This window comes from Pseudophryne corroboree, chromosome 8 (assembly GCF_028390025.1).
Source record: "Pseudophryne corroboree isolate aPseCor3 chromosome 8, aPseCor3.hap2, whole genome shotgun sequence".
Lineage (NCBI taxonomy): Eukaryota > Metazoa > Chordata > Amphibia > Anura > Myobatrachidae > Pseudophryne > Pseudophryne corroboree.
In genome coordinates, this window is record NC_086451.1 from 247730811 (window position 1) to 247802899 (window position 72089).

A 72089-nucleotide genomic window follows, 5' to 3' on the forward strand; every position below is an offset into this window, starting at 1 on the left:
TTGCTAATGGTCCTTTCAAGATGAATGGTGTGGCCATTCTGTTTAAAAATACTGTTTCATTTACTTTGCACTTCCAAATAGCCGATAAAAATGGCTGTTATCTTATTTTAACTGACCTTCTGGATGACAAACCAGTCACTTTAGTTTAGGCATACAGTATGCTCCTAATTCCAATCAAATAATCCTATTTCCGTAAATTCTGCCTGACTATTCAGAAAACTCATAAAGGTTCTCTCCTTATTACGGGGGACTTCAATTTTGTACTAGACCCTAAGTTGGACAAATCTCCCAAACCTTCTCCCACCTCTTTACCTTCCCCTAACGCCCCATGTTTGGCCTTCTGCAATTTCCTAGTGGAATTCGACCTTTATGATATATGGCGTGTACAAAATCCTACTGGCCGAGAATACACTTATTATTCACTAGTCCATAACTCATACTCACGTATTGATTTTGTGTTCTCAGATAAGTGGACTCTCCAATTTGTTAGATCTATAGACATTCTCTGTATAATGTGGTTGAATCACGCACCGATAACTCTTAAATGGGATGTTACTCGTCAGCATTCCCCTCCCCACCCTTGGAGACTTTCCCCTCATTTATTAATTGACCCTGTATCAAAAAAAGCTATAGCTGATAGCATCATGACAAAAGAGGAATTTAACCTTCCATCAGACACGTCCACCCTGAACTGTTGGTGCGCACTTAAGGCTGTTAGTAGAGGGGCAGCAATACAAGCAGGGGCGCAGCTCAAAAAGCTAAATCAGCAATGCCAGGATGATCTTGGACTCAAAATAAAAGAATTGGAAGATAAAAATAAAAACAGACCTTCAAAATACCTTCAGAAAGAGTTAGCTGATAGTAGGTCTCAATTACAGAAACTACTTATGGAACGTACTCAAGCATCTTTGAATAGGATGCGTCCAAAACTTTACTTAGCAGGAAATAGAACAGGAAAAATGCTTGCTCGTAAACTCCGAACACAACAGGCTAGAAATAGAATTAATGTGAAAAAATATATTACCAAAGTAATAGGCCCGGCGCTGTTAAATTGAGATACTTGTCTTTTTAAGCAGCTGTTTAGACAAAGCTGTTGATACAGCGAAACGCGTTGGTTAAGAGGAGCCAGACATTACAGATTCTACCATTTAAACCTGGAATACGCCTAGAAGTCCTTTACAAGCATCAACGGGGAATTTGCAGATGTCCACAAAGGTACAAGAGACCCAGCTTTTAATAGGACTGAGTTTTTGTCCGGAATCAAGCAAAGAGGTCTGTCTTTACTAGCCATGTGAACTTTCATCTGCAAGCATTGAAAACTGCACCCAGGACTGTGGCATAATTCCTTGAATTGTATATATCTAACTCTGCAGAGTCCTGTCTGGCTTCTTCTATGGTAATATACTAAACAAATTGCTGTGCCTGCACTATTTGACACTAATTTATTACTATTATTTTTATACATTTTTTTTTGCTATTATCTGTTGCAACAACTTTTATGTAATAAAAATACAATTGGTTTTACATATCCAGTTTTAAAGCGCTGTGTATATATGTATGTATATATATATATATATATATATATATATATATTTCCTTGTAGAAATAGAATGAAGCACATTGTATCCCCTTCAGGCACTAAGATTTCTAATCCCCTAGAGATTTCAAACCAATTCGCCACTTTTTTCTCTCAGATCTATAATCTCCCCTCTGACTCCTCCATCCCTCAACCTACTCTTTCTTCCATTAATTAATTCCTGGCAGATTTAAAACTTCCTTCGATATCCAAAGATCAATTAGAGATATTGAATACCCCTTGGTCATCTTTGGAAATCACTGGAGTAATTAAATCCCTCCCTAAGGGCAAAGCACCGGGTCCTGATGGCTTTATTAATGACTTCTATATCTTCTTCCAGGACCTCCTAGTACCTTCACTAGTTGCAGTTTACAATGAAATGTCCTCTCAGGGTAATCTCCCAAAAGAGATGCTGGAGACTCAAATTGTCACAATTCCTAAACCTGAAAAGGATTTGGCTTTCTGCCAGAACTACCATCCCATTGCACTACTGAATGGGGATATCAAAATATATGCTAAGCTGATAGCCTCCCGTTTAAATGTTCTTCTCCCTTCTATAGTGCACCCGGACCAGGTTGGGTTTGTACCCGGGAGACAAGCACCTGACAAGGTGCATAGAGTATTTAACCCCATAGATTCTTTACTTCACAACCAGGTCTTCTTCTGTTATCGTTAGACGCAGAGAAGGCATTTGACTGCCTAAATTGGCTCTATATGCATGAAGTCCTATTAAAATTTGGCTTCGTGATCAAGTTCTGTCATCTATATTAGCCCTATATAGCTCTTTGTCAGCTGGGGTCTTTAGCAATGTTTTTTTATCTACTTCTTTCTCAATTCATAATGGCACCTGTCAGTGCTGCCCCTTTTCTCCCCTCATTTTTGTTTTGGCAATCAAGCCCCTAACAGCTAATATTCGGGCTGACTCATTATTCCTGGGACTCCAATTGGGCTCATCCTCCCACAAACTTTGTTTGTGGACAATGTCCTTTTTGTATCCAATCTCTGTACTACACTCCCTCATCTCCATAATATTCTAGATAAATACTCTGAAGGGTCCTACTACAAATTAAATACATCCAAAACTGATGATCTACCCATTAATCTTGCTCATTCTCTAGCTACTCTATGTGTCCTATACCCCTACAATTGGCAAACAGCTTCAATCAGAGGCGTATCTAGGGTAGGGCGAGTGGGGCACGTGCCCTGGGCGCCTTGGCAGGCCCAGGAGAGGGGGGCGCTGCCGGCGTCCAGGGCATCATGCCCCACTCGCCCCCATCAACCCTAAATGTGAGGGGAGCATCTCTCCCTCCCCTCACCGCCGCTGCCAGCACTAGCAGCGCTGCCAGCAGCGCTGCTTTGTCCGGTCTCCGGCGTTAGCCAATCAGAGCTTGCGGACCGGCTCCTGATTGGCTGCCGGTCCGCGAGCTCTGATTGGCTAGCGAACCGGCGCCAGACAGCCGCCGGAGACCTGGAGCGGCGAGGGGAAGGAGAGGCGCTGCGCTCTCCTCCCCTCACATAGCAACAAGCGGCCGCCGGCCGGTAAGTGACGGGGGGGGGGTCCGGCAGCACGGGGTGGGGGGGGTTCAGCGACACAGTGGGGCATGTATCTGGCACCAAGTGGGGCCTGGCACTGTGGGGCATGTATCTGGCACTGTGGGGCAATGTAACTGGCACTGTGGGGCATGTTACTGGCACTGTGGGGCAATGTATCTGGCACTGTGGGGCATGTAACTGGCACCAAATGGGGCATGTAACTGGCACTGAGTGGGGCCTGGCACTGTGGGGCATGTATCTGGCACTGTGGGGCAATGTATCTGGCACTGTGGGGCATGTGACTGGCACTGTGGGGCAATGTATCTGGCACTGTGGGGCATGTAACTGGCACTGTGGGGCATGCATCCGGCACTGTGGGGCATTGTATCCGGCACTGTGGGGCAATGTAACTGGCACTGTGGGGCATGTATCTGGCACTGAGTGGGGCATGTATCTGGCACTGTGGGGCATGTATCTGGCACTGTGGGGCAATGTATCTGGCACTGTGGGGCATGTATCTGGCACTGTGGGGCAATGTAATTGGCACTGTGGGGAAATGTAACTGGCACTGTGGGGCAATGTATCTGGCACTGTGGGGCATTGTATCCGGCACTGTGGGGCAATGTAACTGGCACTGTGGGGCATGTATCTGGCACTGAGTGGGGCATGTATCTGGCATTGTGGGGCAATGTATCTGGCACTGTGGGGCATGTATCCGGCACTGTGGGGCAATGTAACTGGCACTGTGGGGCAATGTAACTGGCACTGTGGGGCAATGTAACTGGCACTAAGTGGAGCATGTGTCTGGCACTGTGTGGCAATGTATCCGGCACTGTGGGGCAATGTATCCGGCACTGTGGGGCAATGTAACTGGCACTGTGGGGCAATGTAACTGGCACTGAGTGGGGCATGTATCTGGCACTGTGGGGCATGTATCTGGCACTGTGGGGCAATGTATCTGGCACTGTGGGGCAATGTATCTGGCACTGTGGGGCAATGTAACCGGCACTGTAGGGCAATGTAACTGGCACTGTGGGGCAATGTATCTGGCACTGTGGGGCATTGTATCCGGCACTGTGGGGCAATGTAACTGGCACTGTGGGGCATGTATCTGGCACTGAGTGGGGCATGTATCTGGCACTGTGGGGCAATGTATCTGGCACTGTGGGGCATGTATCCGGCACTGTGGGGCAATGTAACTGGCACTGTGGGGCAATGTAACTGGCACTGTGGGGCAATGTAACTGGCACTGAGTGGGGCATGTATTTGGCACTGTGGGGCAATGTATCCGGCACTGTGGGGCAATGTATCCGGCACTGTGGGGCAATGTAACTGGCACTGTGGGGCAATGTAACTGGCACTGTGGGCCATTTTCAGTGGCCACACGCCTTCTGGAGCGTTGCCACACCCCTTTTGGTGTGTGGCCATGGCCGTTTTTTCGCTCGGCGCGCGCACATGCTTCTTTTTGTATGTTTTTTTTTTTTTTGGGGGGGGGGGGCGCCATTTTCCATCTTGCCCTGGGCTCCGAAAACCCTAGTTACGCCTCTAGCTTCAATACAATATTTAGGTATTCATATCCCCAATCTTGTCCCTAATCTCAACCTTACAAAGTGGTATTCCAGGGGGATTAGTTCTCTGGGAGATTTGTTAGATGGGTCTGTATTTAGCTCTTTCTCAGATCTCCAAAGTCGCTCCTCTTTGCCTAATTCAGAGAGATTACAGAACTACAAAATACACACTGGTGTATTAGCCTCCATCGTATAACCACCCACCCAATCCTTCTATGGTCTCTAAATTAGGCCAATTTTTTAACAAAGAATTTAATGGTGACATTTCTTTCTGGTACAAAACACTAATAGAACTAACTCTGTCTCCCAAATCCAAGGACAAAGATCATTAGGAATTAGATATTGGATGTGTTCTACATGACTCACAGTGGCAAATAATATTTCAGTCTTCTTATAAAATGTCTAAATGTCTGAACCACTCTAAGATGCATGCCAAATCACTGCATATGTTATACCTTACACTTGACAGGTTGCATACGATTTGACCTGCATGTTCGAAGTTTTGTTGGTGCCTTTGCAGAGAAGTGGGCCACCTCTTCCATGTTTTCTGGACTTGTCCTCTTATCAAGGTAATTGGGGAAGAGATATTTTAAGTTAATTAATACTGTTCTCGATCTTTCCCTGTCCCCCTCTCCCCTTATAGCCCTATTAAATGTGTATCCACATTTAGTAGGTTCTCACTTACACTATGTTCTAGGACACATTTGTATTGTGGCCTGTGCGGCCCTAGCCCAGGGTTGCACATAACCTTCTGTACTACCTCTAATGACAGTTATCTGCAAAAATCCACCTACATTTCCTGATGGAAACTAAATACATCCCTTATTCTATTTCTGCTAACTCAGCCCTTGTCCATTGAATGCCTTGGTATGCTTATGTCATGGAAGGCGAGGGCGCAAAATTGCACATGCCTTCTGCTCTGACACACGTCCACCTAGCCCACCTGATGATAGAGATACTTTAAAGCCTTAATTCTGGAATTGACTCAATCTCACTAGTCTTATTTTCACTGATGCATTTCATATTATATCAGGATTAGCATATTAATTGGATGTATATATGTATGTATGTATGTATGTATGATTAGTATTGCATATTTTGTACATTCTTTAAATTTAGTGTCTCATGAAGATGTATGATGACCCCCCCCCCCTATTTTTCCCTTCTGTACCCCCTGAAAATTCTTAATAAAAATGATTGATGTAAAAAGAGAGAGGAGGGCCTGTGTGTGGACTCCGTAAAGGCCCCTCTCTGGCAGCACATTAGGCTCTCGCTTTGTTGCAGTGTCTATCGTGCATGTGCAGGTCTCTGGCAACCCTGCACCCATTATAGATACGCCAATGTCTGACCTGGGTTCCAGCAATGGAGTCCCAGACCATTATGATTCCCCATAATAATTGACAGTTTCTGTCACAGAGGTTTATTTACTAAACAGCGACTTACTTGTGTAAGATCATAATTTAAAAGGGCAATACTTTTAATACCAAAACATGAGGTCTTGTATTATTTAAAGTATTGTTTAGGCTTAAACACACTGGTATGTGGCAGTTTAGTAAATAATCCCCACACACTGTGGAATCATCCTTTCGCCTACTCAACTCTGCAAGAAAAACCCTGCACGACGAACCAAAGATTTCACATTTTGATTCATCAGTCTATAACAAGTTCTTCCCATCTTCAGAAGTCCACTGTGCCTCATGGCCCAGGACAGTCTCTTTTTCATTGCTGCAGAACTTCAGTTCTTTACCCGTTACTTTTTCCTTGAAAAGGGTCTTTTTTTTTTTTTTTTCATTTTTGCTAACCTAAACTTCACGCTTTAGCAGTTTGAATGGTACTTCTTACTATTTCAGGCAATTCACTGGATTTGAATTTCTTACATTTCAATAAAAATGGGAAAATTGGGAGTGTTCTAAAACTGGGAGTGTAAATTCTGTGCTCTAACCTACCAGCAATAAGCGGTTCTGAAAAGCTGCTGTATAGTAAATATTCCCCTGTGTGGGGAATCTGCCATGAGTTAGCCTATAGGCACTCCTTCTAGCAATGTAAACAGTAGTGGAGAGATATGAAGTGGGGAAGCCAAGTTATCAATTACATTTCATGTGAATAATTTTACCTTTTTAATATGTCAAATATTTAAATGCTCCCAGACTACTGTAGAAATATACATTTATTTATTAATATTGAGACTGATTCAGAGGTGGATGCAAAGTGTGTGCGCAATGCCAGTTGTGCAGTTCAGTGATTTTTGCTGTACTGCGCATGGATCTGAGTCGCACTGCCGAGTCCCTATGGTCTAGGAATGGCAGTTGCAATGCCAGTAAATATGCAGATTGATTCATTATGGAGCATTTGTGGTAGGTAACTGATGGATGTTAAGTTAATCTCAGACGTAACGTGACGGTTTCGGTGCATATTCTAGACTGCATCTTCATACACATTTGTAAAGGTTCCTGCGGCTTACTTGCAACGCAACCATTAGGTGCTCAGAATGACCAATGTTGCAACCTATGTTACGTGTTTGTACGCAAGCTGCGGATCATGAAATTCCTGCTGCTGCATCATTAGTATTAAAATTAATTGAAAAAGTGAAATATTTAAAATATATTAATATAAATATTGTAAGTAGCGAATGTGTTTTAAAATGTAATAGAGTGTACAAGAATATATATTAATGGGTAGAGTACCGCAAGGAATTTATAACACAGTAAATCTTTGTTTAGAGATGGATAGCAATATATAGTAACCTTCCTCTTGTGCTCTCCAACTCTGCTCCACCACTGCTTAAATCCCTCCACTGACTAATAGTCTCCTCTAAACTTAAATTCAATCTCCTCACCCTCATCTTCTGAGCCACTTCACCAACTCCGCCCAATAGACATATGTGAGCTCATTATGAGATATATCCCCTCTCGCCCTCCCCTTCTGCTTCTGGCCTATGCCTTTTCTCCCCCCTGGTAACCTTCAAGACTTCTCCCGTTCTGCCCCAAACCACTTCTCAAATAATACCCGAGATCCCATCTATTCTCCATAGCCTGTTCCATTCCTGCTTCATCTCCCTCCTCCAGCCACCAGAAGCTCTTGTCTTAATTGTACCGCTTGCTTCTAGACTGTAAGTACTCACTGGCAGGGCCCTCACACCCTCTGTATCACACCTGCATCTCCCCATCTGTTCTTTTTGCACCCTTTCTATTCTATGTACAATCTCTATTAGTATGATGTTTATATGTTCTGTATGACGTGTACATGCCCTGTTACCTGTACATGTCTGTGGTTTTACACACAGCCTGCATGGCATACGTTTGTATTTATTTACTGCACTTAACTGTATTTTGCTGGTCTGGCACTGTGAAACTAACGGTGGTTATCTCTTTTGGTAACCCCATAATTATGTAGGGTGATGCCACATAAAGGTCCTTTTGCCTGAGGACCCCCATTTTCTCCAGCAAAAGGATTTGAACTAATAATACAGCTTGTGTTCTAGACATAAACCCACTTTTTATAATGGTGAGCCACTGCTCATGGGCCAGTACTATGTGCTTGCTACAAAGGTTAAAGGTTGCCAGCCAACCCCTGCAGACTGTACAGGTCTAATAGGGGGAGGAGGGTACAGCGAATGATGGGACAGAGGAAGAGACCAGAAGGAGCCGATTAGGAGGGTCAGAGAAGACTATGTCCACTGACTATGAAGGGAAATAAATGTAGCATCTTTTCCTCTTTGCCAGCCAGATTTGTGTATGTAAGCAAAACACTGAAGGCCTTAGATGAGTCAGTATTGAACAAAGCAACTGCTGGTATAGAGTTAACTTTCTACAGTGTGTACAGGTATTTATAAAAGTTGGATTTTCCTACTTTCTGTTTTCACCATTTCCATACCACCCAACTTTGAGAGTTAAAGATCGGGAGCCTGAGCATCCAAAAAGGGAACGTGGCTTCCCTTGAAGGGTGCATGGCCTTATGGCACACCTCATTCACTCGGGGGGTATGCCCAGCACTCCTGAAGATGCTGGGCTGCCCCCTGGCTCCCCCCGCTGTGTGAAGATGACATGCACATATGCACAGCATTTTTTTACCTGCTGTTCTGTAGTGCAGATCAGCAGTGTGAGAGTACTTCCAGTGCAGACCAGCAGTGTGAGAGTACTTCCAGTGCAGACCAGCAGTGTGAGAGTACTTTCAGTGCAGACCAGCAGTGTGAGAGTACTTCCAGTGCAGACCAGCAGTGTGAGAGTACTTCCAGTGCAGACCAGCAGTGTGAGAGTACTTCCAGTGCAGACCAGCAGTGTGAGAGTACTTCCAGTGCAGACCAGCAGTGTGAGAGTACTTCCAGTGCAGACCAGCAGTGTGAGAGTACTTCCAGTGCAGACCAGCAGTGTGAGAGTACTTCCCTCCATCTTTTCCCCCCCGGCATGTGGGACAGTGGGACAGTCCCCAACAAGTGGGATAGTCCCCAACAAGTGGGATTAATATAGTAAACTGTAATTACAGCCTTTATAAACTAAACCCAAATTGGTATGTGAAATTGAATCTCTATCATAAGTAAGACAATCTAATGAAGAAAATGGATACGTGATCAATGTTATTTTACAAACACAATTTAATGCACAAAACATGCAAATTATTTGTTTTATGGTATATATAAAAGTAATCAGCAGCTTTGATTTATAGTCTAAACTGTAATACATATTTACATAGTTCAACATCTGTACTTCATAATTATATGTGAATGCACATCTGTGTATTAAAAAAGAAAAAATCCCCCCCCCCCCCCCCCCAAATATAATAGGATGCATCCGAGTGTCCAGGAGAAATGTTATAACCCATTATTTCCCATCCTTTTCCATAAAGGGCCAATCAAATACAGTACACTCAGAGTATATTCAGCTTATTAATTCATTAGGATCCAGTAAGATATGTGAGACATGTGACACAAAGTGTATCATGTTTTATAGAGGTCATTGCTTCCTAGTGAACTAATAAACAACATATTTATATATATATACACATATTTACATAAAGGATGGGGGCATCCAATAGCTTTCATTTTTATTTCATAGTTAATCTCTTATGTATAAATGAAATCATTAGACCAGTAGTACTAATAGGAAGCCACTGCCAGTCACAGTGTAGCCAGTGGTGTCACGGACTGCAGCTGCCTCAATGACATTTAGTTGAGGTGGCGGATTTTACTGGGGGTGGGGGGGAAAGAGAAGGCATAGGTAAAATCCACCACTGGATAATGATGCCCACCTTCAAAATTATTATAGCAAAGTAGCAATGTACTTTAAGTATATTTTACTATTTTTATTTTTTAGAGGTGTTTTACATATTGTAGTCATTTTAACAGCATAATGTATCATACATTCGATAAGAAAAATAGACCTGTATAAACACTGTACACTGATTAATAAATATCACCATAAAGTCCAGCCTTAGAATTGTTGTAAACAGAGTAAGAGTAATTCTTATGTGAGTTACTGAAGTAGCAATGGCAGTAGGGAACTGTCTTTTACACTCTCTAGATTGTCTACTATCTGTATTACTCCTTGCACCTGGTTCTCCTGCAGGACATGTCTGGCATTGGAGGTGAATTTCTTCAGCAGTGATTCCCGGCTCAGTGGTTTTCTCCAATGCCCATAAAAAGTGTCACATTTCCCGGTCAACAGATCCCCATTTCTCAGCAGCACAGCCACCTCTGCATACATCTTGTCAAAGTTGGCTTCATTATCTTGAGGATGTTCCACCATAGGGAGGCCAATCCCGGGCCGTTTTTTCAATCCCGGGATTCGGGATTGAAAAACGGTCAATCCCCGGATTCCAGGATTGCAGTAGGGATCAGAGAAAGTTGTAGGGAGCAGCGCTGGAGGGAGGGTGTAGGTAGCGGTGCGGGAGGTAGGGAGGGTGTAGGTAGCGGTGCGGGAGGTAGGGAGGGTGTAGGTTGCGGTGCGGGAGGTAGGGAGTCTGTAGGTAGCGGTGCGGGAGGTAGGGAGGGTGTAGGTAGTGGAGCGGGACTCAGAAGGGAGGGTGTAGGTCACGGCAGGGAGGGTTGGTAGCGGTGCGGGAGGGAGGAAGGCTGTAGGGAGCACCACTGAATGCACGGAGGGAGGGAGAGAGGGTGGGTGTAAGTAATAGTACTTACTATTAGACGGGCGGCAACCATTAACACACTGAACGCGGCGGCATTTCAAATGAAGCGCCGGCCGCCAGCCAACCAGAGCTGGCGGACTGGCAGCCAATCAGGGAAGCGGCCACAGCAGTCGCTCCTGATTGGCTGCCGCTGCAGCTTCCCTGATTGGCTGCCGGTCCGCCAGCTCTGATTGGCTGGCGGCCGGCGCTATATTTGAAGTGCCGCCGTGTTCAACTTGTTCATGGCTGCCGCCCGCCTAATATTAGTAAGTACTATTACTTACACACCCACCCTCCCGCCGCCGCGCATGCGCAGTATAATCCCGTGAATCCCGGGATTGGATGCTCCAATCCCGGGATTCAAATCCCGGCATTTTTGGGCCCAAATCCCGGGATCCCGCCGATCCCGATCCCGGGATTGGCCTCCCTATTCCACCACCACTTTGCTTAGGAGATTCCCGAGTTCTGTACGAAACATGGTGTCTTCATGGAAGGAGTGGACATTGACTTCACCATCCAGGAGTGCGGTGCAGGTGTTGAACTGGAAAGAGTGGCGAGCCTGGTGCTCTGAGTCTGGATAGGGCCTGTTAATGTATTTGGATACTGGGACTCTAAGAACAATAGACTGAATAGAGGATGGGTCAAATGAGCCATATTGTTGGACAACTCTATTCCTAACTGAGACAGCAGCATCAGCGACCCAGTGCATTCCTAGATGTGCAGGAAAAGACTTAAATGCAATGTCTTGCTTCTCAAGAAGACATTCATAATGTTCTCCTGGTGGAGATAATGACGTAGGCTGGTAATCGCCATAAAATGCACTGAACCCAGCGCAGCCGGGCACATCATCAAGTATGAGAGTATTGGCCTCCATTCCCTTAGCAGCCAGGATAGCAGTTTCCAGACCTAACCTTGTGGCATTGCCAATGTGCAGGGGTTTAGCTAGGGTGGCAGCATTTGCCATAGGAGCCCCAGCAAGGGAGGCTGCAATCGCCAGGGCATGAGTGCATTGATCTTTATCTAATGAGAGGAATTTGGCTGATGCTGCAGCACTTCCCATGGTGCCAACCACGGACGGTGGATGAAATCTATTGAGAAAATATTATTACATTATTTATGTGTATGGCAGTAACATGTACACATTATCTGGTATTATAACATTTACAGTATTCGTTAGTAAGATGGTCATGCCTTATAGTGTCCAAGCTCTAAATAGACCTTATTTTCCAGCACAGTGCCTGTTTTTCAAGAAGTATTGGTTATATATATATATATATATATATATAGATGTAGCCATGCTCATCTTTGCTGCAATGCGGCATGCTGCAACATGGCTTACTGCATGGCATGCTGAGCTGCGATTATTCACAGCAGGCAATAACTCCTTTAATTAGTCGCAGACTGGCCCGCCATGGAGCATGCCACATTGCAGTAATTTGAGCATGGCCACATCTGTATATATATACATATACAGGTATGTGTGTGAAGATAGATAGATAGATAGATAGATAGATAGATAGATAGATAGATAGATAGATAGATAGATAGATAGATAGATAGATAGATAGATAGACACAATTCCATAGGTCCGGCACTCCAATTTCTTATAGAAAGGAAGAGTTCCTTGTGCAGTCTCCTTCTTGGCCCCCTTCTCTCTAGCTGGCAGCACTGTTTACTCTGTGACACTGGGGACTCTAGGGCACATATGCAAGTCTCTGGGAAAATTCCATGACAGCCATATTCCCATGCATGCATAATACGCTGGGAAATTGCAACCGTACCATTTTCCCAGTAATTTCATTAGCACTGCTGCTGACATGGGACTTCCGGATGGTAAGTGTTGAAAAAAAATGGGTGCAGGGTTTGTAGTGTGGGCACACATGGACACACTGCACCCATTATAAATGCACCAGTGTATATATAATTATATATATATATATATATATATATATATATATATATGCACTGGCGTATTTATAATGGGTGCAGCGTGTGCATAAATGATTATGAACTTATTAAAAATAAAAATAAAATATATATATATAAACATACATATATGTATGTATATATATATATATATATATATATATATCAAACAATATACTGTATAATATAATTGCTCTGCATTATTATCACAGTCTCAGTCTTTACATATGGAGAACCTACACTACAGCTGAATCCAGAACCTGCATTACTTTTATGGTTATCACCAGGATTGGATTACCCTCCTTCTCTACACTGAAATCCCTTCTTCCACAAGCATGTGATTTCCCATTATACTTTTATACGTAGTATACATAAAGTATTATTAGCTAAACAGAAATATACATCATATTTAGGGACTTACTGAGAAGTATATGACCTATCTGGCTTTTTTTGTTTAAAGCTGCGCTACTACATAAAGAGGTTGATATTTTTGTTCTGCATTTGGCCACAGAATGATGATGTGACCTGAAGGACCAATCAGGAGCCCCAGTGTCCATGACTGCAGCTTTTTATTCGCACAACCAGCCCTCTCCAAACATCACACTGCCCTGGTTTTCAGACAAACCTGTGAGACTAACCACAGGACCTGGAGAAGAAAGGCTGGAAGGAGCAGTCCCTATAATGCTCTGCTCCCTACTCAGACAGAAGAGACTTTATATCCACTGTGATGTCTGACAAATGTCTATATATCTAGTTTGTAAATAGAATGTGTGTGAAAGAATAAGAATTTACTTACCGATAATTCTATTTCTCGTAGTCCGTAGTGGATGCTGGGGACTCCGTCAGGACCATGGGGAATAGCGGCTCCGCAGGAGACAGGGCACAAAAGTAAAAGCTTTAGGATCAGGTGGTGTGCACTGGCTCCTCCCCCTATGACCCTCCTCCAAGCCTCAGTTAGGATACTGTGCCCGGACGAGCGTACACAATAAGGAAGGATTTTGAATCCCGGGTAAGACTCATACCAGCCACACCAATCACACTGTACAACCTGTGATCTGAACCCAGTTAACAGCATGATAACAGCGGAGCCTCTGAAAAGATGGCTCACAACAATAATAACCCGATTTTTGTAACAATAACTATGTACAAGTATTGCAGACAATCCGCACTTGGGATGGGCGCCCAGCATCCACTACGGACTACGAGAAATAGAATTATCGGTAAGTAAATTCTTATTTTCTCTGACGTCCTAAGTGGATGCTGGGGACTCCGTCAGGACCATGGGGATTATACCAAAGCTCCCAAACGGGCGGGAGAGTGCGGATGACTCTGCAGCACCGAGTGAGAGAACTCCAGGTCCTCCTCAGCCAGGGTGTGCCCCTGACCAAGTAGCAGCTCGGCAAAGTTGTAAAGCCGAGACCCCTCGGGCAGCCGCCCAAGATGAGCCCACCTTCCTTGTGGAATGGGCATTTACATATTTTGGCTGTGGCAGGCCTGCCACAGAATGTGCAAGCTGAATTGTACTACACATCCAACTAGCAATCGTCTGCTTAGAAGCAAGAGCACCCAGTTTGTTGGGTGCATACAGGATAACAGCAAGTCAGTTTTCCTGACTCCAGCCGTCCTGGAAACCTATATTTTCAGGGCCCTGACAACATCTAGCAACTTGGAGTCCTCCAAGTCCCTAGTAGCCGCAGGTACCACAATAAGCTGGTTCAGGTGAAACGCTGACACCACCTTAGGGAGAAACTGGGGACGAGTCCGCAGCTCTGCCCTGTCCGAATGGACAATCAGATATGGGCTTTTGAGACAAAGCCGCCAATTCTGACACTCGCCTGGCCGAGGCCAGGGCCAACATCATGGTCACTTTCCATGTGAGATATTTCAAATCCACAGATTTGAGCGGTTTAAACCAATGTGATTTGAGGAATCCCAGAACTACGTTGAGATCCCACAGTGCCACTGGAGGCACAAAAGGGGGTTGTATATGCAGTACTCCCTTGACAAACTTCTGGACTTCAGGAACTGAAGCCAATTCTTTCTGGAAGAAAATCGACAGGGCCGAAATTTGAACCTTAATGGACCCCAATTTGAGGCCCATAGACACTCCTGTTTGCAGGAAATGCAGGAATCGACCGAGTTGAAATTTCTTCGTGGGGCCTTCCTGGCCTCACACCACGCAACATATTTTCGCCACATGTGGTGATAATGTTGTGCGGTCACCTCCTTCCTGGCTTTGACCAGGGTAGGAATGACCTCTTCCGGAATGCCTTTTTCCCTTAGGATCCGGCGTTCAACCGCCATGCCGTCAAACGCAGCCGCGGTAAGTCTTGGAACAGACATGGTACTTGCTGAAGCAAGTCCCTTCTTAGCGGCAGAGGCCATGAGTCCTCTGTGAGCATCTCTTGAAGTTCCGGGTACCAAGTCCTTCTTGGCCAATCCGGAGCCACGAGTATAGTTCTTACTCCTCTACGTCTTATAATTCTCAGTACCTTAGGTATGAGAAGCAGAGGAGGGAACACATACACCGACTGGTACACCCACGGTGTTACCAGAACGTCCACAGCTATTGCCTGAGGGTCTCTTGACCTGGCGCAATACCTGTCCAGTTTTTTGTTCAGGCGGGACGCCATCATGTCCACCTTTGGTCTTTCCCAACGGTTCACAATCATGTGGAAGACTTCCCGATGAAGTCCCCACTCTCCCGGGTGGAGGTCGTGCTGAGGAAGTCTGCTTCCCAGTTGTCCACTCCCGGAATGAACACTGCTGACAGTGCTATCACATGATCTTCCGCCCAGCAAAGAATCCTTGCAGTTTCTGTCATTGCCCTCCTGCTTCTTGTGCCGCCCTGTCTGTTTACGTGGGCGACTGCCGTGATGTTGTCCCACTGGATCAATACCGGCTGACCTTGAAGCAGAGGTCTTGCTAAGCTTAGAGCATTGTAAATTGCTCTTAGCTCCAGTATATTTATGTGGAGAGAAGTCTCCAGACTTGATCACACTCCCTGGAAATGTTTTCCTTGTGTGACTGCTCCCCAGCCTTTCAGGCTGGCATCCGTGGTCACCAGGACCCAGTCCTGTGCCGAATCTGTGGCCCTTTAGTAGATGAGCACTCTGCAGCCACCACAGAAGAGACACCCTAGTCCTTGGAGACAGGGTTATCCGCTGATGCATCTGAAGATGCGATCCGGACCATTTTTCCAGCAGATCCCACTGAAAAGTTCTTGCGTGAAATCTGCCGAATGGAATCGCTTCGTAAGAAGCCACCATTTTTCCCAGGACCCTTGTGCAATGATGCACTGACACTTTTCCTGGTTTTAGGAGGTTCCTGACAAGCTCGGATAACTCCCTGGCTTTCTCCTCCGGGAGAAACACCTTTTTCTGGACTGTGTCCAGAATCATCCCTAGGAACAGCAGACGTGTCGTCGGAGACAGCTGCGATTTTGGAATATTTAGAATCCACCCGTGCTGTCGTAGAACTACTTGAGATAGTGCTACTCCGACCTCCAACTGTTCTCTGGACCTTGCCCTTATCAGGAGATCGTCCAAGTAAGGGATAATTAAGACGCCTTTTCTTTGAAGAAGAATCATCATTTCGGCCATTACCTTGGTAAAGACCCGGGGTGCCGTGGACAATCCAAACGGCAGCGTCTGAAACTGATAGTGACAGTTTTGTACCACGAACCTGAGGTACCCTTGGTGAGAAGGGCAAATTGGGACATGGAGGTAAGCATCCTTGATGTCCAGGGACACCATATAGTCCCCTTCTTCCTGGTTCGCTATCACTGCTCTGAGTGACTCCATCTTGATTTGAACCTTTGTATGTAAGTGTTCAAATATTTCAGATTTAGAATAGGTCTCACCGAGCCGTCTGGCTTCAGCACCACAATATAGTGTGGAATAATACCCCTTTCCTTGTTGTAGGAGGGGTACTTTGATTATCACCTGCTGGGAATACAGCTTGTGAATTGTTTCCAATACTGCCTCCCTGTCGGAGGGAGACGTTGGTAAAGCAGACTTCAGGAACCTGCGAGGGGGAGATGTCTCGAATTTCCAATCTGTACCCCTGGGATACTACTTGTAGGATCCAGGGGTCCACTTGCGAGTGAGCCCACTGCGCGCTGAAACTCTTGAGACGACCCCCCACCGCACCTGAGTCCGCTTGTACGGCCCCAGCGTCATGCTGAGGACTTGGCAAAAGTGGTGGAGGGCTTCTGTTCCTGGGAATGGGCTGCCTGCTGCAGTCTTCTTCCCTTTCCTCTATCCCTGGGCAGATATGACTGGCCTTTTGCCTGCTTGCCCTTATGGGGACGAAAGGACTGAGGCTGAAAAGACGGTGTCTTTTTCTGCTGAGATGTGACTTGGGGTAAAAAAAAAAAAAAAAAGGTGGATTTTCCAGCTGTTGCCGTGGCCACCAGGTCCGATGGACCGACCCCAAATAACTCCTCCCCTTTATACGGCAATACTTCCATGTGCCGTTTGGAATCTGCATCACCTGACCACTGTCGTGTCCATAAACATCTTCTGGCAGATATGGACATCGCACTTACTCTTGATGCCAGAGTGCAAATATCCCTCTGTGCATCTCGCATATATAGAAATGCATCCTTTAAATGCTCTATAGTCAATAAAATACTGTCCCTGTCAAGGGTATCAATATTTTCAGTCAGGGAATCCGACCAAGCCACCCCAGCGCTGCACATCCAGGCTGAGGCGATCGCTGGTCGCAGTATAACACCAGTATGTGTGTATATACTTTTTAGGATATTTTCCAGCCTCCTATCAGCTGGCTCCTTGAGGGCGGCCGTATCTGGAGACGGTAACGCCACTTGTTTTGATAAGCGTGTGAGCGCCTTATCCACCCTAAGGGGTGTTTCCCAACGCGCCCTAACTTTGGCGGGAAAGGGTATAACGCCAATAATTTTCTATCGGGGGAAACCCACGCATCATCACACACTTCATTTAATTTATCTGATTCAGGAAAAACTACAGGTAGTTTTTTCACACCCCACATAATACCCTCTTTTGTGGTACTTGTAGTATCAGAAATATGTAACACCTCCTTCATTGCCCTTAACATGTAACGTGTGGCCCAAATGGAAAATACGTTTGTTTCTTCACCGTCGACACTGGAGTCAGTGTCCGTGTCTGTGTCTGTGTCGACCGACTGAGGTAAATGGGCGTTTTAAAGCCCCTGACGGTGTTTGAGACGCCTGGACAGGTACTAATTGGTTTACCGGCCGTCTCATGTCGTCAACCGACTTGCAGCGTGTTGACATTATCACGTAATTCCCTAAATAAGCCATCCATTCCGGTGTCGACTCCCTAGAGAGTGACATCACCATTACAGGCAATTGCTCCGCCTCCTCACCAACATCGTCCTCATACATGTCGACACACACGTACCGACACACAGCACACACACAGGGAATGCTCTGATAGAGGACAGGACCCCACTAGCCCTTTGGGGAGACAGAGGGAGAGTTTGCCAGCACACACCAAAACGCTATATTATACAGGGACAACCTTATATAAGTGTTTTCCCTTATAGCATCTTAATATATAATAATATCGCCAAATAAGTGCCCCCCCTCTCTGTTTTAACCCTGTTTCTGTAGTGCAGTGCAGGGGAGAGCCTGGGAGCCTTCTTAGCAGCGGAGCTGTGTAGGAAAATGGCGCTGTGTGCTGAGGAGAATAGGCCCCGCCCCCTTTTCGGCGGGCTTCTTCTCCCGTTTTTCTGACAACCTGGCAGGGGTTAAATACATCCATATAGCCCCAGGGGCTATATGTGATGTATTTTTAGCCAGCATAGGTACTTTCATTGCTGCCCAGGGCGCCCCCCCAAGCGCCCTGCACCCTCAGTGACCGCTGGTGTGAAGTGTGCTGAGAGCAATGGCGCACAGCTGCAGTGCTGTGCGCTACCTCATGAAGACTGAGAAGTCTTCAGCCGCCGATTTCTGGACCTCTTCTCTCTTCAGCATCTGCAAGGGGGTCGGCGGCGCGGCTCCGGTGACCCATCCAGGCTGTACCTGTGATCGTCCCTCTGGAGCTAGTGTCCAGTAGCCTAAGAAGCCAATCCATCCTGCACGCAGGTGAGTTCACTTCTTCTCCCCTAAGTCCCTCGTTGCAGTGAGCCTGTTGCCAGCAGGACTCACTGAAAATAAAAAACCTAACAAAACTTTTACTCTAAGCAGCTCTTTAGGAGAGCCACCTAGATTGCACCCTTCTCGTTCGGGCACAAAAACCTAACTGAGGCTTGGAGGAGGGTCATAGGGGGAGGAGCCAGTGCACACCACCTGATCCTAAAGCTTTTACTTTTGTGCCCTGTCTCCTGCGGAGCCGCTATTCCCCATGGTCCTGACGGAGTCCCCAGCATCCACTTAGGACGTCAGAGAAAATATATTTATATGCATTTATTCAAAATAAATAACAATGACATTTCCATAATAAATATAAACCTCTTAATACAAGTAAACATTTAAACATATTTAGTAACCTAATTGGAAGAATATTTCATCAACCATTGGGACTAACTACTCACTTTTTAGGAATGCTCTTTGCTTCGCTAGAGAAACCCATAAGTCTTCCTTGTATTCAGGGGTGTATCTAGGGGTCTGAGCGCCCCTGGCAACTTTGGAACTGGCACCCCCCACCCAGGGACACAGAAGGGGGAGTTACAGATAGGCTGAGGTCAGGGACACTGAGGGAGAATTATAGGAAGGGTGCGGGTAGGGACAATGAGATGGAGGTCTTACAGGGAGGCTGAGGTCAGGGACACTGAGGGGCAATTACAGGGAGGGTGTGGGCAGGGACACTGGGGTCGATTCTATTCGGCAACTAATGAATAGCGCCGGGAATTAGCTCCCGACGCTATTCAATTCAGCAACTAATTACCTGCAATTGTCGGGAATTCTTCTCTCATCCCCGGGGGATGAGAAGAGAAACCCGACAAAAGTGCTGCCTCGCGGCCGGCGCGAGGCTGATTCTGTCGGGAATCAGCCTCGCGCCGGGGAGTTAAGTCGGAGAATGCCCGTTCTCCCGACAATTCAACCTGTTTTGTCGGCGAGAACGGGCCATCGCCGACGTAACTAGTTGCTGAATTGAATAGCGTCGGGAGCTAATTCCCGGCGCTATTCATTAGTTGCCGAATAGAATCGACCCCACTGAGGGGGAAATTACAGGAGTGTGCGGTCAGGGACACTGAGGGGGAATTACGGGGAGGGTACTGGCAGGGACACTGAGGTGGAATTACAGGATGGTGTGGGCAGGGACACTGAGGGGGGAGTCACAGGGAGGCTGAGGTCAGGGACACTAAGGGGGAATTACAGGGAGGGTTCGGGTATGGAAAATGAGAGGGAGGGGCTACAGGAAGGCTGAGGTCAAGGACACTGAGGGAGAATTACAGGGAGGGTGCAGGCGGGGACATTGAGGAGGAATTACGAGGAGGGTGCAGACAGGGACACTGAGGGGGAATTACGGTTTGGGTGCGTGTACGGCGCACTGAGAGGGAATTACGGGGAGGGTACGGGCAGGGATACTGAGGGGTAATTATGGGAAGGGTGCGGGCAGGGACACTGAGGGGGAATTACAGGAGTGTATGGGCAGGGTCACTGAGGGGGCAGTTACAGGGATGGTGCGGGCAGGGACACTGAGGGGGAATTACAGGAGTGTATGGGCAGGGTCACTGAGGGGGCAGTTACAAGGATGGTGCGGGCAGGGACACTGAGGGGGAATTACAAGGAGGGTGCAGGCAGGTACACCGAGGGGATATATGCACACATACAGTTAAAAACCCCTCTCTAGGTGTGATGGCACTACTTGTCCCAGCAAATCCAGTTGACGAGGTGTGCTGGTACTTGTAGTCTCAACACAGCTGGACAGGCAGTCACTGGTCTAGATACCTCTCCATACAGAGCTATTTGTAAGCTGTTATCCAGACTGCCAGGATAGACCAAGCTGTGCAGCTACGGTACCGCAGAAAATGTACAGGTATGCTCAGGCTGCACTGCTGACTGGTGCTGATTGTAGTGGCTGCTGTTTGGTGACAGACCGCATGGGACCAATGAGAAGGGGAGCAGATGAGGAAGAGAAGGTGCCTCGCCCCTCCCCATACCTGGAAGTGCCCCGCTCCCCGGCTATATTCACTATCATTTTGACCGTAGTCACAGACAGTGTCAGAGTGCAATACATTTCTGAGAGTCCAGCAGTGGATGAGCACTGCTAAGGGATGTACTCGGTGAGAACTACTATGTCATTCTACCCCCTGGTGTGGGTGGCACTGCCAGGCGGCGCCCCCCTCTTGGCTGGCACCCATGGCAAGTGCCATCCTGGCCAATAGGAAGATACACCCCTGCTTGTATTTCAATCCCCACATTGAAAGCCGTCAGCAGTTCCTCACCACTGATCTCTCTTGTGAAAGTATCTGTGACAGTGCCAGGATGGCAGGAAGCACCGCACCAGAAGGGTGTGTGGCAGGGTGCCACGTGTCATCAAAGTCCATGGAGCGAGCCTGAGGTGACAGGGAAATACTTAGTAGCTGAAAGGTTACTGATTGCAAAATGAGCTTCCTGACATAACAATTCACTGTATAAAACAAATTCACAATATAGAATAGTAAAGTGTCACCCAGCAAGTTTGACCAAACTCTTATTGCAAAGTTCAAATATATTTTATGTTTTAACATTAAAATGTCATTTTATTACTAATTGTCATTTAGACATCAACTTAGTTTAGCTACAGGTGTTTCTAATTGCTGATAATATTTTTTTTATATAATATATTGCGTATAATGGTTAGCATTACTGCCTCACAGCACTGAGATCGTGGGTTCAATTCCAACCGTGGCTCTAACTGTGTGGAGTTTGCATATTCTCCCTGTGCTTGCGTGGGTTTCCTCCGGGTACTCCGTTTTCCTCCCACAATCCTAAAATATACTGGTAGGTTAATTGGATCCCAATAAAATTAAACCTAGCGTGCATGTGTCTGTGTACATGTGTAGGGAATATAGATTGTAAGCTCCACTGAGCCAGGGACTGATGTGAATGGACAAAATATTCTCTGTAAAGCGCTGCGGAATATGTGTACGCTATATAAATAACTGGTACTAAATAAATAAAATATACAAGTGACACACACCATGCCTTGCACCAAGTAATGTTATGCATAAACTGAGATATATCCTTTATCGTGCATGCTCCACTTGGTCTAGAACCAGCCCTCCTCAGCATATGTATTGATCTTTTAAAAAACTAATTTAAATTTAAGTACAAAAAAAGTTTGCTCATTTTTTATTTTTTTTTATTTATAAAATGTCTCTGGTACGAAATGTTAGAGACAGGCTTGGACTGGCCCACAGGGGTACAGGGGAAACCACCGGTGGGCCCCACTGCCTGGGTGCCCCTCCTCCTCTAGGGATCTGGTTCTAGACTGCCAAAATTATACATCTGTTACCTTATACTGCAAAGGAATATGGTGCATTCTCTATAGTACATTACTGTTATTAATCTGGTACATTATTATGCATGCACTAGCAGTATTTACTATGTATATTTATCAAGGTCTTAGACTATACACTCTCCAATGATTAGACAAGAATCTGTGGTGACTAGCCACACCCCTCTAGAGACTGACCACACCCCTAAGTATGGGCCCCTACCACTGCATTCCCCCGGTGGGCCCTTCATGCCCCAGTACGACACTGGTTAGAGAACTTACTATGTTTGTAAATATGAGCTTTTTAAGTACTGTAATATAAGTAAAGGGTAAGTTGCATCATTCCCCAATAATTATTGAGATGACTTATTGGTAACATCTAAGGCATTTGTCACATTATTATGTGTAAGATTAGGAAATAGGATAACACCCGGATATCCTGCTACAACAGGCTTAGATGACATGTCAATACATTTCTCTATGACTGTTCATTAGATATAGCCATGTGCCCTCCTTGCTACTACTCTGTATCTCCAATATCCAACATCTACATGACCGATTCCCAAATATACATAGTGGTTGTAAAAGACTGTATAAAATTAATAATTGCAGCACAGAAATTAATTAATACTGTCATATAATATTAAGTAGTGAGAATTGTTTGGGTGTCAAGTACACCAATGGTATCTGCTACGATATTATTGGTATTGTTATCACTGGCACCATTTTATCTGCTGTTTATGAATCATTAATATATGAATGCAACACACAAGTGATAAGGCACTGACTGTTTTCTTACCTTGCTATTTGGATCTGCAGATGAATCCATGCTCACCTTACTACGATGCGGCATGCTGCATGGCGTGCCAGGCTGTAAGTATGTGCAGTTGGCAATCGCTTCATTAGTTACTTTAGGAATTCATGGAGTGATCACAGGCTGTGAATAGTCGCAGCCTGGCTCGTCATGCAGAAAGCTGTGTTGCAGCATGCCGCATGCAGCAATGATGAGCATGGCTACATCTGTATGTATATCTTGGAGACCACAATGTAATTAGTCAGCAGTTACCTCCTTATTTCATGTATATATAACACTAGGTGATTCATCGCGACCTACGGGCGCTCTTCACACCGTCATAAGGGGCTACACCCCCTTAACCCTTGCACGCCATTGTTGCGTGCCATATATGTATTAAATTGAGTATTACCTCCAATCATAATTGTGTGTGTGGTTAAATATTGCACGGAGAAAGGGCGTGCGATGGTTAAGGGGTTGTAGCCCCTTGCAATGGGGTGAACAGCGCACGCAGGGCCTGATGAATCGCCTAGTAGGTGCTGTGATTGGGGGAGTGGTGGGTGCGGGGGAGACGTGAATGGGGGAGGGGTTCCAGGGGTGCCACAGGTTGGGGAGAGGTGGTTGTGGGGGTGGAGGAGGGATGCTGCGATGGTGCCGTGTGTGGGGGAGGGGCGGGTGCATGGGTGCCGCGAGTGGGGGTCCGGAGCTACCGCAGGTGCGAGGGTGCTGCGGGTGGGGGAGGGGCGGGTGCTGTTGGTGGGGGAGGGGGTCTGGAGTCACCACAGGTGGTGCGGGGGTGCCGCGGATGGGGCCCAGAGGTTCTGCAAGTGGAGAAGGGGCGGGTAATGCTTCTCCTCCTGGAAGCAGCTAAGCTGCTGTCCTCCCTTTGGCAGTGGCTCTCCTGAAGACTCGCACAGCAGCCAGTCACTATTGGTAGTGCCGGTGTCCCAATGCACCGCTTTACAGGGAAGAAGATGCACTCAATAAACTACAGCTCCCAGCAGGCCTTAGCACATGAATGCTTTGGCGCTAAGGGCTGCTGGGAGCTGTAGTTTATTTAGTGCGTCTACTTCCCTGTAATGCAGCGTGTTGGGACACCGGCGCTAACAATAGTGACTGGCTTGCAGAACTGACTGACTCGCTGAATCAAAGTAAAAGGTGACAGTGCTGTGCATTGTCAGTGACACTGCATACCCACTGCACTGCACAGCCCTATCACCTTTTACATTGATTCAGCGTGCAGACATTACCCTCCGCGATATCACCAACTATATCTGTTACATTAGCCATCTCGGGGCTTCCAGGCTGGCAGGCCAGGTGCTGTGTTGCGGAGTCAGGGCCTCTGGGATATGGACGCGGCTGTGGCGGGGAGGCACTTCTGTGACATCATGCGCAGAGGAAGCTCTGGGGCTCAGAGAGTATGTGGTGCAGGGAGGGCTATGAAAGCCTTCCGCTGCGCCGCTTTCATACACATCTATGCCGGTGGCCGCAGCAGCATTTGTTCCACCTGCGCCGCTGCTAGGGAGTGGGGATTGTTAATGCCGGAGGGGGCAGGCAGACTGGCAGCAGGACATAGGACGCTGCAGTAAAAGGATTTTTCCCCCCCTATCTATAGCTCAGAGACTTGCTGTAGATGCAGTGGAATACCCTCCAACTGTGCCTTTTTGGCAGGTACAGTACCTTTTTTTATGGTCTGTACCAATTATTGGCTCTCCAAACTTCCATTGAAAGTATAGGTAAAGGGGCGTGGCCACGCCACTTTACCCGTGGCCAAGCCCCCTTTACGGATTTGTAGCTATTTTTATGTATATAGTGCCCAAGGTTTTTGTCCATTTAACTTTCTGCATTACAGTTTAACAAGAGGGACATTGCCTGCTACTGAGTGACTGTATGCATCATGCTAACTTGCTATTTTTTAAAGAGACGAGCTGGCTCTACATCAAGACTAAAGACACAACTAGAACTACTGTAATTTGGACAGGGACACATGTGATGTGAGACCAGACACACACACACACCCACACCCACACACACACACACACACACACACACACACACACACACACACACACACACACATATATATTCATACAGGGTGATTCAAAAGTTACAGTACACCCTTTTGTTTCAAAAACTGTGTAGGAAATGGGAAAACTGAATACTCCAGTAAGGTATGGGTGAGGTGGGCTATCTTTTAAGGTATGTACTGAACATGGGCACCATCTTGAAATCGGCCATCTTCAATCTAAGTCAGTTTTTTCAAATGAAAAGGGGGTTAAGTAACATGTCAAACAACATCAACATTTTCTGAAAAGTTTATTGCTGCAAACAGATTTGAAATAGCAGTTATGGTTCAAAAGTTACAACACTTTTTTTGTTGCAGGTAACTGAAGATGGCTTTGACAAAAGAGGAGATAATTGAGGTCATTTTGATGTCTGAAGAACGAAGTTTCCATGTCATAGCTGCAGCTTTTAGCAACCGGCACCCAGAAAGACCTCCAATTTCACATAACACTGTCAGGTGCCTAATTTCCAAATTACAAGAAACTGGGACTGTGGCTAACAAGTCACGGAGTGGTCGTCCAAAAAGGCTTCTGATGAGACAACCTCAACAATGGTTTTGGCGTCCTTCGTGAAGAGCCCACAATGCAGCACAACGCCCACACATTAAATGACTGTCCTTTATGGAGAACAGTTCAGCCTGTAATTACAATGAAAAAAGTGTTGTAACTTTTGAACCATAAATGCTGTTTCAAATCTGTTTGCAGCAATAAACTTTTCAGCAAATTCTAATGTTGTTTGATATGTTACACGACCCCCTTTTCATTTGAAAAAACTGACATAGATTCAAGGTGGCCAATTTCAAGATGGCGCCAATGTTCGGTACATACCTTAAAAGATAGCCCACCTCACCCATACCTTACTGGAGTATTCAGTTTTCCCATTTTCTGCACAGTTTTTGAAACAAAAGGTTGTACAGGTTGAGTATCCCATATCCAAATATTCCGAAATACGGAATATTCCGAAATACGGAATTTTTTTCAGTGATACTGAGATAGTGAAACCTTTGTTTTCTGATGGCTCAATGTACACAAACTTTGTTTAATACACAAAGTTATTGAAAATATTGAATTAAATGACCTTCAGGCTGTGTGTATAAGGTGTATATGAAACAAATTAATTGTGTAAATGTACACACACTTTGTTTAATGCACAAATCTATTACAAATATCTGCTAAAATTACCTTCAGGCTGTGTGTATAAGGTGTATATGGAACATAAATGCATCTGTGCTTAGACTTAGGTCCCATCGCCATGATATCTCATTATGGTATGCAATTATACCAAAACACAGAAAAATCCGATATCCAAAATACGTCTGATCCCAAGCATTTTGGATAAGGGATACTCAACCTGTACTGCGACTTTTGAATCACCCTGTACATATAAATCTATATATAAATCTATATATAAATATATATATATATATATATATTCCAGAAGATGCGGCACTCGTGATACAGGCAACAGTACAACAAAGGGCAAATCAACGTTTCAGTTTATTCAACTGTTTTCAAGATATAGCAGAGTCATATAAATCACTCACCTAAATACCCATCACCATCACCATGTGTCCAAACAGCTGGAGCTGTTTCTCGATCCGTCCGCTAGGGATGACGTCATGACGCATCCAGCGCCTCCTCTCGACGTCATCCGTCGCACACCACGTGACCCCCACCGCATCTGTTACCAAGCAACCAATATCACAAAGACGAATATCATTGCTACTTCCTGTATCATATAAGCACACTATTACTGCGCTAATTATCATATGTAGAGGCTCCATATTAATTACTTCAAAATGCACAATTATTACCCCACAGAGACGGGAGTAAATACTCAATAAACAATACTCTATTTCTATAACTATAGTCCAGCACTAGAGAATGAAATACAAATATTTAAATGAATACATCGATGCATTGCTTACATTAGTAGCCCAGATTAAAGAAAGCAAGTGAATGAAACAGATTCATTTAACCCTTTTGGGGCTATTACATCAAGTTTAGAGATCCAATAGGCTTCCGTTTGTAATAGCTTTTTATTACGGTCTCCACCACGACTATTAAGGGGGACAAAATCGATCATTCTGTATCTTTAGGTAGTTAGCGGATGGTTTTTCTCAGCGAAATGTCTCGCTACAGGCTGTTTGCTAGTAGTGATGAGCGGGTTCGGTTTCTCGGAAACCGAACACCCCCGAACTTCACGCTTTTTACACGGGTCCGAGGCAGACTCGGATCTTCCCGCCTTGCTCGGTTAACCAGAGCGCGCCCGAACGTCATCATCCCGCTGTCGGATTCTCGCGTGGCTCGGATTCTATCGCGAGACTCGGATTCTATATAAGGAGCCGCGCGTCGCCGCCATTTTCACACGTGCATTGAGATTGATAGGGAGAGGACGTGGCTGGCGTCCTCTCCGTTTAGAGTAGACTAGAGAGTAGTAGAGACACTTGATTTACTAATTTTGGGGAGCATATTAGGAGTACTACTTGCTGATAGTGTGACCAGTGACCACCAGTTTAATTAATCCGTTCTCTGCCTGAAAAAAAACGATACACAGTGTGACACAGTCACATACCATATCTGTGCTCAGCCTCAGTGTGCTGCATCATCTATGTAATACTGTATATCTGACTGTGCTGAGTGCTCACTGCTCACACAGCTTAATTGTGGGGGAGACTGGGGAGCAGTTATAGCAGGAGTACATATTTTAACAGTGCACACTTTTGCTGCCAGAGTGCCACTGCCAGTGTGACTGACCAGTGACCACTGACCACCAGTATATTGTGATTGTCTGCCTGAAAAAGTTAAACACTCGTCGTGTGGTGTTTTTATTCTATAAACGCATTCTGCTGACAGTGTCCAGCAGGTCCGTCATTATATAATATATACCTGTCCGGCTGCAGTAGTGATATATATATATATTTTTTATATCATTATCATCCAGTCTATATTAGCACTGCAGCAGACGCAGTACGGTAGTCCACGGCTGTAGCTACCTCTGTGTCGGCAGTCGCTCGTCCATCCATAATTGTATACCACCTACCCGTGGTGTTTTTTTTTTTCTATCTTCTTGATACTAGTAGCTTACTTTAGGAGTCTGCAGTGCTGAGCTGACAGTGTCCAGCAGGTCCGTCATTATATAATATATACCTGTCCGGCTGCAGTAGTGATATATATATATTTTTTATATCATTATCATCCAGTCTATATTAGCAGCAGACGCAGTACGGTAGTCCACGGCTGTAGCTACCTCTGTGTCGGCAGTCGCTCGTCCATCCATAATTGTATACCACCTACCCGTGGTGGTTTTTTTTTTTTTCTATCTTCTTGATACTAGTAGCTTACTTTAGGAGTCTGCAGTGCTGAGCTGACAGTGTCCAGCAGGTCCGTCATTATATAATATATACCTGTCCGGCTGCAGTAGTGATATATATATATATTTTATATCTCATTATCATCCAGTCTATATTAGCAGCAGACGCAGTACGGTAGTCCACGGCTGTAGCTACCTCTGTGTCGGCAGTCGCTCGTCCATCCATAATTGTATACCACCTACCTGTGGTGTTTTTTTTTTTCTATCTTCTTGATACTACTAGTAGCTTACTTTAGGAGTCTGCAGCGCTGAGCTGACAGTGTCCAGCAGGTCCGTCATTATACAATATATACCTGTCCGGCTGCAGTAGTGATATATATATATTTTATATCTCATTATCATCCAGTCTATATTAGCAGCAGACGCAGTATGGTAGTCCACGGCTGTAGCTACCTCTGTGTCGGCAGTCGCTCGTCCATCCATAATTGTATACCACCTACCTGTGGTGTTTTTTTTTTCTATCTTCTTGATACTACTAGTAGCTTACTTTAGGAGTCTGCAGTGCTGAGCTGACAGTGTCCAGCAGGTCCATCATTATATAATATATACCTGTCCGGCTGCAGTAGTGATATATATATATATTTTTTATATCATTATCATCCAGTCTATATTAGCAGCAGACGCAGTACGGTAGTCCACGGCTGTAGCTACCTCTGTGTCGGCAGTCGCTCGTCCATCCATAATTGTATACCACCTACCTGTGGTGTTTTTTTTTTTTTCTATCTTCTTGATACTAGTAGCTTACTTTAGGAGTCTGCAGTGCTGAGCTGACAGTGTCCAGCAGGTCCGTCATTATATAATATATACCTGTCCGGCTGCAGTAGTGATATATATATATATTTTTTATATCATTATCATCCAGTCTATATTAGCAGCAGACGCAGTACGGTAGTCCACGGCTGTAGCTACCTCTGTGTCGGCAGTCGCTCGTCCATCCATAAGTATACTAGTATCCATCCATCTCCATTGTTTACCTGAGGTGCCTTTTAGTTGTGCCTATTAAAATATGGAGAACAAAAATGTTGAGGTTCCAAAAATAGGGAAAGATCAAGATCGACTTCCACCTCGTGCTGAAGCTGCTGCCACTAGTCATGGCCGAGACGATGAAATGCCAGCAACGTCATCTGCCAAGGCCGATGCCCAATGTCATAGTACAGAGCATGTAAAATCCAAAACACCAAATATCAGTAAAAAAAGGACTCAAAAATCTAAAATAAAATTGTCGGAGGAGAAGCGTAAACTTGCCAATATGCCATTTACCACACGGAGTGGCAAGGAACGGCTGAGGCCCTGGCCTATGTTCATGGCTAGTGGTTCAGCTTCACATGAGGATGGAAGCACTCAGCCTCTCACTAGAAAAATGAAAAGACTCAAGCTGGCAAAAGCACAGCAAAGAACTGTGCGTTCTTCGAAATCACAAATCCACAAGGAGAGTCCAATTGTGTCGTTTGCGATGCCTGACCTTCCCAACACTGGACGTGAAGAGCATGCGCCTTCCACCATTTGCACGCCCCCTGCAAGTGCTGGAAGGAGCACCCGCAGTCCAGTTCCTGATAGTCAGATTGAAGATGTCAGTGTTGAAGTACACCAGGATGAGGAGGATATGGGTGTTGCTGGCGCTGGGGAGGAAATTGACCAGGAGGATTCTGATGGTGAGGTGGTTTGTTTAAGTCAGGCACCCGGGGAGACACCTGTTGTCCATGGGAGGAATAGGGCCATTGACATGCCTGGTGAAAATACCAAAAAAATCAGCTCTTCGGTGTGGAAGTATTTCAACAGAAATGCGGACAACATTTGTCAAGCCGTGTGTTGCCTTTGTCAAGCTGTAATAAGTAGGGGTAAGGACGTTAACCACCTCGGAACATCCTCCCTTATACGTCACCTGCAGCGCATTCATCATAAGTCAGTGACAAGTTCAAAAACTTTGGGCGACAGCGGAAGCAGTCCACTGACCAGTAAATCCCTTCCTCTTGTAACCAAGCTCACGCAAACCACCCCACCAACTCCCTCAGTGTCAATTTCCTCCTTCCCCAGGAATGCCAATAGTCCTGCAGGCCATGTCACTGGCAATTATGACGAGTCCTCTCCTGCCTGGGATTCCTCCGATGCATCCTTGCGTGTAACGCCTACTGCTGCTGGCGCTGCTGCTGTTGTTGCTGCTGGGAGTCGATGGTCATCCCAGAAGGGAAGTCGTACTCGTAAGACCACTTTTACTACTTCCACCAAGCAATTGACTGTCCAACAGTCCTTTGCGAGGAAGATGAAATATCACAGCAGTCATCCTGCTGCAAAGCGGATAACTGAGGCCTTGGCATCCTGGGCGGTGAGAAACGTGGTTCCGGTATCCATCATTACTGCAGAGGCAACTAGAGACTTGTTGGAGGTACTGTGTCCCCGGTACCAAATACCATCTAGGTTCCATTTCTCTAGGCAGGCGATACCGAAAATGTACACAGACCTCAGAAAAAGACTCACCAGTGTCCTAAAAAATGCAGTTGTACCCAATGTCCACTTAACCACGGACATGTGGACAAGTGGAGCAGGGCAGGCTCAGGACTATATGACTGTGACAGCCCACTGGGTAGATGTATGGACTCCCGCCGCAAGAACAGCAGCAGCGGCACCAGTAGCAGCATCTTGCAAACGCCAACTCTTTCCTAGGCAGGCTACGCTTTGTATCACCGCTTTCCAGAATACGCACACAGCTAAAAACCTCTTACGGCAACTGAGGAAGATCATCGCAGAATGGCTTACCCCAATTGGACTCTCCTGTGGATTTGTGGCATCGGACAACGCCAGCAATATTGTGTGTGCATTAAATCTGGGCAAATTCCAGCACGTCCCATGTTTTGCACATACCTTGAATTTGGTGGTGCAGAATTATTTAAAAAACGAGAGGGGCGTGCAAGAGATGCTGTCGGTGGCCAGAAGAATTGCGGGACACTTTCGGCGTACAGGCACCACGTACAGAAGACTGGAGCACCACCAAAAACGCCTGAACCTGCCCTGCATCATCTGAAGCAAGAAGTGGTAACGAGGTGGAATTCAACCCTCTATATGCTTCAGAGGTTGGAGGAGCAGCAAAAGGCCATTCAAGCCTATACAACTGAGCACGATATAGGAGGTGGAATGCACCTGTCTCAAGCGCAGTGGAGAATGATTTCAACGTTGTGCAAGGTTCTGCAACCTTTTGAACTTGCCACACGTGAAGTCAGTTCAGACACTGCCAGCCTGAGTCAGGTCATTCCCCTCATCAGGCTTTTGCAGAAGAAGCTGGAGACATTGAAGGAGGAGCTAACACAGAGCGATTCCGCTAGGCATGTGGGACTTGTGGATGGAGCCCTTAATTCGCTTAACAAGGATTCACGGGTGGTCAATCTGTTGAAATCAGAGCACTACATTTTGGCCACCGTGCTCGATCCTAGATTTAAAACCTACCTTGGATCTCTCTTTCCGGCAGACACAAGTCTGCTGGGGTTCAAAGAACTGCTGGTGACAAAATTGTCAAGTCAAGCGGAACGCGACCTGTCAACATCTCCTCCTTCACATTCTCCCGCAACTGGGGGTGCGAGGAAAAGGCTCAGAATTCCGAGCCCACCCGCTGGCGGTGATGCAGGGCAGTCTGGAGCGACTGCTGATGCTGACATCTGGTCCGGACTGAAGGACCTGACAACGATTACGGACATGTCGTCTACTGTCACTGCATATGATTCTCTCCCCATTGAAAGAATGGTGGAGGATTATATGAGTGACCGCATCCAAGTAGGCACGTCAGACAGTCCGTACTTATACTGGCAGGAAAAAGAGGCAATTTGGAGGCCCTTGCACGCTTTATTCTACCTAAGTTGCCCTCCCACAAGTGTGTACTCCGAAAGAGTGTTTAGTGCCGCCGCTCACCTTGTCAGCAATCGGCGTAAGAGGTTACATCCAGAAAATGTGGAGAAGATGATGTTCATTAAAATGAATTATAATCAATTCCTCCGTGGAGACATTCACCAGCAGCAATTGCCTCCACAAAGTACACAGGGAGCTGAGATGGTGGATTCCAGTGGGGACGAATTGATCATCTGTGAGGAGGGGGATGTACACGGTGATATATCGGAGGATGATGATGAGGTGGACATCTTGCCTCTGTAGAGCCAGTTTGTGCAAGGAGAGATTAATTGCTTCTTTTTTGGTGGGGGTCCAAACCAACCCGTCATTTCAGTCACAGTCGTGTGGCAGACCCTGTCACTGAAATGATGGGTTGGTTAAAGTGTGCATGTCCTGTTTATACAACATAAGGGTGGGTGGGAGGGCCCAAGGACAATTCCATCTTGCACCTCTTTTTTCTTTCATTTTTCTTTGCGTCATGTGCTGTTTGGGGGGTGTTTTTTGGAAGGGCCGTCCTGCGTGACACTGCAGTGCCACTCCTAGATGGGCCAGGTGTTTGTGTCGGCCACTAGGGTCGCTTAGCTTACTCACACAGCTACCTCATTGCGCCTCTTTTTTTCTTTGCGTCATGTGCTGTTTGGGGAGTGTTTTTTGGAAGGGCCATCCTGCGTGACACTGCAGTGCCACTCCTAGATGGGCCAGGTGTTTGTGTCGGCCACTAGGGTCGCTTAGCTTACTCACACAGCTACCTCATTGCGCCTCTTTTTTTCTTTGCGTCATGTGCTGTTTGGGGAGTGTTTTTTGGAAGGGCCATCCTGCGTGACACTGCAGTGCCACTCCTAGATGGGCCAGGTGTTTGTGTCGGCCACTAGGATCGCTTAGCTTACTCACACAGCTACCTCATTGCGCCTCTTTTTTTCTTTGCGTCATGTGCTGTTTGGGGAGTGTTTTTTGGAAGGGCCATCCTGCGTGACACTGCAGTGCCACTCCTAGATGGGCCAGGTGTTTGTGTCGGCCACTAGGGTCGCTTAGCTTACTCACACAGCTACCTCATTGCGCCTCTTTTTTTCTTTGCGTCATGTGCTGTTTGGGGAGTGTTTTTTGGAAGGGCCATCCTGCGTGACACTGCAGTGCCACTCCTAGATGGGCCAGGTGTTTGTGTCGGCCACTAGGGTCGCTTAGCTTAGCCATCCAGCGACCTCGGTGCAAATTTTAGGACTAAAAATAATATTGTGAGGTGTGAGGTGTTCAGAATAGACTGAAAATGAGTGGAAATTATGGTTATTGAGGTTAATAATACTTTGGGATCAAAATGACCCCCAAATTCTATGATTTAAGCTGTTTTTTAGGGTTTTTTGAAAAAAACACCCGAATCCAAAACACACCCGAATCCGACAAAAAAAATTCGGTGAGGTTTTGCCAAAACGCGTTCGAACCCAAAACACGGCCGCGGAACCGAACCCAAAACCAAAACACAAAACCCGAAAAATTTCCGGTGCTCATCACTATTTGCTAGTCCCTTTGACCAATGCAGCTCTGATAGCATGGCGGTGATTTGCCATCCTTTCTTTAAATTTTGTTTGTGTTTTTCCAACATAGGATAATGCACAGGGGCATATTAATTGATAAATTACAAAGCAGCTATTGCAAGTCAAATGATGTTTTATTTTAATGGGCTTACCCGTCTGTGGATGATTAAAGGTATCATCAGAGATCATAAAGCCACATGTTACACAACCACAGCGAAAGCATCCTGGCTTCTTAACAGTCAAAAACTGACTCTTATCACTGGGTGTGACAAAATTGGTTTTCAACAAAATGTCACGTAGGTTCCTCCCCCTTGAGTAACATGGCATCAATTGGGAGTTAGTTAGACCAATCTCAGGATCCGTATTAATTAAAGCCAAAGTTTTTTGGAACTCTTCTGTATGTTAGATGACATAGTAGTAAATTGGGATACCCAAGGGATCCGATGTTTACTACCTTCATCTTTTACTTTACGTTTCAATAAATCGGCTCTATTAATAGCTAATACCCGCCTTTTAGTATCCAACAAAAGTTGTCTATGATATCCTCTTGATGCAAACTTCTCAATCATAATATCAAGTTGGATAGTAGTCCTCTCAAGATCACTATTGAGTCTATGCACACGGAGCATTTGTGAGTAAGGTAACCCCATCTTTAAGCTCCGCGGATGGCAACTATTGTATTCAAGTAATTAATTTCTATCTGTTGGTTTGGTGAATAATGTAGTTGTTAACACATTATTCTCCTTCAAAATTCGTACACGGAGAGACATAGAATGTCATGGTGTGCTGAGATATGATGCAGGGGGTAGGTGGTGCTGTGCTGAGAGACAACGCGGGAGCAGGTTATGGTGTGCTGAGAGACAATGGTGGGGTAAAGTGATAGTGGACTGAGAGACATCACAGGGGGGTGATGGTGTGCTGAGAGTTGACGGTGGGGTAAGGGGATGGTGTGCTGAGAGACTGTCACGATCCGGGTATCTGGACGCCATTACTTGCCTTTTAGATGCCTTCTGAGGCTGGCTCAGCGTTCCAGGGCCGGATCTCATCTGTGTTCCTGATGTCCACACTCTGCATATCCCTCCTGTCACTCTGAGACGCTGTCACAGCGGCGCCATGTTTGAATCTAGCATGGCGTCTCCCGTCCTCCGCGGCCTCCGCCGCCGCTCCTGTGTTACAGTATGCAGGTTGTCAGAGTGGTGCCCCATGCCTGCCGCGGCCTCCGCTGTCATCCATGTGTCTCAGTGTGCAGTTGTCAGTTTGGCGTCTCATGTCCTCCGCGGCCGGCGCCGCCATTGCTGTTGTGTTTCCACATGGTTTTCCAAACCAGCTTTCCCTCCAAGTACTAACATGGGCGCAGCCATGTTTGTTCCAGTCACATGTTCAGTCTCCACCAATCTGCTGCACTGTGAATCTGCATGATTGGCCAGCCAATGCCTGCCATGCAGCAGGTATAAGTATCCTGTGCCTGAACCAGGAAATGGTCAGTGCTTTGTATGTCAAACCTTGTTCCAGTGTCTCTCTCCTGTGGTTGTTTCTCCAGGTTCGCACCTGCCTTCCATCCTGCGGTGCAGCCTGACTCTACAGCCCTCCGTAGCTATTCCAGCTTCCAGCTACTACCCATCTGCTTCCAGCGGTCAGCTTTCAGCAGTATTCACTTTCTTCAAAGTGCTGGTGTTACTCCAGCGGATCCCTACTTACCAGCAGTATCCACTACCACCGGTAACCTCTTCACTACTCTCCTGTTTCCACGCTCCCTAGCATCTTACAGTATCTACTCCGTGTCTTCATCACCTGTCTGGTTCCATCCAGCATCCACTCCGTGTCTTCATCACCTGTCTGGTTCCATCCAGTATCCACTCCGTATCTTCATCACCTGTCTGGTTCCATCCAGCATCCACTCCGTGTCTCTACCACCTGGCTGGTTCCATCCAGTACCTACAACAGTTTGTTCAAGTTACCAACTACATCTATACCTCCACTGGCGTGTTCCTCGGCTATCTTCACTACTACAGCCAGGCCTGGTAAGGTTAATCCATCAAGGGACTTTAACATCCATTCCTCAACCTACCAGTGCTCTGTGATACCTCTCATGGTTATAAGTGATCCAGGAACTGTATTATATGCCACTTGCTTTTATCAACTGTGAATACTGTTGTTTATACACGGAGTCTGTTAATAAAACCTTTTATTGACTTTTAACCTGGTTGTCATGGTCACACCTTCAGGTAATCTTTTACACTTACATGTCCAGGGGTCTGAATAAACCTTCCAGGTTTAATTTCGTTCCAGCCCCTACAACTGAGGCTTCCTCCTGTCAGCCAAAACCCTCAGTTGTGATAGTAAGCACTGACCATATGAATCCAGTCGGAGACCAGGATCAAGCGGCCAGGCCGATGCAAGAACTGGCAGCCAGACTCGAACATCAGGAGGCTGCACAAGGCCACATCATCCGCTGTCTCCAGGATCTCTCTACCCGACTGGATGGGATTCAAACAACCCTCCGTGGACCTGGCACGTCCGGTGCATCCACAACAGTGACACCAGCTGTAACCCCACCCACCTTACCCATTTCTACTCCACGTCTTCATCTTCCAACGCCAGCAAAATTTGACGGATCTCCAAGATTCTGCAGGGGATTACTCAACCAGTGTGAAATCCATTTTGAGCTACAACCTGGCAATTTCCCCAGTGACCGTACTAAAATTGCCTATATTATTTCTCTTCTCAGAGGCTCAGCCCTTGACTGGGCATCACCTCTATGGGAGAAGTCTGATACCCTGTTGTCTTCCTATACTGATTTTATAGCTACATTCAGGCGCATCTTCGATGAGCCAGGCCGGGTAACCTCTGCTTCATCTGAGATTCTCCGTTTACGTCAGGGAACACGTGCTGTGGGACAGTATCTCATACAGTTCAAAATCCTGGCATCCGAACTGGCATGGAACGACGAGGCCCTGTATGCTGCATTCTGGCATGGCTTATCAGAACGCATCAAGGATGAATTAGCTACCAGAGACTTGCCTTCTAAGTTGGATGAGCTAATTTCCCTATGCACAAAGGTTGATCTTCGTTTTAGAGAAAGAGCAACTGAGCGAGGAAGATCATCTTTTCCAAAGTCTTCTACTCCTCCTCCTCGTCAACCGTCTCCATCCAAAGATGAGCCCATGCAAATTGGCCGTTCCCGTCTATCTCCCGCTGAGCGCCGAAGACGTCTTTCTGAGTCTCTCTGTCTCTATTGTGCAGCTCCGTCTCACACTATCAATGCCTGTCCCAAACGTCCGGGAAACTCCAAATCCTAGCTCGCCAAGGAGAGGGCCGGCTAGGAGTAATGATCTCTTCTCCATCTCCTCATGATTGTAATCTCCCAGTCTCGCTTCAAATTGCTCAACGTTATAGGAACGTCATTGCCCTCCTTGATTCCGGAGCAGCTGGGAATTTCATAACCGAAGCTTATGTTAAACGGTGGTCCCTATCCACCGAGAGACTTCCTACGTCTATTTCCTTGACTGCCGTGGATCACAGTAAGATTTTTGATGCAGTTATTTCTTTAAGGACTCTACCAGTTCGTCTGAGAGTAGGAGTTCTTCATTCAGAATTCATTTCCTTTTTAGTGATTCCAAGAGCCACACATCCAGTGGTTTTGGGCCTTCCATGGCTCCGTCTTCACAATCCATCGATTGACTGGACGACTACGCAGATACTAGCATGGGGTTCCTCCTGTGCTGAGACCTGTTTGTCCAAAGTGATTCCTGTTTGTTCTTCCTCCCCCAGGTCGTCTGATGTTCCACCTCCTCCATATCAAGACTACACAGATGTGTTCAGTAAAGCCTCCGCTGATATCCTTCCTCCTCATAGAGAATGGGACTGTCCAATTGATCTCATCCCAGGGAAGGTTCCACCTCGAGGCCGAACTTATCCATTGTCCCTTCCAGAGACGCATTCCATGGAGGAGTACATCAAAGAGAACCTGGAGAAGGGTTTCATTCGACCTTCCTCTTCTCCAGCTGGCGCAGGCTTCTTTTTCGTTAAAAAGAAGGACGGTGGCCTGCGGCCGTGCATCGACTACAGAGGTTTGAACGACATTACCGTTAAGAACCGTAATCCTTTACCCTTGATTACAGAGCTCTTCGATAGAGTTAGCGGAGCAACCATCTTTACAAAGTTGGATTTGAGGGGTGCCTACAATCTCATCCGGATCCGTGAGGGTGACGAGTGGAAGACCGCCTTTAACACCCGGGATGGACACTATGAGTACCTCGTCATGCCCTTCGGATTGAGCAACGCTCCAGCTGTCTTCCAGCATTTCGTAAATGAAATCTTCAGAGACATCCTGTACCGCCATGTCGTAGTTTATCTAGATGATATCCTTATCTTTGCCAATAATCTAGAGGAACATCGCTTCTGGGTAAAGGAGGTTCTGTCCCGTCTCCGTGTCAATCATCTCTATTGCAAATGAGAGAAATGTGTTTTTGAAGTCAAATCCATTCCGTTTCTAGGTTACATTGTGTCCGGTTCTGGACTAGAGATGGATCCTGAGAAACTACAAGCAATTCAGAATTGCCCGATTCCCCTAACCCTCAAAGGGGTCCAGAGGTTCTTAGGGTTCGCCAATTATTACAGAAAGTTTATACGAGACTTTTCCACCATTGTGGCGCCTATCACTGCTTTTACCAAGAAGGGTGCTAACCCGTCCAAGTGGTCTGAAGAAGCTACGCAAGCTTTTTATCTATTAAAGCAACGCTTCATCTCTGCACCAGTTCTGAAACAGCCCGACATCGACTCTCCTTTCATCCTTGAGGTAGATGCCTCCTCCGTTGGAGTAGGAGCAGTGTTATCCCAGAGGGCTAAAGATGGTCATCTACATCCTTGCAGTTTCTTCTCCCGGAAGTTCTCCCCAGCTGAACGCAACTATGCCATTGGCGACCAGGAGTTGCTAGCCATCAAGCTCGCTCTGGAAGAATGGAGATATCTGTTAGAGGGAGCTTCTCATTCAGACCACAAAAATGATTTATATTTGAAAGGCGCACAATGTCTTAACCCTCGTCAAGCCAGATGGGCACTTTTCTTTTCCAGGTTCGACTTTAAACTCCAGTTCTGTCCGGGTTCTCAGATTCGCAAGGCCGATGCCCTTTCCCGCTCATGGGAGCAAGAAAATGAGTCAGAGTCTTCGGACAAGCATCCTATCATTAATCCATTGGCATTCTCCACGATAGGGATGGACTCTACGCCTCCACCAGGGAAAAGTTTTGTGAAGCCGGTGTTAAGGAAGAAGCTCATGCATTGGGCCCATGCTTCCCGTTTTGCCGGTCATACAGGCATCCAGAAAACCCTTGAGTTTATCTCTAGGTCCTATTGGTGGCCAACTCTGAAGAAGGACGTCATGGAATTTATTGCCTCCTGCCCAAAGTGTGCCCAACACAAAGTCTCCCGCCAGTTGCCTGCTGGGCAACTGGTTCCATTATCTGTTCCCCGTCGACCGTGGAACCATTTGTCGATGGACTTCGTTACAGATCTGCCCATGTGCAACAAGTTTAATACCATCTGGGTGGTAGTTGACCGGTTCACCAAGATGGCACATTTCATACCTCTCACCGGTCTTCCGTCAGCTTCCAAGCTGGCTCAAGTGTTCTTTCAAGAGATCTTCCGACTCCACGGTCTTCCTGAAGAGATCATCTCCGATCGTGGTGTACAATTTGTAGCCAAGTTTTGGCGAAGTTTATGTCAAGCCCTCCAAGTCAAGTTAAAGTTTTCCACGGCTTATCATCCTCAGACCAATGGTCAAACCGAGAGGGTGAATCAGGACTTGGAGGCCTTCCTCAGCATTTATGTGTCTTCCTCTCAAGATGACTGGGTTCAACTCCTTCCTTGGGCCGAGTTCAGCCACAACAATCAATTCCATTCCTCATCTTCTTCAACACCATTCTTCATCAACTATGGATTCCACCCTAAAGTTCCAGAATTCCAACCGCTTCCTGCAACTTCAGTTCCAGCAGTGGATGTCACCTTGCGTCAGTTTTCTAACAACTGGAAGAGTGTGCGAGCGGCCCTGCTCAAAGCCTCGTTCAGGTACAAGAAGTTTGCTGATAGGAAGCGTAGAGCAGTTCCTGCTCTCAAGGCGGGTGATCGTGTGTGGTTGTCCACGAAGAATTTGAGGTTGAGAGTTCCCAGCATGAAATTTGCACCTCGTTACATCGGTCCTTTCAAAATTGAACAAGTCATCAATCCTGTTGCCTACAAACTCCAGTTACCTCCCTTCCTAAAAATACCCAGGACATTCCATGTGTCTCTGTTGAAACCACTGATCCTGAATCGGTTTCATTCTGCACTTCCTCCAGCTCCGAAAGTCCAAACTCAACGGGGAGTTGAGTATGAAGTGGCCAATATTCTGGACTCACGTTTCCGTTATGGTCAATTGCAGTATCTTATTGATTGGAAGGGCTATGGTCCTGAAGAACGCTCTTGGACCAATGCTTCGGATGTCCATGCTCCTGCCTTGGTCCGGAATTTCCACTCTAAGTTTCCTCAAAAGCCGAAGAAGTGTCCTGGGGCCACTCCTAAAGGGGGGGGGGTGCTGTCACGATCCGGGTATCTGGACGCCATTACTTGCCTTTTAGATGCCTTCTGAGGCTGGCTCAGCGTTCCAGGGCCGGATCTCATCTGTGTTCCTGATGTCCACACTCTGCATATCCCTCCTGTCACTCTGAGACGCTGTCACAGCGGCGCCATGTTTGAATCTAGCATGGCGTCTCCCGTCCTCCGCCGCCGCTCCTGTGTTACAGTATGCAGGTTGTCAGAGTGGTGCCCCATGCCTGCCGTGGCCTCCGCTGTCATCCATGTGTCTCAGTGTGCAGTTGTCAGTTTGGCGTCTCCTGTCCTCCGCGGCCGGCGCCGCCATTGCTGTTGTGTTTCCACATGGTTTTCCAAACCAGCTTTCCCTCCAAGTACTAACATGGGCGCAGCCATGTTTGTTCCAGTCACATGTTCAGTGTCCACCAATCTGCTGCACTGTGAATCTGCATGATTGGCCAGCCAATGCCTGCCATGCAGCAGGTATAAGTATCCTGTGCCTGAACCAGGAAATGGTCAGTGCTTTGTATGTCAAACCTTGTTCCAGTGTCTCTCTCCTGTGGTTGTTTCTCCAGGTTCCAGCTCCTGTCTCCAGCATCCACTACGAGACCCGCACCTGCCTTCCATCCTGCGGTGCAGCCTGACTCTACAGCCCTCCATGGCTATTCCAGCTTCCAGTTACTACCCATCTGCTTCCAGCGGTCAGCTTTCAGCAGTATTCACTTTCTTCAAAGTGCCGGTGTTACTCCAGCGGATCCCTACTTACCAGCAGTATCCACTACCACCGGTAACCTCTTCACTACTCTCCTGTTTCCACGCTCCCTAGCATCTTACAGTATCTACTCCGTGTCTTCATCACCTGTCTGGTTCCATCCAGCATCCACTCCGTGTCTTCATCACCTGTCTGGTTCCATCCAGCATTCACTCCGTATCTTCATCACCTGTCTGGTTCCATCCAGCATCCACTCCGTGTCTCTACCACCTGGCTGGTTCCATCCAGTACCTACAACAGTTTGTTCAAGCTACCAACTACATCTATACCTCCACTGGCGTGTTCCTCGGCTATCTTCACTACTACAGCCAGGCCTGGTAAGGTTAATCCATCAAGGGACTTTAACATCCATTCCTCAACCTACCAGTGCTCTGTGATACCTCTCATGGTTATAAGTGATCCAGGAACTGTATTATATGCCACTTGCTTTTATCAACTGTGAATACTGTTGTTTATACACGGAGTCTGTTAATAAAACCTTTTATTGACTTTTAACCTGGTTGTCATGGTCACACCTTCAGGTAATCTTTTACACTTACATGTCCAGGGGTCTGATTAAACCTTCCAGGTTTAATTTCGTTCCAGCCCCTACAACTGAGGCTTCCTCCTGTCAGCCAAAACCCTCAGTTGTGACAGAGACATTGCAGGGGGCAGGTGATGGTGTGACTTACAGACAACATAAGGGGGGATGATCGTGTGGCTGAGAGATGCAGGGGGAGATGGTGTGGCTGAAAGACACAAGGGGAGATGGTGTGGCTGAGAGACACAAGGGGGCAGGATGTGACAGGGGAGGCAGGATGTTAGTCTGGTTGACCCACTGATGTATGATGCTAACCATGTTAATATTCGTAAAGAAACAGGCATTTTCTGGATGATGTGATCTCCTATATGAAAAGTGAATACCGACTGAAGACACTGTCTGCCTTAGAAGATACACTTCTTCAGAGGTTCCACATTGTGAAAAACCATCATATAGGTAAGGTGCATATGGAATTGAAAAGAATGTTCCCAGTTTGAAGTTAAACAGGTGGTGTGTCTTGTTTGCGTATCTATAATGGGTGCAGTGTGTGCAGTAAAAATGGACCCCTGGGTCAAAAAGGTCCATCCTGCACACCCTGTACCTATTATTCCAATGCGAACCTCTCCGGAGTTACAGTGACAGTGACTCCATATTCACAGTGACAGTTGCAGTGACAGTGACTCTGAGCACTAGGTTGTGTGGAGGTCTCCAGGAAAATGGCGTAGCTGACATTTTTCCTTGCGCTTAGTGCATGCTCATAAGGGAAAAGTGCCAGTAAAATGGCCATAGCACCATATTCACGGAGACCTTCTGCTTGCTAGAGGGCCAGGACAGAGACTGCATATACAAAGAAAGACAGGAGCGCCTCCTTGTACAATAATGTGTTAACACAACCAAAGTGTATATATATCAAATTTAAGTGGACCCGTACCAAAAAAAATATTTCAAAAGGCTTATCTAGTACATGAAAGAAAAAATGATAAAAACAAACATAGTGTAATCCAATTAACAACCAGGACACAAAAGCATAAGTAAATGCCCATACATATATTTTGAGAAATTATAGCTTATCTGAATAGCGGCAACTCGCAGTTAACAACCAAAGCGTTTTGTCCAGGAGGAACTATGTGTCATCCTTCTGACTTCCTCACGGTAATCTACATATATATATATATATATATATATATATATATAAATATATGTGTGTGTGTATATGGAGTGTTCTGGAAAATTTTTTTATATACATATACAGTTAATTGTCATTTATTTTAAATCACAAATTGCTTAGCAGTCACACCCAGGATTAGAACCCATGAACTGTTACACTGATGGCAGACACCTTACTGATAGAGTTATTTGCTTCTGCATAGCAAACCTGCAGATTCTAACTATATAAAGCTAGAATTGTTAGTTCAAAACCATTGCAACTAGCAGATCTATGTAGTGTGCAGTCACACACTACATAGAACTGCTCAATCATTCACAATGCTTATTATTTCTCTGACAATTATTTTACAAGTGTCATACTGAGGATTAGAACCCATGCCCTTTTACACTGGAAGCAAGCACCTTAATGATAGAGCTGCTTGCTCCGGTACAGGAAGCATGAGAAATCTAAATTCAGTATATGAAGTTACTTGTAGTTATCACTTACTTTAACGTAAGTTCTATTTATTCATGATATTGTATCCATCTTCAGGCGTTTCTATGGTTCCTTATATATGGCTTCTTCAGAGGTTCCTACCTTGCATTATGATTTATTGGAGGAGGCACGTCTTACAAGGCTTTCAGGATGAGGTTTCTGAAGTTATTATGCACCTTCATAGTAATAAATCACCCGGCCCTGACAGCTTTTCGGATAAGAACTACAAATTGTTGCGACAATCAACTGCCCCATTTCTTACTACCTTGTTTCAGGTATTTAATATGATTGTCTTCAATATACAAATTTTAGTCAGGCTTATACCATTGTTTTGCCTCTGCCCTAATGGGACACTGAGTTGGTGGCTTTGTATAGCCCTATAATCTTTGTAATCCAGGATTTCAAAATACTTGCTCACGAACTGGGTTTTACTCATGGCAGAACATCAGTGAAGGGGGTCAGGACAGTGTTGGCTGCAATTGTGTCCCATTCGCGTAATCAGAATTCTCCTCTGGTGATGATTTTAAGCTTAGATGCCTAAAAAGCATTTGACATAGTCTCTTGGAGTTATTTATTGAAAATCTTTGAATTGTGGAAGTTTGATCAGACTTTTTTGCAACTTTTTACATTCTTTTACATTCTTATACAGCTCTCTGATTACTATTCTGACAATGGTGCCCACAGTTCACCAGTTACTATGACAAGAGGTGCCAGCAAGAAAAGCCCCTTGTCTACTCTGTTGTTTAATATTGTGCTTTACCCATTGCTATGGATCTTGCATTCTTGGCAGGCACTTGAGAGGGGTGTAGCATACAGGCACCAGAATCTCGACCACCAGCATACCGACAGCTGGGTGAGCGCAAATGAGCCCCTTTCGGGGCTCACAGTGCTTGCCACGCTGTGGGCATGGTGGAGCGCTAGGCACTCCACACTATCTATTCTCCCTCCAGGGGGGGTCATGGACCCCCAAGAGGGAGAAAAGGTGTCGGTATGCCGGGTGTCATCGGGAGATCACAGTGGGATCTTGAACATACTTGCCCAGGATTTTAGATAAATTAGCGGATAATGCAAGAGTTTCAAGATTTTAAATTAATCCAGATAAATCAGAAGTGTTGTACCTGAGGTTGACAGTGAAACCTCCTTGAAGTGATTCTTATCCTATTTTATGGACTAACACATATGTTATATATCCAGGGATTTAAACTACACCATATTGACAATCTTTATGATCTCAATATGAGAATAATTATTCGGGAGGTAGTTGGTGAATTATGTAGATGACAACATTTATTATTATATGTTATAAAATACATTTATTAAGATGATGTCCTTTCCCAAACTCCTATATCCCATGCAAATGTTACCTTTATTGTTAACTGTAGAGGAAGAACATAGTACCACTGCACAAATGTGGAAGCAAGGAAGAGACAAGCAACTACCGACCAGTGAGCCTTACATCCGTAGTAGGAAATTGATGGAAACACTCTTAAAAGAAAGAGTAGATTTTTCTCAAATCCAGCAATTTACAGGATGTCAAACAGCATGGATTCACTGTAGGAAGATCATGTCAAACAACCCTTATTGACTTTTTTGACTGTGTGACTAAAGTAATAGATAAAGGTGGGGCTGTAGATATAGGTTATCTAGAATTTAGTAAGGCTTTTGACACTGTCCCACATTGCAAACTGCTAAATAAACTCAAAAGCATGGGATTGTATACTAAGATAGTTGAATGGATAAGATATTGGTTGCAGGATAAAAAAGAGAGAGTTGTAGTAAATGGAGTGCATTCACAGGAAAGAAATATTACCAGTGGAGTACCCCAGGGATCTGTCCTTGGACCAGTGCTTTTTAATATCTTCATTGGTGACACTGCAAATGGTATTAAAGGGAAAGTATGCCATTTTGCAGATGACACTAAGGTATGCAACAGGGTAGACACATCAGAAGGGGTAAAACAGCCGATTGATGATCCAGGCAAACTAGAGGAATGGGCAAGAGTGTGACAATTACAGTTTAATGTTTAAAATGCAAAATCATGCACTTGGGTCTCAAAAATCCAAAGGCTAAATATAGTATTAATGGCACTATACTGGAAACTACTGAGGAGGAAAGGGATCTAGAAGTCACTATTTCAGGTCACATAAAGACAGGTAAGCAATGTAATAAAGCAATGAGGAAGGCTAGTCAGATGCTTGGTTGCATAGGGGGAGAAATCAGCAGCAGAAAGAAAGAAGTAATAATACCACTATATAGGTCATTGGACCATCCGCATCTAGAATACTGTGTTCAATTCAGAAGGATATTAATACATTAGAGACTCTACAAAGAAGGACAACTAAAATGGTGCATGGCCTACATCACAAAACATATCCAGAAAGACTAAAAATCTCAATATGTATAGTTTGGGGCAGAAAATGGAAAGGGGGGACATGCTAGAAACTTTCAAATATATCAAGGGTTTTAACAAAGTCCAGGAGGGAACCATTTTTCAAATGAAGAGAAGTATTAGAACATGAGGGCATGCACTGAAACTGGAGGGAGTTAGATTCAGGGGAAATATAAGGAAAAATTACTTCACAGAAAGGGTAGTGGACAAGTGGAATAGCTCCCCATTAGAGGTGGTAGAGGCTAAGTCAGTAGAGCAATTTAAACATGCATGGTTTAGACATAATGATATCATTACAAAGAAATAAGTCTCAAATAAGGTATGAGGTAAAAATATGGTAAAAAAGGGTCAGACTAGATGGGCCAAGTGGTTCTTATCTACCGTCAAATTCTATGTTTCTATGAATGATTCTTATATAAGAACTTTGTAAATCTAAGTGTCCCAGAATTGGTTTGCTAAAACTTCAGCAGACTCGGGTGGGGTTTATTTGCCAAATTTGAAGCTGTACAGTCACACAGAAATTTTGTGAGATAAAGGTGAATGGTTACATAAACCAATTTCTATAAAGAATCTCTTTTAGACCAATCATTACTTGACCAACATCTTTTGGCGCTTCTTCACTCTCATAAAGAAGAATTGCTTTATTATGTTGTGTGGAAGCCCCTTTTGATGGTGCCAAGGCATATGTGACATTATACGCAGATCAAATTAACTTTAAATTGTCATCACTCTCTTTTTCTTACACTATTTTTAAATTCAGAATTTCAACATGGTAGCACTTCAGTGCCCTTCACGTCATGGACCAGGAGAGGAATTCCTTGTATCCATGCATTGGCCCACAATAAGAACCACCGGACCTAATGAATCGCTGATATTTTTGATGAATATTAATGGCCTCAGTCTGACTTGTTAGCGATACACCAGCCCCAAAACTGCATGAGTTCATTGGTTCCGAGCTTTCTTCCCTAATGATTAGTCTAATACTTTGGATCTTTTGCTTGCAAGGATGAGGGGGCTATTTCTTTACATTATAAAGTTCTTCACTCACCGATGGATTATACTAGGGTTGCCACAGGAATCTTGGAGAACCATATCTCCCCACATTTCCATGGACAAATCATATCATTACTGTCCTTGTATTATTCTCAATGGTGCAGAGAGAGAGAACAATTCAGAGGGCGCTAAATGGAGTTAATACAAAACCATATGTTAGTTATGTGCTAAATTGCTGTTAGAAAACTGTATAGCACTTGTATACTCCTAACATAAAAGTCTTTGTGAGACATAAAAACCATCAAATATATATATATAAATAAAATGTATTCACAATACCACACAGAAGAGCAATTATGCTCAGATATACAATAAATTTTACACAAAAGTATAAATTACTCCAGTTGAACAGGGCAGATTGCTTTGCCAAATGATTGTTCAGGTGGTGGTAATTGGAAGATATGGATAACAGAAAGACACAGCTCCCAATAGGGTAGTACTGCTTCGTCCACCACAAAAAAACTCATTTTAAGATAAATAATTACCCAGGGAGCACAATCAACAATTTATTACAGTTAAAAAAAAAAAAAAATATATATATATATATATATATATATATATAAAAACACATAAAATACACATGTATAGAAAAATTAATAAAAACATCAATTACGAAACAGTATTCTGTTCCTCAGTCTCCTGATCTCACTGTAATTTTAATATCCCTTAGTCCATATGGTGCTTAAATTCAGATGTGTCAACTTATATTTTCTCCTCTGGGCCAAATTTAGTGATCGTGTAGTCTGTAGCCCATAAATTTGTGCACTGAGAGTCCACTTATAAAAGATACTTGCAGCAATTACAAAGTGTCAGTTGATGCGGCTCTTAGTTACTATTTGAATGTTTCCCGGGGATGCCGTATACGCACACCAGTGATCACAGTGCTAGGTTCAAACCCCGTCACCGCCGCTGCTGCCCATTTGTAGTTGATCCCGTATACTCACAGCCTGAGGAGAATCCTTTACTGGCTTAGACCTTCACTGTCAGGTCGGATGCACGCCTGTCTTCCTCTATGCAATACGGCGGCGTTGGGGATCAGTCACTCAGTGCTATTTATCTTAAAAGGAGTTTTATATAATAGACACTGCCCATATGTTCTGTATGTTATCATATAGTATTTATGCTATGACTCTTCAATTTGTCATTTATTGCAATATGCTAATGTTTTTGCTGATGGTTATTGCTTTCATCTTAATTCTGAATGTTACGGACAGTTGCATGAGTTTCACAAAGGAGAGCTGAGAAATCCCAATGCTATAATAGCAGGTTTAGAGAATGCATAGAAAACCCCACTGCAATAACAGCAAGCTCACAGAGAAGTCAGGAAGGTAACGCCCGATTCCTAGGCCTAGATTCCCAGCAATCAGTGACTGAAGAAAGGCCTAAGGGCAAAGTTTACAGTGAAACACAGAGGCAAACGCAGGATAGAGTCGGCGGGGTTTCCGTGTGTATGTGTGAGTGCATATATATATATATATATATATATATATATATATACACACACACATGTGTGTATATATATATATATATATATATTCCATAGGCTGGGCGGCACTCAGAGACTTTCACAAACCAGGAAACAGTGAACAAGCCCCTCGGGGCAGTTTTAATGTGACGTTTCGGGGCAAAGATCACCTTCCTTTGCCCCGAAACGTCACATTAAAACTGCCCGAGGGGCTTGTTCACTGATTCCTGGTTTGTGAAAGTCTCTGAGTGCTGCCCAGCCTATGGAATATATACAGCAGGGACAATACTGATGGGAAGGCACCTGAGCAGGTTACACGTAAGACCGGAGTGCCAGGGTCCCACTTTGGAAGCTATATATATATATATATATATATATATATATATGTGTGTGTGTGTATTTGTATGTATTGCACACACATTCATTCATACAGACACACATATATACATGCAAACATACATACACAAGCACACACAGAAACACACATACATATATACATTCACACAAACTCCACATGCTGTATAGTGTATACAATACATATTTAAATATACTGTACAGTACTGCACTGTCCATCAGGGGATGCGCAGCCAGCAGCTCCCCCGGGACACTCTTTATACTGAGAGCTACATAGCTCTCTGCTGCAGCATCTCCACTATCGCGGTCGCGTACGCGATCGTGGCTTTTACTGAGACGGAGACACTGCTGTTTCCGTCTCAAAAATTTAAATGTTGGCTCATCAGGGGAAGGGGGTTCAGGTACTCGGAAACCCCCCCTGCGTGCGCCACTGAAACAGTCAGTAGGGAGGGTAAGAGGATCCAGAATTGCCTGGTTAATCCTAATAATAGATAGAAGCTAAAGAGCTTGGGAACTCCAGTGATTGTGTCATATGAACAAATGTAGATGATGCATGGACACATTGTTACTTAAAACAACACAGAGCAGTAAAAGGGGCCTATTTATTAACTATGGGGGATTAAACCTAATAATTATAATTTCTTATCCCCACTTATCGCGGCAAAAAGAGAGTAAGGTTTACCCAGATGTATTAAAAAACACATGCAGGTGCAGGAGCTCTGATTGGAGCCCATCCCTGCGATGTGTAAAAGAAAAGTGTTCACTAAAGCGATCACAACACATTCTCATTCCGGGCTGCAATGCTGCGTATTCCTGGACAAGTTTTTATGTTCATCTACAGAAATAGAAAATCTAAAAAAAATACAACTAAGGTTATATTTTTGAAAGGGTGGGTACAAAGTACCTGGGTCCTTGTGTCAGGGAGGCATACTGTAGCTGCACCCCCATGTTGTTGTGGTAACACCTCCTCCAGTGGCTACATACTGTAGTTACAACAAAATGTGGCCTCTCCTCACAGATTTTTAAGTTTAAATGCTCCTGACATAGGAATTGGAGGACAGAAGAAGAATAGCTAATTATTCTCTTAATAGGGGTTGTCCACCTCTATTTTACATGATATGTGTAAGTGTTACTGTATACCTTCCAATTGGGCCTTCAAAATAAAAAATGCTTTACATCACACCAGAAACACATCAGAAAAAAGTGCCAATACACGTGTCTAACTGCCTTTTCATAACAAATATACCGCATAATTTAGTACAGTATGAGCCAGCCAACATTTCTCAGGTGATGTATAGCATAGCCATATCCAATTTAATTTAGTATTTATTGGAGCAAGTCATCTCGCAGGCTCGCTGAGCTCACTATGCTTCGGGCCCAGTTGCTCGCTTCACTCGCCGCAGGTTGTATTCCCACTTGGTTGGTGGCGTGGACCCACCAACTGAATGGGAACCCCCTGCGGAGGTTGTAATTCCATCTGGCGGTATTTTACTGGCTGGTAGGATTCCGGCGGCAGTCTCCTGAATGCTGGGATCTAGACAGCCGGTATTTTAAATGCATCCAATTGGGATATCTATATAGACAGATAAAACAATAATTAGAAAACATTTTGTACAAAGTAAAATATCTCATTGACAGTAACACAGTAATAGCATACATTTACATCCCTTTAGGGGTATACTACTCTGTATACAAAACACAGTAGAAGTGTAATTAACAGTTAATGTGCTCCCTGACATCAGAAGCTTTCCCTCTTATGCAGCAGCAGAACAAGGCAGCTGAATGCAAGCAGGACAGTATGCAGAGCAAGCAGAGACACAGGAGTATAAGGTTTTATTAGCTATTGATGGAGGTTTCCAACCAGATCAGAAATAGGAGGGTGGCGAGAGCTGTAAGTGACACAGGGATCCCAGCTTCTTCTACCCCCTGCATGGGTGTCTGGGTTCTGTGTAACCTCTTATCTAATGAGGGTCTAGAGCAGGGGTGGGGAACCTTTTTTCTACCGAGGGCCATTTGGATATTTATAAAATCCTTCGGGGGCCATACAAAAATTTTCAACTTAAAAAATGACCCTGCCCCCCAGTAGGTCTGCCCCTTAATGTTACTGTGTGTGCGCGCCGGAGGCGCGCACGCGCCAAAAAAATGGGTGTGGCCAGTTAAAATGGGACGTGATACACATATGCCCCCAATAGTGCGGTGCCAGATCCACAATTGCCCCCACAGTGCCAGGTATACAAATGCCCCTCACAGTGCCAGGTATACAGATGCCCCCACAGTGCCAGGTATACAGATGCCCCCACAGTGCCAGGTATACAAATGCCCCTCACAGTGCCAGGTATACAAATACCCCCCCACAGTGCCAGGTATACAAATGCCCCTCACAGTGCCAGGTATACAAATGCCCCTCACAGTGCCAGGTATACAAATACACCCCACAGTGCCAGGTATACAGCCCCCACAGTGCCAGGTATACAGATTCCCCCACAGTGCCAGGTATACAAATGCCCCCCACAGTGCCAGGTATACAAATACCCCCCACAGTGCCAGGTATACAAATGCCCCTCACAGTGCCAGGTATACAAATGCCCCTCACAGTGCCAGGTATACAAATACCCCCCACAGTGCCAGGTATACAAATACCCCCCACAGTGCCAGGTATACAAATACCCCCCACAGTGCCAGGTATACAAATGCCCCTCACAGTGCCAGGTATACAAATGCCCCTCACAGTGCCAGGTATACAAATACCCCCCACAGTGCCAGGTATACAAATACCCCCCACAGTGCCAGGTATACAGATTCCCCCACAGTGCCAGGTATACAAATGCCCCCCACAGTGCCAGGTATACAAATACCCCCCACAGTGCCAGGTATACAGATTCCCCCACAGTGCCAGGTATACAGATTCCCCCACAGTGCCAGGTATACAAATGCCCCCCACAGTGCCAGGTATACAAATACCCCCCACAGTGCCAGGTATACAGCCCCCACAGTGCCAGGTATACAAATACCCCCCACAGTGCCAGGTATACAGCCCCCACAGTGCCAGGTATACAAATGCCCTCCCCTCTCCCCTCCGTGCTGCTTACCGTGGACGCGACGGAGGAGAGCGAGGCTGTCGGGTGAAAGCGGCGGCGTGTAGTACTTCAAATCAGCCGCCGGTTCGAGAGCCAATCAGAGCTCGCGGACCGGCAGCCGCGGCTCCTGATTGGCTGCCGGTCCGCGAGCTCTGATTGGCTCACGGACCGGCGGCTGGTTTGAAGTACTACACGCCGCTGGTCCCATTCTACAGCCGCGCTCTCCTCCGTCTCCCTGCTCTGACAGCTGAGACACGCTGCCGCCCGACTGAGCGGCAGCGTGTCTCACTAACACAACCTGGTGGGCCGGACCAAACGGCTTCGCGGGCCGTATACGGCCCGCGGGCCGGAGGTTCCCCACCCCTGGTCTAGAGAGAAACATACACCCAAAGTCCTCCTGAGTTCTGTTCCAGTGTGTAAGCAATACGGAGACTGCTGCTATTCTTGAATGGGATTAGATAAATTACATTTTTCTATGTGTATTTTGTGATTGTTTAAGTTGACTATGTTCCACTACAAGAACATTTTATAAAATAGTTGTATTTCAGTTAGGTGGCGCTATAAACAGTACCCAGGCATTATTAAACTACAGTATTAGTTTAAATCTAATATACGCAATAGGTTTAATTTTAATATACACAATCCCTATATCCCAACATGACCCATTCCAGGAGGGACAAAGTGCTCTCTACCTGGACTTCCTCCTTAAGTTATGATTGCAATTATCTGAGTTGAAACACTTATCTTATCAACTAAATAGTTCAAAACAGGTGACACCAATCATATATTTAGCAGGAAGTCCACTTAGAGAGCATTTTGTCCTACCTGGAATAGGTAGTGTTGGGAGGTATACACTCCTTCCTCCTCCCCTTTAACCGGAAGCCCCCTTGTTTTTTACGTGACCCGGGGACCCCCAAGTCTTAATCCTGCCCTGCTCTTGCACATGTCTAGAATAAATCAATGAGAGATAGACAGACAGACTATTCCTACACAGTGATCAAGCTCCATATTCATATAAGTCAGTGATGTGCAGTGGGGTGAGGCAGGGGAGGCAGAGTCTTTCCTGTCATACTAACGTTTTAACCAGGGTTTTGACTATATAAAGGACACGAAAAATACAAAGAATATATTATAAATATCTTCTTTGTATTATTCTAATAATTTTTGTAGTCAAAACTCTGAGTAAAAAGGTCTATGACAGGTGAAGCAGTGACTCCCCTGCTTATCTTTTCCATACATCTCTGATCAACACTCAACAAATTTCCAGCAGAATATACTACAGCACCTGTATAAAATGCCCACCACATGCACCCTTTGTCTTATATATTGTGTATAAATCTGGCTCTGGCATATCTCCCAACATGACCCTCTCCAGGAGGGACACAATGCTCTGCTTCTGGATTTTTCTCTTAATGTATGATTGCCGGCACCTGTGTTGAACAGGTAATGGATAAGAAAGGTGTTTCACTACAGGTGCAGGCAATCATACAGTAAGAAGGAAGTCCAGAAGCAGAGCATTCTGTCCCTGCTGGAGAGGGTCATGTTGGGAGGTATGCTCTGGTACTAGCCAGTGCCTTCTGATCCATTTACCTCATCATACGTCCCTGATACAAGTATTATCATCCTTACAACAGTTTATACAGGATCATGTGTAATAATGTCAAAGCTCTGAGTTTAGATATTCAGTGCACATAGGAAGGAATATTAGCTGTAGTATACACTTAAATCAAGATGTTGCAGTGTGTACTGTATGACCACTGCGTGAAATTGTCCACTGACATCCAGAGCAATGTGTAATTCAGCACTTACTCACTGATTGCCTCTGTGGGTTACTCTGCAGCTCCCGGCCTGTATATGAGTTTTACCACTAGAGCCGCTGCGGCAAACTAAGTGGTGGTGCACCCAAGGAGTTGTCCCTCTTGTCCCCCCTCCTCACCCCCACCCCCAACACCAGGTCTGGGAGAGGGCCCATGCAGTAAAAATTCTGGCACTGAACCAGAGCTTACAGCGCATGCTCATGTATCTAGGAAAATAGCGCTGATAACATTTTCCCAGTGATTACTCTTTTGCGCATTTTCCTGGAGATGTGGTCGCTATGTGATGACCGGGTAAGTATACAGTAATCTACCTCTTTTCCGCAGGTCTCTTCACGATTCCACAGATGGGATAATAGCTGAAGTCTGAGCAGCGGAATCAAGACTGACTCTCTGAACTAACACCTGTGCCTACAAGGTACACTCGTAAACTCCAAGAAGCTGGACAAGGGTGATCAATATAAATATTTTATTATTATGGAACAAACAGTTGCAGGCCTCGTTCTTGTCGTGAGATATTCAATTCAACCGATGGGCTCAAACCTCTAGGTTGTAGCTCTACTATACATTTATAACTGTATAATGCAACACTCTTATTAACTTTATGGTTAATATCTTGCATAAATCATGCAGCAATACATTCCTAACTTCAATGGCAAGCTATACTTTCTTGCAATAGATAATCTACTACTCTCCGCTGGAGCAATATGTCAAACACTTCCCAACTTTTACTCGCTCCTCAACACTAACCCAATACTGCAGTTTTCCCGAAGTTCTCCCTTAACCCCAGTTCAGCCGAATACTGTAATGGTGGTGCACGTTGGGTACCTTACTCTGCAGATATTCGGTATGTCTAATGACCACGTGCTGTGGCTGTTCAATCACAGAGGAATTATACTCTATATCCTGCGAGTCCTATGATGACTTTATCCTCCCTGAGATGGATCCTACTTTGGGTAAGACTCAGCACGTCACTGCTGACTGCCTTCAATTAGACTGTTCTGAAGAGGATACCGGCCCAGTTCCTTAGGGGAAGATTAGGTAGGATTCACTTTGGCTTGCGCTGTCTCTACTCTGGTTTCCTCTCTAAGTCGGCCTGCCGGGGTTGGGTGATAAAGTGCACTTGTGCGTGGCTTTATAAGTATATGGAAGCTGGTGGTGGTGGCAAGCTAGGAGTGCTGAGCGTTGTCTCTTACCCCTGACTGACAAGTTCTCACAGTAGTAGTGTTCTCTCTCTCTACACACTGACAGGTGTGAGTTTAACCATTTGGGGGCTGAGACTGCTTGAGGAATGGAGCGACTTGATAGCTGTCCTGTCTCACTCCCTCAGACTTTATGTCCTTTTCCCTAGTTAACTGGGCTGCATGACACAGGGTCTTGTCAGTGTGGTGAGGTGCAGAATGGTTACAATACCTCTCCCGACGTTGTCCCGCTCCTGTCAGTGCAGTCTTATGGCCTCCTGTATCAAGAATCTGGGCTGATGCTGCAGAGTCTCTGTAGCAAGCTCCAGCCGCCGCTGGTCCTATAGCCTAGCCCACCCCCCCCCCCCCCCCCCCGGATCCTCTGGACGACAGGGACGGTCCTCCCTTCAGCATCAGCTGTTACCGCCCCGTCTCCGCCTCTGCTGGCTCCCGGTGTCTGCCGCTTCCCATGCTTTGAGCGCACTCTCTCTCTCTCGTCGAGCCAAAGGCGCGGCTGTCCCGGACGGACCTCGGTAATCTCTGTCTTCCTCCTGCTGCGCCACTCTGTCCGTGCTCTCCTCCCCAATCGTCGGCACAGCTCCCTCTTTTATCCTCTCCTCCGTGGTTCCCCGGATCCTTCCCCGCCGGGGCCACGAGTCCATTGTCTGTGGGCACGAGAGGGTAGTTCAGTGCTGGCGTGTGCAAGGCTTGGCTCTCGCCCTATGCGCCAATTTAGTTTACACTGTCACCAATGCTCAATATAAGGGAACTTGGGCAATTTAATATAATATAAGGGTACTTGGGCATTTAATACTGGGGCATCACAGCTAGGTAAGAATATAGAAAGGATGCAGAGTGTGTAGTGTGAACAGGGCTGGCGACAGGGGGGTGTCAAAGGGGACACCTGTATACCGGGCCCCAAGAATCAGAGGGGCCCTAAGATACACCATTTAGTGTCTGGCAGGGATGTGAGCCATCTTGTCCAAATAGGGCAGCGAGCTGTAGGCGGTGTGAGCGTAGCCTCACAGTGACAGAAGCCTCACGCCACACAGTGACTGAGTGGCGCGAGTGTGTGTGCCAGCTCTTCCAGGTCCAGCTCTGTTGCAAGCATAGCAGCAGGGGACATAGCTGCTGTCCCGCTGGCCAGGATTCCTATGCCCTGCACTGGCTTCTTCTGGTGGGGTGTGAGGGCTGCATGGTACCTACTGTGCGGTGTTCAGGTCTGGATACTGGGGAGTGCAGTACAGGTGAGTCTCACCCTTGGGTAACAGAGGTTAGTGAGGGGATACAGGGCATTGGGATGGGGTGGGGAAGTTGGGAATGCAGCATGGAGTCATTGGGGAGAGACAGACTGTGCGATGTGTGGGGAAGGAGAGATAATGTGTGTGTGTGTGTATATATATCTATATATATATATTCTCCCAACAACAGAGTCACTCCTGGACTACCAACTAAGTTGGTAGTCCAGGAGTGACTCTGTTGTTGGGAGAATATGTCTGAGGTTGGCAAGCCTCTGGAGCGCACCCTGGCAAGTTATTGAAGTTTCCCGTGGAGTGCCGGCTGTTCGAGTTGGGTATATATATATATATATATATATATATATATATATATATATATATATATATATTTATCTATTTATTTATTTATTAACAGTTTCTTATATAGTGCAGCAAATTCCGTTGCACTTTAATATATATATATATATATATATGTATATGTATAAAGAAACGAAAAAGAGGGCACTCACCGATACCCTAAAAAGCATATTAGGTTATTTGTTTGGCATAAAGTCGAGTCATAGAATACAAGTCGACATTTCGATCATACATATATCTTTTCTCAAGACATGTTCAAAATAGCAATTCTGAGGGGGCCCAGAGATATCACTGTACTGGGCCCCAAGATTTCTGTTGCCGGCACTGGGTGTGAGCTCAAGGTCCCCTGCACTCATTGCACTGTATTGGATACATCTGTGCTACGCAATTTTTAAAAAGTGTGTACTATGGGCTTTATTCAGATTTGTTAGTAAACCAAAAAAGCACACTAATGGGCAAAACCATGTTGCACTGCAGGTGGGGCAGATGTAACGTGCAGAGGGATTTAGATATTGGTGGGATGTGATCAAACTGAAATCTAATTGCAGTGTAAAAATAAAGCAGACAATATTTACCATGCACAGAAACAATATAGAAAAACACAAATTTCTCCCTGCGCTGTGTAGACTATGTGGACCAGTACGGCATGAATTCAATTGACTCCAGCTATTATAATGAAATAATTAGTTTTAATAAATAGAAAAAATCAATAATGATTACTTATATATACATTGAGTACATATTTTAAAAAACAATGTAGTAAAACAGTATATTATACTTTATAATTGTTTCTTAAGACAGTAACTTAATTGGGAGCAATCCACATATATACAACTGCAGTCACGAGTAAAAGTCTTTATGGACAGTTAATTTAAATTTTTTATTTTTGATACATGATCCACCTCTCTTAGGAAACAATTAGAAACATTTTTTCCCATTAGTGTACATTTTTGGGTTTGCTAACTAACCTGAAAAACCCTCTAAATCTGTTTGTACTCTCCAGTCACAAATAAAGAGAATAAAGACAAAGGGGTATACTCAAAGTGGAAAACAGGGATTTTCTCTGCTTTGGGCTATTGACAGAGGGGATTACCCAGAAGAAGTTCCTGACTTCTCCAGTGGTAACCCCGCTCCGTAGCTGTATTGCATCCCCATAGTTTTGTATCCCGGGAGCTCATCTGGTGGTGCATGCACATAAGGGACCCGCCGGCTTTGCAGAGGGGACTGCAGGAGCATGCAGCCTTGCTGGAGTCCAGGATACCAGATTGCTTCATCGGAAAGGTGAGTATACATGAATTTCTACTTAACAAAGCTATATATTGCATCGAACTGATGCAATGTATAGTGATAAGCAGGAGCAGATAAAGAGTCTAAAATTCCAATAAGGGAGCCACACCAACTGCCACCCAAAACACTGCCAAATATTGCTGTCCAGGACTCACTGGCCGTTGGTATAGTGTTGTTGTGGTGTGGCAAACTGACCATATGACACTTATTATGGAGTGGGCTATTATGAATACCTAGATTTTATATGCACATAAACTGGTAGATACAAGGTATGAAGGCTCAACAAGGAATCCTTCAAACTACCTGATCTCATGACCAGTGTTCTTAGAGGTGTGCAGTGGTGTAAGTATGCTTGTACGCTCATGTATGACAAACCCTTAAGAATTTGGCAATGGTTACACCATACCGCCTGCTGCACACTTTACAGTGCACCTGAGACCCACCCCGCCGGGCTGCCGAGAGGTGGTGCCTCATCCCCTTCTCCTGCTGCATGTTAGCATGCCCCCATTTTCTCCTTCATCCACTAGGGGCCACTGGAGTGTAGTTACAATGGGGAATAGTAGGTGGTAATTGGGAGCTGGCACTTTAAAAATTCTCACACTGTGGCTAGCTCCTCCCCTACTATCTCCCCTCCAAGCCAGTCTTAGTTTAGTGCCCGAGAGAGCTGGTTCACTTGGGTTTAGCTGAAGAAATTTTTATTTTTTCTTTATTATTTTATTATTCTTACTTACACACACAGACTGGCAGCTCTGCCACTGCCAGTCTGCACCGCGGGAGCTGCCGGCGGGGTCCCATCGCAGCTGCGTGCGGCTCGGGATGGGCCCCGGCTGAGGGAGACACTGAGCTCTCCTGAGTTGGCGGACACCGCTGCGTGCGGCGCGTGTCGGGACCACTCCATCCAGCAGAAGATTCCGGCAGCATGGCAGCGGTGAGTATCAAAAATGGTCGGACACCGCTGCGTGCGGCGTGTGTCGGGACCACTCCATCAAAAGATTCCGGCCGGACACCGCTGCGTGCGGCGCGTGTCGGGGCCGATCGGTGAACTACATCAGGACAGCGGTGAGTACAATCTCCCCCCCTCCAGACTGATGTGTGTTTTTACTATGTACAGAGGCGCACTTACGCCATTAGGTAGACGGAACCTCAGCCCACTCTGTAAGCGGGCTCAGCGCTCTTCACTCCCTGGCTGCAGCATACAGGCAGCCGGGGTGATACACTCCCCACTTACAGGAGCCGGATAAGGAAGCGATAGGGTGATTTTTAATATGAACAGGCTCTCTCCGGCCGCAGCATAAGGCGGCCAGGAGTTACATTAGAATGTGAGCACCTCTCACCGGCCGCAGCATACAGGCGGCCGGGGAACACATTTAGATCACCGCTCCCCAGCCGCTGCATACACGCAGCCGTGGGGATAGATCACCGCTCCCGGGCCGCTGCATACACGCAGCCGTGGGGATAGATCACCGCTCCCCGGCAGCTACATACACGCGGCCGTGGGGATACCTTTAAATACATTTACAAGCGGCCGGGAAATACATTAGCATCTCCGCTCCCTGGCCGCAGCATACCGGGGGAGACATGGACGCTTTCCGCTGACTTTGCAGCGGATTTGAGTTTGGCGCCGAAGCGGGGGGGTGGAGCTAACTCCCGCTCTGTATGGCGGGCTCTCTCCGCTCCCCGCGCCGCTGCAGCATCACACGCCGCTCCAGTCTCCCGCTCCCCTGGACGCTGAAGGCTTCTTTCCTCCTGGCTGTGCAGGCAGGAGGCTTGGCTTGTATAAGGTATGAGGGGGGGGTGAAGGCTATTCCCGCCTTACTCAGCGGGCTCCCCGGCGGCGGCTCCCAGGTCTCACTGTCGCTAGGCAACAGATCCTGTCCCTGGGTTTTTAACTTTTCCATGCATTAGGCTGCTGAAATATAGCTACATTCCTCCCTGCAGTACCTCTGCCCGGCATTTCATACAGGTAGATCAGGAAACCTGCTCTATTACAGGAGCTGGGGCTCAGCTCATTAATAATTAAAAATCTACTGTGCAGATTTCTTTACTCTACAAAGTGTATATATGTATATATATTATATATATATGTATGTCTGTATGGATATATAGATATGTTTGTATATATTTTTGAGGGTGTGTGTGGGTATGTATATAGATATATGCGTACAATACCGTATATAGGGGATAAAACAAACACTTCCGCAAGGTTTTCTAATAACAGAATACCCCACCTTGCCACATAACATTTTCCCCCATTTTTTCTCACAGGCTGGTCACCATTTTGAAAAGCCAGCGCAACCTCCGAGAAACTTCTGGTGCACCTAAAAAATACGGTACACTACATACAGGGCGGGGTGTTGCCTTCCCTTTATTATTCCTTGGTGTCACTAGTTACTAATGCTATTTGTAATTTGGGGAATGTGTGTGGCATCAGACAAATAGCGCGGCGGCTCAATACGCTAATAGCGGGTATCTGAAGGGAGCTCCTATAGCCTAGGGCTCAGACCCCTGTCCCACAGCGCAACGCTACTGATTCAGATCTCCGCTGCTCCAGAAAGTTTATTTGAATCGTGTCGGTCACTACACATTATAGTGCAGACATTACATAGGGCTGTGTTTATTTAACCCACCTTTTTTCCTTTCGTTTGTCTCACCTGGGATAGTCAAAGAATTCCCTCTTAGGTGTGCAGTATGCGGTGGAGCCATCTGCTTAGCCCTCCACGCACCTGCAGGACACTCCATGTTTGAACAGCACAGATTATACAGGTAATGTCACTGGTAACCAGAGACCTTGTACGTCATTTCACCTCTCCAGGTTTCTAAAGGAACCTTGCTAACTAACCTTCCATGTTACAATACTGATGATGTCTGTTTTCTGTGGAGTCTGAACCTGTGTCTCAGAATATCCAGGTGCATTATACAGCAGTTCGTCTGATACTGCAGGTAAAGGAGGCGGACACGTCAAGTCCATCAGGGCTCGAAGCCGATGACGAAATGGCAGCAACTGGTCCAGTTTCAGATGAGCTGGGCAGGCTCCAGTAGACGGCCGGCAGACACCCGAATACACAATTTCAGGTATCAAACAATGTTTGTTTTCCTATCCTTTCCCCGCAGACGGCAGGAAATGGTATCAGAACCTCTCCAGGGTATACCCCTCGATGTATCGCCGGTCCAACAAGCTGCCGTTTTCCTGAGGCAACCTTGCTCAGGGATCCATCAAAGACATATACGGCAGCAGGGTTTTCTACCTTGTCCTGAGCAGGTAGGTTGTGGAACAATTGTCCTCTAGGTTACAGGATGTTTCGCATCAGGTTCAATTGATACTTTGGTACAGGTCAAAATCACGATTCTGCTTTATGTTCTTTGGAGGTCTCCACGTCTGCAGACTCGGAACCTACATTTTCACTGGGGATGTCTTAACCAGACGACCTCTGGGGCTGCGACAGTGACAGGTGAACATGAAAAACCTATGGGGCAGAGGGTTCAGGGGAAGGAACTTTCTGCATGATTTCTTGAACCATTGGAGGTAAGTCCACTTTGTTTTCTACGACGGCTGCCCCAGCTCCAAGACAGACCTTTACCGGTCTTTCCTTTAAAAAAATGTTCTTTCCGTGCCCCTTCAAGCTTTCGACTCCACACGGGCGATATCTCCGTCGCCAGGGGATCTCAAAAAAAAAAAAAAAAAAAAAAGGCTGAAGTAGAGGTTCAACATCCTCGGTCCAGTCTGACTTTAGGTCATCCTATACACCCACTACAGGTCAGACTTTTCTACTACCTGGATGGTCCCAGGGTAGGCGCAGGTCGGTGGGAGAAGGCTTGTGCGGTTACAAACTAGATTTTGGAGTACAACCGTCTCAGGAGTCCCTCAAACATGGGTCGGCCGAGTTACGATGACAAGAGAGTCATACTGCAGGCGGCGCTCCATATGCTTATAGCCGAAAAGGGTGTTGATCCCTGTTTTTCACATGTCATTTGAATCGGGACAGTTCTCAGGCCTTTGTTTTCTTTTCACGTTCCGAAGCCAGTTGGCTCGGCCAGGCCTATTCTGGCCTTAGAATCCTTTCAGTCTGTGATTGCTAGTTTGAACAAGAGAGGGAGTTCTAAGTGTCCCTTGTCTTCAAAGATGCCTGTTTACTGATTTCCGTGGGGTTTTTCCTCAACGGGCTTTTCTCAGATTCGCATTACAGGATTCTCTTTTTCACTGTCAATCCTTTCCTTTCGGTCTCTCTTCCGCTCCCACAGAGTTCAGGAAGTTCACAGAATAACTCTTTTTCAAGGGCAGTAGGTGACGTTGGTTCCATAATGGGACAATCTACTATCCCACTCTGTACATTAGGTGGCTTCTGCATATCCGGAGGATCTAGAAGCTTCTGGTTCGACACAGATCCAATTTATGCTCCTCGTAGACGTTTCTCAACATGGTCCGTCAGAGGATTTTTCCTTTCTCGGCACCAGGTACTCTATCCTTCAGTCAAGTTGCGACGCAATGAGTGATCGCCTACATTCCTCTCTGAGCGGGGGACAACGATCTTCTTTCCAGGTCAAGCCACCAGGTCAGACTCCCGGGTGAGGGAACATTCCCCGGAGTTTTGTCAGCTGGTCCGCTGTGGGCGGAGATTTCGGATCGACCTCAGGACGTTCTGACTCAATCTTTAACCCTTTACTACTCTCGGACGTGAGCTCTGGCGGCAGTAGCCGAGAATGCCCTCAGGGCTCCAGGGAGTTTTCTGGTTACTCTATCCTGCCTCCTTTTCTATTTCTACCTCATGTTCGGTAACACAGGAGGGGATTTTGCGTGCTAGTCCTCTCGGTGGCTCTGGTTGGGCCACGCATGACTTGAGGATACAGATACACCTGTTGTCAGTAGAGGAGCCTTGGCTCCTACCTCGACTGGACTGTCTACTCCAACAGGTTCCTTTTTTCTTTGTTCAATCTTACACTGGTTTCGTTTAACCGTGGGACTGTTCTCGAGACCTCAGAAGGGAGGAGTTCCCAGGGTCGGTTAGGCCTACTGGGCCCCGATTTCAGAAGTCTGTTACCTCTTCTCGCTTTTGCCACTTTTGGAAGACTTTATGGGACATAATAAGGATGAACGGGGTTTTCCCTTTCTTTCAGTTACCATTCATCTTTGGTTTCTCTGGGAGGTTTTGCTCCGCTACGCTTCAAACCACACTGACCTGAATTTTAGGTCTCTGCCTTTTGTTTTGGTTTTTCTTCCAAAAGAGATTAGCCTAGCGGCCGTAAGTTCGGCCTCTTTTTCAGGGAGTACTCTATTGACAACTCCCCCGGCTGAGCTTCGGCCTCAGCGATCGTTTCTTCCAGAGGGGTTGTCTATTTTTCGTATAAATCTGACACTAGTGTTTTTCGGTCCTCTTTGAATGCTTGTCAGGGCTCGCTGACTCTCTCTACAGAGGTCTTCGGCTATTCAACGAAGTGTTTTTCTTCTTTGTCTCTGTACGATGCTCCCGTGCTAAATAGCCGGGGTCCCAGCAGACGCTGGGCTGTTGGATACATCTGACCATCAGACAGTCTTCTAGGCGGTTGCTAGGGAGCCTCTGTTTTCCATTTCAGCGCACTTTACGCGCGATATAAGACCTTCGTGGGCGGCTGCCCATGGGGTCTCCATGAATACTTTGTCGGGCGGCTACTTCGTCGGACCGACATTCGTTTTGTCAATTTCTACAAGTTTGACACTTTTGCGGCCTCTGCATCACAGTTTGGCCGAGCAGGTTTTAAAGGACTCTCAGCGCTCTCCCACCCGTTTTTGGGAGCTCTGGGACGTCCCCATTGTAACTACACTCCAGTGGCCCCTACTGGATGAAGGAGAAATCAGGATTTTGGTACTTACCGATAAATCCCTTTCTCCGATTCCACAGGGGCCACTGGACGCCCGCCCAGCGCTGTTCCCCCTTGTTTTTTGCTTAAGGGTTTGCAGGTCACCATATGACTGCTTGTTGAGTTCAGGCTAGCCTGGTTTTTTGTCAGGTTCTGTTCCAGGTTTAGTTTGGGTTATCCTGGTTTACAGGGCGTCATTAACCTCCTCTACCTTAGGGTTTGTTTATTCCATCTCTCATCGGGCACAGTTTTACGTAGACTGGCTTGGAGGGGAGATAGTAGGGGAGGAGCTAGCCACAGTGTGAGATTTTTTAAAGTGCCAGCTCCCAATTACCACCTACTATTCCCCATTGTAACTACACTCCAGTGGCCCCTGTGGAATCGGAGAAAGGGATTTATCGGTAAGTACCAAAATCCTGATTTCAGGGCCACGATCCTTGTGGCATGTGGCCACTCCCATTGGGCGCGCACACAGTACCACTAAGATTTGTTTTCTACTTGCACCACTGGTGTAATGTAAATGATGTAGTATGTTCTCGTGAACATCTTATTAATGTATAAAAGGAGCTGCTGAAGATGTGTAACTTACTGTATTGCTGCCTTTAACAAATAAAAGTTTTAACTTAAAACAATCCATGGATAAAGAATTTGCCATTACATGGCTCATGTCTATGGTACCAATGCAATATGCTATTATTGATTATTGTTGTTACAATCTAGTTTTCAAGATTTTGTACAGCTATATGAAAAGAAAATATATTTGAACCATCTGTGATACCAGCTATCCTGCATTGGCTATCTGCAGTATTGCTTGCCACTGTATTTCCTGCAGCAAGTTGCTGTAGCAATGTAACAGGTAAAGTGTACATAGTACAATAGAAGTGGGCGTGTTGTATAAAAATAAAGGTGACCTGAGTAAACATTAAGGTACGAAATGACAAACAGCCTAATTATTTCCTTGTCAGAATGTATGACGTCAGTAATCAGTTACCAGTCAGACACAACATTTGAGAATCTACTATTTATAGTAAGTAAATTGTTCTTCAATGTAACTGTGAGTCTGTCTCAGGGTTTATATTGTCCTTGTATCTTCTTTTGGATTTTAAAATGCATCTTGTAAAATCATACTAAATATTGAGCAGTTATTGTTGGCCCATAATGACACGTGTGTGGGTGGTTCTAATTGTGTGTGTGAGGTTCTAAATTATGAATGCTGAATACTGAATATGTGTACAGAAATAAATTGGCAAGTGTAAGTATGGGATGCGGTTAGCAGCAGTCGGGGTGCCAGTAGTCGTGTGACTGATGCTGGAATTCTGACACCACTGGGAATCCCGGTGCCGGAACATCAAATGCTAACAGCCGTAAGGTAAGAATCGGGGCCACTGTTAGGGTAAGGACCCAGGGGGGGTTTAGGGTTAGGCACTAGAGGGGGGGGGGGGGGGGGGGGAGGAGTTAGCCATAGATAAAGGATCTCTATGAGGTTTATGCAAATGTGCATACATTTTTTTTTACAGTTTGTTGTTCAAGATAGTCACTGACCTTACTGACTACAGGGCTGTTTAAGACATACATAGGTCCAAGGCAATAATTATATTACAGGACCCCATTGCCTTTTACAAAACATAGAGGGTAATGTGTAAGGCTTTTTCCAAAAGGTAGCTATATCAAGTTTTCATTATGATTACAGGGCCAAAGGCTTGACAAATCAGCCTCATAATGTCTCAAAGGGATCGGTATGTGATCCCAGCAGACGAGATGGTGGCGGTCACAATAGCGATGGTCAAGAACCTGACAGGGATGAAGTAAGTATTCTCCATCCCCCCTACCACCCTAACCCTCCCTTACCACAGCCCTCTTTGACGTCTCATGACCCTCAGTTGGAAACGTACAGTGCCGTATCTACTGTGTGATCAGCTTTTTTTTGCAACATAGAATACTCTGAGACTTTTGTCTACCTTAACCAACCTCCTGGCGTGGTTGCATGAGATGCGACTACAGCCATCTGGGCTTTTTATCTGCTGCTCCATCCCCATTTTCAGTGGATACAGAACATAGCTCCTCCTTCTCCTCTGGCCTTTCTGGCAGCGATATAACAGTCTGTGATTAACGGCTTCACTGCCAAATTAGCACCCCACAATGCCATGGTCAGTGACTTAAAAGTCAGTGGAATGAGGGGAACTGAAGTTCCTGTCTGAGTACTAATGTTGTGGGAGGGGTAAGTGACCCGGGGAGGGCATCAATAGCCCCAGGTGTAGGTCAATAGTCATAGGGGGGTAAGACATTAATGTCCCAAGGGAGCTGCGCTGCTACACCTTCCACAGGAGTCTTCCTGCGTCCCAGCAGCCTAGCGATGACTGGATGCTGAGAGCCGCACACCGTGGCTGTAATAAAGGGTTTGTTCTTCAGTGGGAACCTATGGACATGGGAGGAGGGTATTACCTCTGGAGGATCTGTTACCATTGCTGGTAGAAGGAGATAACATCACCACTGGATCAATTGACACTGGGTTATCAACTGGCACTAGAGGGAGGTGGGTAATTTTACAAAGGTATTCTATGGACACTGGGAGTGCTAGACATCCCACAGGTGTTTTTTCAAATAAAAATTGAATATATTTTTGAAAAAAATGTTTTGGACTAAATAAAATTTAAAAAAGATTGACAATTTTTTGTGGTTACTTTTGAAAAACAAATTATCTGAGTAAAAAGTAGTAAGTAGCACAGCTGCTATAAGTATTTGTGTGGTCAGAGTTTTATTTTATGTCATCCATCTGCATCAGTCTCAGACTCACCTGTTATTCTATTTTACTTTGCATTTTATCTTACAAAGTGTTATATTGTGACATTGTTTCCGAAATGAATAATGAGTAATACATGGAAAGAGCTAATTATGTTCTCATTAACTACATCTTCATGCATTAGCTGATGGCAGGCAATTTGAATTTACAAATATTAACTGTAATTTGTCCATAGACTGCACCATTAGTGCAGACAACCTGGTAGACCGTCGGCAGGCTGAGCTATGGTCAAGGGCATGGCTACCATATATGCAGGCAGTGCAGCTGCTATGGGGCCCAAAGCTGAGAAGGGCCCACCTTCCCTGTCACAGTTACATGTGTTATATACATTTTTCACCATTGGGTCCTTTCAAACTTTTTCCTTGGGGCCTGCAATATATCTAGGTATGCCCCTGGACCTGCTCATTGTAGTGTGGTATAAAATGAACTGGAGGGTATTTTAATGTTATATAACATGAACCGCGGCACTGTAATGAAGCACAATATGAATGGGGAACACTATATATCATAATGTGAATTGGGGGTATTGTGCAGCATAATGTGTACTGGCAGCTCTGAAACGTGACATAGGGTGAACTTAAGCACTACTTCGATTCATTAAAAAAACTAGGGTACTACTGTGGGTCATAACATTAAATAAGGCTCTACCATGGTTCAGAAAATGAACTAGGGCACTATTATAAGGCATTAAATTAACAACTGCTGCAGAGATGTGTCTCTCTAGAAGCATTGAAATGTGGGCCCCCTCAAAATGTTGCTATGCGGCCCACAAAGTTCTAGCTACGCCCCTGGCTATGGTCTGAGTATTGGAATGTCTCTAAATGTCGCAAGAGGTAAAAAGCATACAGTCAAAGCATGGAGTTCACTGACGGTTGTGAGGATTGGACAGTTTTGATAATGAAATCAAACAATCCAGAACAGTGATTTCGTTGGCTGAAATTAAAGCTTTTTTTAGTATATGGCAGCCTAGATATTATTTGTTACTACAAAAATCTTGCTGTTAGATTACAGTTGCAGTCTGAGATATAACATTCCATAGCACACGCAGGGGCAGTATCCGAGTACCCAGATACCCCACCTGGCCGCCGATCTGTCAGTGCTGGCGAGCAATTTTTTTAATTTTTTTTTTACCAAGCAGCTCAAACAGTGATGCCGCTGCAGGGAGTCCGTGTCCGTGATAGGGAGCGGCTGGCCGCTGGCTTCCTGTAGAGGGAGCTGCAGTGGCAGTGCGCAGCTGAGCTCCTTTCAGGCAGTTCCTGAATTGAGGGAGCGGATGAGGAGCATGGGATAAGTGGAGGGGCAGCGGCTGAACCAGAGAGGCAGTGGCTGACTGTCTCCGGCGCTCCCACGGACTCTGCAGCAGCCAGGAGCCTCAGAAATCTGGGCGACTTACTGGAGGGGAGCTAGTCACATAAGGATTATTAAATGCAGACTGTACTTTCTCAACATTATAGGGTCAACCATGCCCCTTTGTCAGGCTTAATATACAAACCAAACTACCTTTGGAAATTTATCCTGATGACGGGGGACAGTTGTCTCCAAAATATTGAGAAAGTAAAGTCTGCACTGAAGTGCTGTAATTGTGTGTGTGTGTGTATATATATATATATATATATATATATTAACACTGTAAGGGAACAAGGTGCCGTTTCCTGGGGTAAATGACAGCAAGCAGCAGCTGAGGAATCATACAAGTCCAGTTTGTGGTGCAACTGGCCACAACCAGTTTTATTAAACAGAAAATAAAACAAACATCAAAAGAAAATACCTTGCCTGTCCGGCACTAACTAAACACAAGACGTTCCTAACTGTCTCTAAACAAAAACACAAAGTTTTCCAGTCAATACTGTATGGCTCACTTGTATAAGGAATTTGTATATTGTATTTGTATTTGTATTTCTCTCATAGAGATCCTGCAGTCTTCCCAGGCAGTCTGCACACACTAATCAGGCTAGGAGCCCTATAAGGCTCTTGCACAGCTGAAAGCTTTGATTAGCCCTCTGTGAGGCCAAAGATCCGAACTGGGCCCAATGTCTGGAACTCGCCCTATCTCTCTCTCAGGGCCCTTATCCAGCTTTTCCAGCAAACTGAAAAGGTTCTAACAAAACAAAAGCTTTTTTCTAGAAGTTTTCCTTTTCTAAAACATGTAAGACAAGAACCTGGGACAAACATACCTGCCCTCAAACACTATTCCAGTGTTCTTGTCACATATCTCCCTCCCCTGTTTCGACCTAGGGGCAGGAACACTTGTAGCCCCCAAACAGAAGATGCGGGACAATGCATCTGCGTTGGCCAATTGTGTACCCGGTCTATGTTCGACAGTAAACTTAAAATCTTGCAGCACTAGAAACCATCTAGTAACACAAGCATTCTGACCTCTATTTACATACATCCATTTTAAAGGGGCGTGATCTGTCACTAGTCTGAACTGTCTACCCAAGAGGTAATATCTCAAGGTATCTAATGCCCACTTAATGGCCAAAGCCTCCTTTTCCACAATAGCATACCTTTTTTCATGCTCATTGAGTTTCCTACTCAAATAAATTATAGGGTGTTCGTCCCCATCTCTGGTTTGGGACAACACGGCCCCTATGCCTACCTCTGAAGTATCCATCTGTACAACAAATTCTTTTGAAAAATCTGGTGTTTTCAATACAGGTTGTGAACACAAAGCCACTTTTAACGCTTGGAACGCTTTTTCTGCATCAGGGTTCCATTTCACCATATTTGACTGCTTCCCTTTGGTAAGGTCTGACAACGGCACTGCTGTAGTCGCAAAATTGGGAATAAACTGTCTATAGTACCCAGTTATTCCCAAAAAAGCCCTTACCTGTTTTTTATTCACTGGACGAGGCCAGTTTTGAATGGCATCAATTTTATTCAATTGGGGCCTAATCAGACCTCTGCCTTTGGTGAAGCGCAAGTATTTAACCTCCTCCATTGTGAGGCAGCACTTCTTTGGGTTAGCAGTTAACCCTGCTTCTCTGATTGAGTCCAGTACGGCTTGTACTTTAACCAAATGGGACCCCCAGTCCGTACTGTGAATTACCACATCATCCAAATAGGCAGCTGCATATTTTCTATGGGGACTCAAAATTTTATCCATTGCCCGTTGAAAGGTTGCTGGAGCCCCATGCAACCCAAAGGTTAACATCTTATACTGGTATAGCCCCTCCGTAACCAAAAAGACATTTTTTTCTTTTGCGCTATCAGATAAAGGTATTTGCCAGTAACCTTTGGTCAGGTCCAACGTGGTGAGAAACCTGGCTGTTTCCAGCTTTTCTATAAGCTCATCCACACAGGGCATGGGGTATGCGTCAAATTTGGACACCTCATTTAACTTACGAAAGTCATTACAGAAGCGTATGCTACCGTCTGGCTTCGGGATGAGAACTATGGGACTGGACCACTCACTGTTAGATTCCTCTATGACTCCAAGTTCTAACATGTTTTTAACTTCTTTAGAAACAGCTTCTTGCTGAGCTTCAGGAATCCTATATGGCTTTAAATGGACCCTGACCCCTGGTTCTGTGACAATGTCATGTTTTATTATGGTCGTTCGGCCAGGCAGCCCTGAAAATATCTCCCTATTTTGGATGAGAAATTCTTTAACCTGATTGTTCTGATCAGCTGATAATGTCTCTGACACCTTTACTGCGGGAAGCAACCGAGGTGAAGACACCGAAGGGCAAGGCTCCGCTGACAGAGACAACTTATCTTTCCAGGGTTTGATTAAGTTAACATGGTAGATTTGTTCGGGTTTTCTCTTTCCCGGTTGGTATACTTTGTAATTAACCTCATTCACTTTTAACCTAATCTCAAATGGACCCTGCCATTTAGCTAGGAACTTGCTTTCCACAGTGGGTACCAAAACAAGAACTCTATCTCCAGGAGCAAATTCCCGTATCTTGGCACTCTGGTTATATACCCTCTGTTGAGCACTTTGGGCCTGTTCCATGTGCTCTCTGACAATAGGTACCACGGCTGCAATCCTATCCTGCATTTGTGTTACATGTTCAATAACGCTTCTATAAGGAGTGGGCTGTCCTTCCCACATCTCTTTGGCAATGTCCAACAGCCCTCTGGGGTGTCTACCATACAACAAATCAAATGGAGAAAACCCCGTAGAGGACTGAGGAACTTCTCTGATGGCCATTAACAAGTAGGGCAACAAACAATCCCAGTTTTTTCCCATCTCTATCAACATCCTTTTTTAACATACTTTTTAATGTTTTATTAAACCTTTGCACCAACCCATCAGTTTGGGGATGGTAGATGGACGTCCTGAGGTGAGTGACCTTAAAAAAGTTGCACAATTCTTTCATGATCCTTGACATAAATGGAGTACCTTGGTCAGTCAAAATTTCTTTTGGTATTCCCACTCTACTAAAAACCTGCACCAGCTCCCTAGCTATCGCCTTGGTTGTGATAGTGCGTAAAGGGACAGCCTCAGGATCAGAGGCAGAACTAAGGGGGGTCGAGCAGGCCCAGCAGAAGGGGGCGCCGCTGGCCAGGGCATCGTACCTGCTCGCCCGCCCCCGCCTTCATTAATGTGCTGCCGCTGCCAACGGGAGCCTGCTGCGTGAGAACGAGGAGCAGCAGCAGCAGAAGAAGAAGCAGAGAGTAACCTGTGACAGTGGGGTCAGAGGAGCATGTGCTGAGCCCAGATTGGTGGAGCCCAGTACATGCTCATCTGACCAGAGCAGGGGGTGGGGCTACATCGGGATCTTCTGCAGCTCTGCTGCTCTTCTCCTGGGCCCTGGCTGGCAGCGTGGAAGAGGAGGGAGGAGCTTCTGGAGGCTGCAAGTCATCAAGATGAGGGCACCTCTGTGTGTGTGTGTGTGTGTGTGTGTGTGTTTGTCCCTGAGTGTCTCCATACCCCACATCAGCAGTGTGTGTGTGTGTGTCTCTATGTCCCCCTCCCCCATCAGCAGTGTGTGTCTTCATGTCCCCCTCCCCACACCAGAGTGTCTCCATGCCCCCCTACCCCCCATCAGCAGTGTTTGTGTGTGTGTGTCTCCATGCCCCCCTGCTCCCCTACCCCCCATGAGCAGTGTGTGTGTCTCCATGCCCCCCTACCCCCCATCAGCAGTGTGTATGTGTCTCCATGCCCCCTACCTCCCATCAGCAGTGTGTGTGTGTCTCCAAGTCCCTCTCCCCCATCAGCATTGTGTGTCTCTATGCCCCCTACCCCCTATCAGCAGTGTGTATGTGTCTCCATGCCCCTCTACCCCCATCAGCAGTGTGTGTGTCTCCATGCCTCCTACCCCCCATCAGCAGTGTGTATGTGTCTACATGCCCCCTACCCCCATCAGCAGTGTGTGTCTCCATGTCCCCCTCCCCCCATCAGCAGTGTGTGTCTCCATGCCCCCCCAACAGCAGTGTGTGTGTCTCCATGTCCCCCCCATCAGCAATGTGTGTCTCCATGTCCCTCTCCCCACACCAGTTTGTCTCCATGCCCCCCTACCCGCCAGCAGTGTGTCTTCATGCCCCCTCCCCGCCAGCAGTGTGTCTCCATGCCCGCTCCCCACCAGCAGTGTGTCTCCATGCCCACTCCTCACCAGCAGTGTGAGTATCTCCAACCAACATCACAGGGGGGTTCGTCTACCGCATTGTGATGTTAATCGCATATGTTAGCATTGCTGCGGTAGGCGGCGATTGGCAGCAATGTATGTTAATACATCCCGCCCTCTCTGTCAGAATGCAAGCACAGGGCGCTCAGGTGTGGTGCAGTCTCCCTGAAAGCAGCAGCATGGGCTCCCAGCGCATGGAACACACACAGAGACACAGGGGGAAATTTACTAAGCTCTCGATTTTGACCGAGATGCCGTTTTTTCATCAAAGTGTCATCTCGGTAATTTACTAAACACTAATCACGGCAGAGATGAGGGCATTCGTAATTTTTTGCAAGTCCAAGTAAAAAATTACGAATGAATACACCATCGGTCAAAACGCG

General features: G+C 45.8%; 1 long non-coding RNA gene and 1 pseudogene across 1 annotated transcript; both read right to left on the reverse strand.

The window, feature by feature from the left end:
* Positions 1-9466: 9466 nt before the first annotated feature.
* On the reverse strand, positions 9467-23007 carry LOC134949824 (cis-aconitate decarboxylase-like; annotated as a pseudogene).
* A 2265-nt stretch (positions 23008-25272) lies between these two features.
* Positions 25273-54960, reverse strand: LOC134947679 (uncharacterized). The gene is made up of 3 exons (XR_010182689.1): positions 54852-54960; positions 26555-26691; positions 25273-25648 (listed from the first exon to the last, which is right to left on the reverse strand). It is a non-coding gene; the product is annotated as an uncharacterized LOC134947679 (long non-coding RNA).
* Between the last annotated feature and the right edge of the window lie 17129 nt (positions 54961-72089).